General features: G+C 40.2%; 1 protein-coding gene and 1 pseudogene across 1 annotated transcript; both read left to right on the top strand.

Moving 5' to 3' along the window:
• The first annotated feature begins 14525 nt into the window (after nt 1-14525).
• On the top strand, nt 14526-15071 carry LOC100756043 (mortality factor 4-like protein 2). The gene has a single exon (XM_027433942.1). The coding sequence runs from the start codon at nt 14526-14528 to the stop codon at nt 15069-15071; it is 546 nt and encodes a 181-aa protein (XP_027289743.1).
• A 34499-nt stretch (nt 15072-49570) lies between these two features.
• LOC100755747 lies at nt 49571-69678 on the top strand (annotated as a pseudogene).
• Nucleotides 69679-72089: the final 2411 nt, after the last annotated feature.

Here is a 72089-nt window from a genome sequence, read left to right as displayed (position 1 = left end):
CCCTTTGTGGTGTTTTCCTGGCCTGTGTTTAGATGGTTCAGAATAGATGTCCTATTTAGAACTAACCATTCTGTAACAGGCTTTTTTTGGAGGGACCACCAGCTAGCCCCCAAATCATGGCACGGAGAATAATTATTAGTATGAATGCCTGGCCTTAGCTTAGTTCTTATTTCAATCTGTTTTTCTTTATCAACATATTGTCCCAGGGCTTTTATTCTTTCTTCATAGTTTCCAGCTGTCTCCATGTCTGGCTGGTGGCTGCCTGGCTTCTGGCCCTGAGTGTGTGCCTTTCTTTCTCCCCATTCTCTTGTTTCTTCTTCTTCCTCTTGTTCTTGATTTATCCTACTTATTCTCTCTGCCTATGAGCCCCAAGTATTGCCTAGGTATTGGCCTTTCAGCTTTTTATTGGACCAATCAGGTCCCTTAAGCATGCAAGATAAAACAAATGCAACAATGTTAAACAAATGCAGCATCAATAAATGTAACACATTGTAGGGGACACTACAACCAGGACTGCAGGTGCTGGCATGATCAGGGTGATGTAGGGAAGGTTTAAGAGTGAGGGGCACTCAGGTGTGGCTGCTCTTGGCTACCAAGTCTGAGTATTGGGTGAAACCCTGGAGATTTGGATGAATAACAAGACTCCTGGTCCTTTTCTGAGAGAATGTCCCACCTTCGTTGTGGATCAGCCTTATATACAAAATTACAAAAACCCAGGTCAAAGGGTTCACAACAGGATATTGATCCCAGTGGGGTGAGGTCAGGAAAACAGGAGGTACCTGTGGTTATGCTGGACAACAACTCTTAGAGACCCCATGGGGGCTGGATTCCAACATCTCCCCCTTCTTTATATATTACAAAACTGTTATCAAGTAAGAACTGTAAGATTTTAACCATTCTATCTTAGTGTGTTACTATAACTATCTTCAACTCCATCAAAGACCATTGAAGGACAATATATGGACTCTAGAACTGATAGAGACATCTTGCTTCCTAGACAGTCACCCAAAGTTTCTTGTTAACCTTGGGGCATCCATCTTTAGCCTACAGGCCACAATGTGTCTGGCAGACTTCTCAGCAAAGCAGGAAATTGTAAACTGTCCACCTGCATTGGCAGTTTGTCTGTCACCTTTTTTCTGTGTCCTGTAGAATGCCTGACAGACTCTTTCATGAAGCAGAGAATTCTAAACTGTCCTCCTGCATTGGCAGTTTGTACTCCTTCATGAAGCAGGAACCCTTTAAGCATTTTCCTGTGGGTCCTGCATGTCCAGTTTATAAAGCAACAGTTAAACAGTGTAGGCAAGAGTAGCTTCTTGCTCAAATGGCTGGTCTTGCCATGTCAAAGTCAAACTCTATAACGAGTTTCTTGTATGCCCATCTTCCTCTCAGATATAATTGGTGTGTCAGGAGCAGTTGTGTCTCACTGTCAAGAAAAACCCTAAACCATTTAAATGTCATATTTTCTTTAGGTCTTTGAAGGGTTTGGAAATATCTATATATCTAGAAAACCTAACTAATATCAACAAATGAAGATCCATTCCAATACAAAGTATAAACAAATGAGTATTCATTCCAATACAAAGTATCATTTCTATATCATATTCCTCCTTTTTCCTTTTAAAAGTGATTGACTGTGACCACTACCTTTTCTAACTGACCAAATTTGAATGAAAACAAATATTCATATCACCTGGGCCACTGCTTCAAGGGGTCCTGCCCCTGAAACCATACCAGTCTGGAAGAAATCCACAGCTCTTTATCCTCCATGGAAAAAAAGCAGAAATTTCCCTCCCAAGTATCCTGTACTTTAACAACTGTTGCTCCTTCCCCAGCAATTAAATGATTCAAAGACAACACAATAGCATTCTTTTGTTAACAATCACACATTTACGATCACACTTCATACACACATGTGTGGCCACACCATACATACAGAACATACATACATCTTCTGAACAAATGTCACAAAGGAGAGGAGGTGTCAGGGATGGCCATCCTTACCATAGCTTGGCATCTTTGGAGGGTCTTGAGGACTGCCGAATCTTTGTCCATTCCTGTATGATCTTTTGTAAGGCCTGGGTCTTTTCTTTATCCACTTGGACATATTCTCCTTTCTCATCCAATGCGACAGATGATATGGATGGCTTGCGATGAGTGCAGGGGCTGACTGAAGCTGCTGAATTCAGCTGGAGATCAGAGATTATGACTGAATGAAGAAAGGTTTCTCAGGGTGTCAGTGCTCTCTTTAGTTTGACTGAAGCCACAGATCTGGCAGATGCTCTGGACCCACCTATTCATGTCAGCCTCTGTCTCAGCCACCAGGTAGAAGTTGTGCTCATTGGTAATGATATCAAACATAAACCTCTTTGGGAGCTCTTGTTTGTTGAAGGTGAAGGCTACATCCAATTGCATACAGAAGTTTAAGTTGATGATCCACAGGGGTTTCTTGGAGTGTTCATTCTTATAATATTCTAGAACATCTGGGTCACCACACATCTTACCGCTCCACAGGACGAACCAGCATTTCTTCCAAGCATAGCGCCCCAACTTTTTCTCAGGAGGCAATTTCTCCAGCCAGCCTATGCACACCACATCATTTCTGGCTGACTGGAGGCCGCAGCAGGCTCGAGTGGACAAAAGCACAGGCTGCTGGGTCAGCTGGATGCTGGTGGGTAGCTACCAGTACCTCGTACTGCGATCTCTATTCCAATACAACTATCTTAGGGGTTGAGGCACCCCTTTTCCAGTGCCTTTGCAGCCCAACTCTCTTAGGAGTTGAGGCAGCCCTTCCAGTAACTTTCCAATCCAACTCTCTCAGGAGTTGAGGCACCCCTTTTCCATCTTATTTTCCAGTGCCTTTACAACCCAACTCTCTTAGGACTTGAGGTACCTATTTTCTAGTGCCTTTACAATTCAACTCTCTCAAGAGCTGAGGTATCTATTTTCTAGTACCTTTTGCAATCCACCCTCATAATTCCTTACTTGCTTTCTAGCCTTCAGAGGATGATCTCTCAGGGTCCCCTTTCTTTCCTGATATCGGTGGAACCTCCACTTGTTGTTGCTCTTGGCCACTAAGTCTGAGTATTGGGCGAAACCCTGGAGATTTGGATGAACAACAAGACTCCTGGTCCTTTTCTGAGAGAATGTCTCCCACCTTTATTGTGGATCAGCCTTATGTACAAACTTACAAAAACCCAGGTCAAAGGGTTCACAACAGGATATTGATACCATTGGGGTGAGGTCAGGCAAACAGGAGGTTCTGTGGTTATGCAGGAAAACAACTTTTAGAGACGACATGGGGGCTGGGTTCCAACTCTCGCGTGGACTGCCTTGCTTCCTTTTCATCTTTGGCTTGCAGTATTACTGGTGTCCTGTCAGCTGGCTAGGTCACTCTGTAAGTAAGGCTCTTCTTAATAAATACCTTTATATTTTTACATGACTACCTATTGGTAATTCCCTCATTATATATCTTTACATAGTTAAAGTAATATTCCACATCAATATCATGGTATTTAGCTGATTTTTCTCTCCATCTGCTACTCACACTCATTCAAAACCAAAATTATGGTTATTGTAGATCATTCCCAACAACAACAACAAAAATTGACTATCTTGTATTTTCTGTAAGATTTACCTAGCCACTCAGAGGTCCTTGTAGTTTAACAATATAGTGGTGGTTTGAATTAAAATGCCTAGCGCAACCCACCCCCTACCATAGGGTTGTAGGTCTGAATGCTTAGTCATTAGGGAGTAGAAACACTTTGAAAGGATTAGAAGGATTAGATGGTGTGGTCAACTAGGTCCAAAAGACTGTGGAACTATTCTTGAACTGTTTTATAACTATGGCATGTCACCTGTTTTCTTGTTTAGAGAGGCCATGGAGACCCCCCTAAATAGATTCTATCCAGTGTCCAGGTTACAAGCAGGAGGGTTAAAAAACAGGAAATATTTCCTCAAAACTTTCAAGCAACACCACAGTCAATCAAGGCCTTTGACTTATCCTCACTCAGATGGAACAACTGGTAAAATGGAGGCTAGAGGAGCCAGAGGTGACTCTCAAGCCCAAGTAACCACTGAGGATTAGAGACTCAACTTTCTATGACAGCACAACAGCACACACACACACACACCCACACACACACCCACACACACACACACACACACACATTATTTGGACAATTTCTCACTGATGATTTTGTATGTGACAAGAAAAATGTTGCCCAGAAAAGAGTCATCATATCTCAGATCAAGTTAACTCTCTAGTCTTTATCTGGAGCCATGAGAGATGGATCCTCTGTTGTATTAGTCTAACACTTGAATGATAGGTAAATGCCTTCTCATGCTCGGTCTCTGTTCCAATGACTTTCATAGTGACTGTAAACAGATCCTGGATCCGTAATTGTCCAGTCCAGCCTTAGAGACCAAAGGAAAAACAAGGAGTAGCTGAGTGGAAGGAGCTTTTGTGAGTTCAAGAGATTCTAATAAACTTGGATTTGGACATCTACTCTTTTCTGGCTTCTTTTGATTCTCTAACTAGACTAATAACTCATGCCTTTAGTTTACCTCTCACCTCATTCAAGGCACCACTTTCATCTCTACATCCAACAGATTATTTCAAAAAGACCATCTCTTGGGATGTCCCAAAACCCCACAACCAATACCCCACATTCAGTCTTAAGAAACCAGACCAGCTGTCACTCCAAATCCATAATGGCAGTGAGAGGGTGGGGGATGTTAAGACCCAGAAATAGAAAACAGCTAAGGCAAAAAAGCAACCATGGAAAATTAACCATTCTTTTTCTTGGCAAAAAGTCAATTTTTTTGGCACTTAAGAGTCTCATCTTTGCCACAAACTAAATATTCCAAAAGTATTTGTGGGACCCTGAGCTCCAGTCAAGTTCCGCAATATTGTAAAGTTACCCTTTCATAGGGGAGAATAGTAAAAGAGCAGTGAAGGCCTGTTATCACAAGACAGCTCTGATGAGGAAAGTGCTCCAGTGTATGTGTTTGTCTTAATGGATGATAAATAATGTACTGTTTGCCCAATGAGGCAGCAATTTAGGTGGGACTCGGAGTCAAGGAGGATTCTGGGAAATGTAGTAGAGATCCAGGCAGGAAGTGACATAGCAGTCAGACTCCTATATAAGCAAGGAAAAGAAGGAAGTCATTCCCTTTTCTCTGGCTCTTCCTCCTGATCTCTGCTCTGGAGTTGCCATGTGATCCACCGGCAAGAAAGGGTGTCAGCAGAAGGCTTCCTTGATGAGATAAGTCTTATAAAACTTATAGATTTATGATAATTAAGACTGAACTAGCAGATGGGAAATCCTAGTCATTGGCCAAGAAGTATTATACCTAATATAAGTCCATGTGTGTTACTTCAGACCTTAATGTGGTGGTGGGAGGTACTTGGGTGGCTTTGAAGAAAGCACCCACGTGGCAGCATGACTCTAGTGGCTTGGTGGAAAGACTTATTGTTACACACCTTCTGGTTAAGGAAATAGAATTTCTGGCCAGGGAAAAACCTCACACTACAGTTCGGTCAGATCAATCCCTTGGTCAAGAGATCATCCCAAGCAAGTCAGGCTGAACTTAAACCACACTTAAGCTACCAATTATAACAATAATTTTCCATTATTAGAGATTTCACACTGCCTGTATATGCTGGCTAAATTTGAAAAAAGTATAAAAGAAGGGGGGATTGTGAGAAACTTAGAAAACTTCAAAGATATTTACCCAGCAAGGACTTATATATCCCGAACATCCCCCTTTGCACTGATTTGCCAATCCCAACAGATTGTGAAGCTGAGCTCCCATAGATAGAATGAAACCCAGTCACCTCTATTTTATGGATAACAGAAGGTAACCATGGTGGGCTCAGTGTATTTATTAGTCCAATTTGTTTCTTGAGCACACGTGTTTTAAAAAAGAAATTGCCTTGGTTCTGCCACTTACACTTTGTATGTTCCTTTGCATGCCACTGAGATCATTCATCATCTGTTTCTAAGAGTAGCTTCAGCAAATTAGTGTACTGATTATTAAAACATAGAAGAGCATCGATCTGTCTGAAAAGGAGCTGATACATAATTCCCTTGAATGAGGTTCATTGGATTGAACCTCATTCTATTTAAAAATAGATTGGTTGTTTAGAGTCATAATTTGTAAAATAAGACAACCAAATTAAATGAGCTTTTATGGTTTCTTAGGAAGCATACACAGACACCACTGTTTGAGCCCTTACACTCCTTATAGGTCTCAAGGTGAGAGTGCAGGCTTTGGCACTGGAACTCTCTATCTATCTGGGTGGAGACTAAATTATATTCCCAAAGCACCACAGGTGAGTCCAGGTTGGAGAGAACCTCCTTCATTTATGTCATCTTCTCCTAGAGAAGCTAAAATATTGGGATATCACTTAATAGAACCATTTGCTGACTCTACAGATATAAAAACCAACTGTCAATGATAGCTCTTGTGTATTCTGGATAACTTTCCATATCTGTGAGTTTGATGACAGAATATCTATCTGACATCTACCTGTAATGATGGAGAATGGGTATTTAGAGTACAGACCCTGAATTAGCTTTTCCTAAGAGAAAGGTTCCAACGCGAAGGTTAAGAGCACGGCCAAGTGAAGTAGCATGTGGGTCCCATACCAGTCAGGAGGTAGGCTTAGGTACAAGGTAGCCCTGTTCACAGAATAAGACCTATACAGCCAGATGCAGAAGCAGCAGACTTCTGGCAGTTATTACTTTTGATTCATCTTTATCTTTTACTGTGCTAGCATGCAACTTACTGTGAAGGATGGTGCTCTATCCAAGGAAATTTGTGCTCCATCCAAGGGAACTGCTTGAGCTGGGACGTTCCTGAAATTCAACTGTGCTGAAAGTTAACACATTTTTTGACAATTCAGTCTTTTATAAACAATATATATATATATATATATATATATATGAATATTATTATACATTAAACAAATTGGTTTTGTGTTACTCCTTTACGCTTAATATTGACAACATATACATTATATATTGTGTGATGGGATATAAAAATCTGTCTCTCCCTACAATCTTGGCACCATTTGTAATGAGCAAGTCTGATCAATAATTTGTTATGTTAATTATCTTTAACAGATTATAAATAATTAGTACCTCTAAAATAAGATTACGGTTTCATAATTTTCCGTGTTAAGTCTGAGCTTAAAAAAATAATTCTAAACTTAAGATCCTTTAGCATCAAAGAAAATTAAACCATATATATAGTTTGTAGAGAGACAGGGAACTTCATTTTACTGATCCATTTATAACATAGTTTTACAAAATGCCAGGTTTTTATATGACTCAGTTTCAAAACAAACTATCGTGTAAGCCTGGTCTAGTAAAAGGGAGATACAATGGTAAGCAGAGAGGGCTCAGTGCCTATTGCCTAAATTGATTTATGTCATGTGGTTGCCCACCATACCCACAATAATGATGAAGTCATGTAGCATGGCCTTTCTTTAACCTTAGTAAAGATGATGTCTGAATCTCATGGCTGTCATATTGCAGCAAGCCACATGGTTGTTATATAATCTAAGATGAGATTAGGTCATGAGCCAAGATGGCAGCAAGCAACATGGTACTCCAAGGTTAGCCCATCAGGAACCATACTCTTTCCTGAACAATAGTTGAGTCAAAGTTACATGCTGGTATGATGCTATAGCAAATTTAAAGTTCCTATAAATAGATTTTTAAAACCATGCTCATTGAATTTACAAAAAGTTAAATTTCCAACAAATCTTTAAAGAGAGTTAACATGGCTGGGTTGTGGTGGTGGTAGTGGACACAGCACATGGTTTGAATCCCAGCAAGCAGTGGCAGGTGGATCTCTGTGAGTTGGAGCCCAGCATGGTCCAGAGAGTGAGTTCCAAGACAGTCTGCAAGCTACACAGAGAACCCCTGTCTCCAAACACCAAAAAGTGATATTAAACAAAAGCAAGGAAAGGGAGGGATGGGGGTTACTTGAGTTAAGCAAATCATGGAGTATGTGATAAGCAACTGCAATACCTATTGGGAATAGTTTACTTTTTAGATGTTTTTAAGGACAGTGTCTTTTCCTGTGCTGCTTTGTTTTGCTCTCCTTTTCTCTGTCACAGAGTCAGGTGGAGATCCTGAACCAGGACAGAGGCTTTTGAGGAAACTCTTGAACAAACATGCCTGGCTGTGAAACACACGGGCCAAAATCCAACTCCAGAGCTGCCTTCTCAGTAAAGTAGAACAGCATGAAAACATTTTTCTATATTATCCATACCTAAAAGACATTTTAATCTCTGTAAGACTGAACCCACTCATCTACATACCCAGTTGGTTGGAGTGTGTCTTCAGATAGGAATAGAAAACTTGAAATTCTTTTACCCCTTAGCTTTTAAAGATGAAGCAGTAATTCCCAGGTTTGGAGAGGTAGAAACAGAGGAATGCCTAATACTTGTCAAAGGACTCCTATAAATACTTAAGTTCAGAGGCCCAGCAGAAGAGGTGGACAATCTGCCTCTATATGTGGTGTTAAACCAGAACCTTGAAAAAGAGTTAAAGGAGCTAGGAGTTTTATGGAGAGGGGGTCTCATGCCACTTTATGGATTATTTCTAATTCAGGTAACTGGAACATTCTCTTCTTTTCTCAGTAAATTTTCTTGCTTACTCTACCAAAAGCTTATTTGTTTTGTGGTGATTTGAATGGGAATGGTCCATATAGGCTCATCTGTTCAAATGTTTGTTCCCTAGTGAGTGGAGCTATCTGAAAAGGATTAGAAGGTTGTGGCCTTGTTCAAAAGCCAATGGCAGACAAACAGGATCACAATGTAAGGTTTCAGGCCTATGCCTATCTACCTAGCACCATGGTTCCCATCATTATGGAAATGGAATAATTGATTTCATGTACTTTTTTCTATTCTATATTTTATTAATTTCCACTCACCTGTCCATTATTTTATGCCCTGTTCTTGTTAGATTTACTTGTTTTTACCCCAGTGTCTTAAGAAAAAAGGTCAGATTATTGAGCTGATATCTTTTTAAAAATACATTAAATGTGTGTGTGTTTGTGTGTGCACGTAAATGTACAGGCATGCCTGTGTGGTTGCATGACTCTCTCTCTCTCTCTCTCTCTCTCTCTCTCTCTCTCTCTCTCTCTCTCTCTCTGTGTGTGTGTGTGTGTGTGTGTGTGTGTGTATAACCATGTATACCCGGGTGCTTGAAGAGTTCAGAAGAAGGCATCATATCCTGTGTTGTTTTATTGTTTATGATTTATTAATGCTTGCCTGAGTATTCAGAAAGAAAATACAGCCTTAAGCTATAGAAGTCAGGTAGTGGTGATATACAATTGTAATCCCAGCAGCCAGAATCTAGGAGTACACACCTTTAATACTAGGAGTAAAGACTAAGAGGTAGACAGATCTCTGTGAGTCCAAGACCACCCAGATATATATAACATCTATCCAGTCCTAAAGAGAAACAGCACACACAAGATGATCTCAGCACCTGGCTAGAGGGGCCTTTAATGCCAACACTAGAGGGGTATAACAATAGGAGCAGGGTCTTCAGTTGTCGGTATCAGGCATTCAGTCTCCAGCCACATTGAGGACAGGAAGACACTGAAGTCTCAGTATTCTCTATGCTGAGGTGAGGTTACAGCCTGAGGTTTGGTGTAGCCAGGATCGCCTATCAGTCTGAGGTAGAGTGAGAGCTAGTGACCAGTTGCTTTGCTTTTCTGAACTTCAGCTTGAAGCTTGAACTCCAATATCAGTCTCTGGGTCTTTCATTTGTCATGTTACAATATTCTTGTAGCTAGAGTTGCAGATGCTTGTGACTAGTGGATATGGCTTGGGGAAACCAACTAGGATTCTTTGCAAGAACAAAAGGGACTTATAACTGTTATGCCAACTCTCCAGCTCACTTTTCCTGTGTTTTTTTTTAAACAGGCACTCAAAGTTTTATAATTTCTATAAGGACTAATTTAGTAATATCTTATAGATATTTATATATTTTGTTTTCATTTGTGTTTTATGATTTCCAATATTTTTACTCTGTAGATGAACTTTCGATTCTCTTCTTTTGGCTGTCCAAGTGGCTGGGAGTATAGGCCTTCTCCACCAGGTATGGTGTTTTCAGTGGATTTTCTAACTTACAGGTTGCATTTCTTCTCTCACACATTGCTATACTAGTGAATTTGCACAGATTTTTATTTTCATAAATTTCCTAGTTATTGACTTCTAACTTCATTCCTTTGTGGTTAAAGAGCATACTTTACACTTATTTTTCTTCTGGCCAGTGTATGATATAACAGAAAATATACAATATGCTCTTGAAAAGAAAGTCTATTCTACGGTCTTGGGTGGATTGTTGTGTACGTGTATTCCTAGGACTACTTGCTTCTTACTGTTGTTCAAGTATTTTATCAGATTGTTAAGATGTCACTAGTGTTCTAACCATTACCAAAAGTACTTATTGAAACCTACAATTAGTATATTTGAATTGTCTATTGTATTTCTATGACTTTTTGCTTCCTGTATTTTGTTTTCTATTCTTAGATGATTACTTGTTCATGATTGTGGTAGCTTCTTGCTGGTTCAACCCCTTCATCATTAGAAAACATTGTTTATCCTGTAAAGATTTTCTTTTACATTATATTTTGTCTGATACTTACTTTGGCACTATACTTTCTTAGGATTGGACTTTATACATTTTCCCATTTTTTAAAACATTAAGTCTTTGGGCATATTTTTAAGACACACAGTTTAGTAGATTAATGTATCTCTTACATCCTCAGGGTGAATGGAAATAAACTCATTGCCACACTCAGAAGTCTCCCAGTCCTGAAGGCAATGGAAAAAGGGAGGATGGAAGGAGATCTTTCTTCTTTTTAAGTTTATATTTATTTTACATACCAGCCACTGTATCCCCTTCCTCCTCTCCTCCCATTCTCTCCCCACCTCCTTTCTACTGCTCCCATCAGCTCCTCAGAAAGTGTAAGGCTTCCCATGAAGAGTTAACAAAGCCTGGCATATCAAGTTGAAGTAGGACCAAGCTCTTCCCTCCTACATCAATGCTGAGCATCTATCCCACCATAGAGAATGGGTTTCAAAATCAGCTCATGCACCAGGGACAGATTCTTGTTCCACTGATAGGGGTCTCACAAACAGACAGAGTTATACAACTGTCACCCACATGCAGAGAGGGCCTAGTTTGCTCCCATTCAGGCTTCTCGGCAGTGAGTCTAGAATCCATGAGTTGACTAGACTGGGTTGGCTGTCTCTGTGGGTTTCCCTATAGTGGGAAATTACCAATACAGAGTCAGGTAGAAATATAAGGGTATTTAATAGGGAAAAGCCTTACTTATAGAGCAACCTAGCTAGCCTGCATGGCAGCAGTCTGTACGCAAGCCCAAAAGAGAAACCGAAAGCTTGTGAGGGCGTGGTCAGACACACCTGTAGCCAGCCCCTAAGTAGGGGTGGCTACAGCTTCCCCTACATTTCCCTGTCATGATCTTGTATCCCTTTGGTCATATGATCCCTTCTCCATCTCAACTGGATCCCTGGAGCCCAGTGTTTGGCTGTGGATCTTTGCATGTGCTTCCATCAGGTAATGCATGAAGGCTCTATGATGACACCTAGGGTGGTCATCCATCTGATTGCAGGGGCAGGCCAGTCCAGGCACCCTCTGTACTATTCCTAGGAGTCTTAGGGTCATCTTTATAGATTCCTGGGAGGTTCCCTGAAACCAGCTTTCTCCCTAACACCATAATGGTCCCCTCTATCAAGATATCTCTTTCATTGCTCATAGTCCTATTCTTCCTCAGTGATAAGATGCTGGAGATGACATGCTTTTCTTTTTCTGCCTCTAGGCTACAGGAAGCTCAAGCCCATAGCTTCTCCACACCCTTGCCCCCAGGATGAAGAGTAAGAACAAGAGATTTAGGCAAAGAAAGGGTCACAGGAAGGAAGTTGAATTAATCAAGAAAGGTAATCGGGACATGCATGCCTTTAATGCCAGCACTGAGGAGTCAAAAGCTTGGGATGGATCTTTGGGACTTTGAGTACAATCTGGTCTTTAAAAGAAAAAAAAAATAAGTAAAGAAAAAGAAGCCCTCTCGCCCTGCCCAGGCGCCATTACTATGATATCAGAGTGGTTGTACAATCATTTGGCTATGGAACATAGTTCAATTTACATAAGACTGCTGATTGGTTGTAGGGCCAAAGCCATCCCCTCCCTTCCACCCAAGATGGCGTTTGTGTACAGAGAGTTGCCAAAGTTGCACTGACTGTTGGACCTGCGGCAGTTGAGCTCCCCACTCCCACTCCTCTGCCATCCTTAAAAAGAGCTAAATTTGATAGACAACCAGGAGATTGGATCCTGGTTTTAGAACTAATTCAGACTACAGACTTTTGGGATTGTACTCAGTCCAGTTTTCCAGAAAATCTGGGAATTCACTTGTTCTTTGAAGATAAAGCCAGAAGATTGCTTCAATGACTTCCAGAAAGAAAAGGCCTCATGTTGGTGAGCAGCATGTTCCTGAAGGTGATGACTTTTTGAAGCACACACCAAGTAAGAGGCATGTCACAAAGAGGACAAATACCTGCTCAGGACAGAAGTCAGCCGAGACTCCAAGAAGACCACGGAGCTGTCCAGCCACAAAACGTCCCTCGGTGGAGAGAGGTTGCTCGGATGAGACAACCTGCACAGTAGAGAAAAAGTCCTCCACTAAAAATGTTGGTGTGGCTGAGAAAAGACACATTGCTACACATGTTTTGGTTAAGACACCCTTGGATGAGATGCTTCAGCTACACGATAGCAATTGCAAAGAAGAAGAAACTTCTGCTAAAAGGAAAAGAGCCTCTGCGAAAAAACACCAGTCCAAGAAGCAACTAACTCTCTGGGAAGATTCATCGCATTTCTGAGAAAAGATGCTCATTCGAGAAGCATCTGTCAGCTGAGAAAGATATTCCTACACAGAGAGGTGGCCTTATCAAGAAAAAACGGCTTACAGAAAGCGGTCGTTCTACAGAGGAAGGTGGTTTGGCTGAGAGAGATTCCTATGGCGAGAGAGGCCGCCCTGTTGAGAGAAGTCAACCTACAAAGAAAGGTCTTTCTACAAAGAAGAGTCGATCTCCTCAGAAAAGTTACTTGGATGGGAGAGGACCCTCTACAGAAAACCAGCACCCCCAAGAGAAAGACAGCCCAGCCAAGAAACTTAGCTGTACAGAGAGAGATCGCCAGATAGAGGGAAACTGTTCTGTTAAGAGAGGACTCTCCACAGAGAAAGATTATCCTGTAGGGAGAGGTCGGCTTGACAAAAAATGTCACCTAGTAGAGAAAGAATACTCAGTAAGCAAGAGTCAATCTGCAGGGAGAGATTGCCACATCAAAAGCTGCGGTGCACAGAAGGTTCACTCAGTTGACTTGGTTAACTGAGCATCAAATAGACATTTGGCAAGTGAAGATAGCCCTACAAGCAGAGGTGGCAGCATTCAAAGCTGCCTTATAGTGGAGGGTCGCTCTGTGGACAGGCGTAAGACTGCTAATAAAAGACCTTCCATAGCGAAAGATCTCCCCACAGGGAGAGGTCCGCCTGAGAAGAAAAGCTGCCCTGGAGAGGAGGTTTGCTCAGTCAAAAGAGTCAACTTCGCAAGTAGCATACCCTTTGCAGGTGAAGATATGCCTGCAGGGAGAGATCACCACCTCAGAAGCCGCCCTGTAGAGGAAGGTCTCTTGTTGGAAAGGGGTTACACCATGAAAAAAAGAACTTCCACAGGGAAAGAACACCCGACATGGAGAAGTCACCCTCAGAAGAAAAGCAGTCCTGCAGAGGAGGGTCAGTCAGCAGATAGCAGACCCTCTGCAGGGCAAAATCGCCTCACAGGAAGAGGCAGACTTCCAAAGAAAAGCCGCAGTGCAGAGAAACATCTACCTGAGGAGAGAAGTTGCTCTCTCAAAAAGAGTCGCAATGAAGAGAAAGGCCCATCTTCCAAGAGAATCCACACTGCAGAGAAAGATCGCTCTGGGGAGAGAGGCCACCCTGCTAAGAAAAAGAGACAGCACTCTGTCACGAAAGTGAGCATAGAGAAGAAATTTTTTAGTTCTGTGGAGAGTGGTGAGTTTCACAACAGCTACGCTGATGAGGAAAGTAACACAGGACAAAATGCAGACTCTGTGAAGAAAGGTCATCACTCCAAAGAGAAAGGCTTTCTTGTAGAGAAACCTTCTTCAGGATTCATGCCTACAGTGCCAGTGCCAGAGTATATGAAGAATACTCAGGAAGAGGAAAGTAACTCAAGAGAGAATAGGTGCTCTGTGGAGGAAAGTTATCCCTCCATGGAGCAAGGCTTTCATGCAGAGCAACCTTCTTCAGGATCCATGCTTACAATGCCAGTGCCAGAACACATGAAGAATGCTGCAGAAAGCAGAATTAGCAGTGATACCAGCCAAGTAGCCCAGGTACCTCATCAGAATGTGGCTGAGGCTGTCACCACTGATCAGCATATGCAGGCAGTGAATCTAAGAATGGGAGTTGAATTGAAGTTGCCTCAAGAACTAAAAGCATGTCTTGTTGAGTACTGGGACTTGGTAAACAAGCAGAAGCAGTTATTCCAACTCCCTGCTGAGAAGAATGTAGAGCACATTCTTGAAAACTATGTGACTTTCTTGAAGTCACAGAGAAATTCTGATAATTCTGTTGATGAACTTGTGTATGGAATTAGAAAGTATTTCAACAAGATGCTGGGCACTCAGCTGCTCTGTCAGTTTGAAAACCCCCAGTATGCCGAAATCCTCCTTGCTTACCCAGATATTCCGATGTCTCAGATTTACGGGGCTCCACACCTCCTGCGAATATTTGTGAACATTGGGACTGCTTTGGCCCATTGGTCACTTAATAGTCACAGTCTTATATCATTGTCCAGCTATATGCACGTTTTCCTTAATTACCTATCAGAGAATACCACTTCTCTGTTTGGTGCGAGCAATTACAAATTGTCTTCTATCGCATATTCTATCTTCTATCGCTTCAAAGCCTTGTGTGGGTCTGCAGACCACTCTGTTATGACCTAGAACAGTAAACATTTCTATCTTTGCTGATTTCATTGTGTATTTGATGTTCTTGAAAGCTATCCAGGTACAAGAGGGCTTAATATTTCAGGTTCCTTATTCTTCTGATCAGATAGAAAATTATTAAATGTCCAAACAAATAAATGTTCATTAAAAATTTGTGTTTGCTTATTTGACAATATTACTCAAGTGATGCTGCTTCTATCACTTCCACATCATGAGTTTTTACTAGATGTTCATATTGCATGATTAAATGGCCTGGGTTCTAGGGCTAAAGGATCAGCATAAAGGCTATACCCCAAACACATGCATGCACATAATTAAAAATATAAAATGTTTTTTCAAAATGTAAAAATGATTGAAGATATAGCTAAGCAGTCCCTGGTTGACTCCTTGATTTCAACAGAGAAAGGAGCAGAAAAAGAGGAGGGATTGAGGAGAAGGAAAAGGAAGGAAGGGTATAATGAGAAAGGGAAGAGGGCTTGCTAGAGAGGGGAAGAGAAGAGTGAGGATGGAGAGGCAGAGATGGGAGGAGAGAAATAATTGGAGAAGAACAGGAGGGGAGGAAGAAAATGGGGAGGATATGAAGGAGGGGTAAGAGAAGAGCAGGGAGGAGGAAGGCAAGACAGGGGAGCAGAAAGAGGAGGAAAATTACAGGAGGGAGAGAAGAAAACGGAGGTAGAATAAAAGGCAGAAGGTAGAAGGACGAGGACAGAATGAAGAGAAAGAAAGAGGGAAGTAAATAGAGGAAGCAGGGAAGGGAGAGGGTGGGAGGAGTTGGAGGGGAAGGAGTAAAGGGACAAGGAGGAAAGGATAGGATGAGGAGGATGAGAGGAAAAGGGGAAACGTAATGAAGTATTGGTGGAAAAGGAGAAAGATAGGAAAAGGAGGAGTGGAGAAGGAAAGGGGGAAATAGGAACAATAGAGAGAGGAGGGGAGGATAAGAAGAGAAGGTGAGGGAGGGGAAGGAGGAAGAAAGAAGAGTGAAGAGAAGGGAAGAGGAAGAGGAGAGGTTGAGGAATGAGAACGAGAAGCAGAGGAGGGGAGGGCAGAGGAAAAGAGAAGAAGTTGAGGGAGGGGAGTTGTGAAGAAAGGAGAGAAAGGAAATGGACAAGAAAGGAGTGGAGGAGAAGGAAATGGGGAGGAGGAGGAAGAAAAGTGGAGGAAGGATAAAGGAAAAAGGGAGGAGGAAAGAGGGAGGAGTGGTAGACGAGGAAAAGAATAGAAGGTGGAAGACAAGAATGGGCAAGAGAGGAGGAGACGGAGGAGGAATAGAAAGTTTGGTAAAAGGAAGGGGAGGAGAATGTGGAGAAGACAGAGGGAAGAGGGAAGAAGAAAGAGGGAGAGGAGGAAGATAGGAAGAAGAGGGGAAGAGGAGGGGAGAGGATCAAAAGGAGGGGAAGGAGGAGGGAAAAGAGGAGAATAGAGAAAGGAAGGGGTGGAGAAGGAAAATAGAGAAGTGTAAAAGGAGAAGAAGAGGGAAGGAATAGGGAGAAAGGGAGGAGAGGAAACAATAGGAGGAAGAGGGTGAGGAGAACTGGACAAGGCAGAGAAAAGGGAGGCAGGAGAAGGAAGATAAGGAAGGAGAGTATTAGAATGTTTGGAAGAAGGAGGGGGAGAAGAAGGGGAGAAAAGAAAGGAGAGGGGTGAGGAAGAGGAGGGAGAGTGCAAGTTTCCATTCCTGGCTTTTTCCAGGCTTGGTTAACAGGGGAAATAGGCTGATCATGGGCAGGGCCAAAGGCAGATCCTGAGTGCTCATGAGAACAACAGGGGATAAAGACAGCCTGGAGGCTGTGTTAGTGGACAACTCATTCATTAAAAGGGGCCAAGGGACATTTCTACCATGAGAAGAATGGCCTGTGGGTCCTTGGGTTGTTATGTTGTTGGTTGGGGTAAGAACATCCAGGGTACTTCATTTGTACACTCAGAAGCAACAGGGGTCAGAGGAAGGAAATGTATAAAGTCAAAGGATGTTGAGTTCAGGCTGTTTCAGATATCAGATGAGCAGCAACCAGTCCTGTAGCCTTGGAGACCCATGAGCTTATCAGATGGTATGTGCATTGGGCATATGCACAGGAAACTTAACTGCTTGGGGTCTGCTGGCATCTGGGCAAGGAGTAGGGCAATGAAACTCCTGCTGCTGTCATCATGGGAACATCTAGGGATTTAGGCATGCCTCCACCTCTTAGCTTCAGGCTAGCTCTGAAGGAGAGGATGAGAAAAGAAGGGGAAGATGAAGGAAGGCAATAGGGAGGGACGGTAGGAGGAAGAAAGGACAAGAAGGAAAGGGAGAAGGAAAGAGAAGAGAAGGGAAAGGAGAGGAGGAGGAAAAGGGAATGAGGAAAAAGAAGGAAATGAGTCTGGAGAGGAGGAAGAGAGGACAGGAGGAGTGGGAGGAGGGAAGAGAAAGGGGAAGGAACGGAAGAGCCTGGGGAAGAGAAGAGGAAGGGGGAAGGAGAAGTAGAGGGAAGAAAAGAGGAGGGGAATGAGGAGAGGTTGAGGAAGAGGGGAGGGGAAGGAAGGGGAGGAAGTTGAGATAGAAAGGAACAAACTGGATGATGGGGAGGAGATGAGAAAGTGAGTTTGTGTTTGTTTGTGTGTGTGTATGTGTGTGTGTGTGTGTGTGTGTGTGTGTGAGAGAGAGAGAGAGAGAGAGAGAGAGAGAGAGAGAGAGAGAGAGAGAGAGAGATGGAGGGAGGGAGGGAGGGAGGGAGACAGAGAGAAAAATCCACAAGAGAATGCTGTGAGCCTGCAATACCTGAACCATAGGCAGGGTAGGGACCTCAATGGGGGCTCCACAAAGTCCAGCAAATCATCCTGGGCGAGGCCTAGGCCATACTCATGTGTCCAGACTGCATCCCTTCACATGGGATTGGATCTCAAAGTTCCTTCTTAGGTCAGAGAAAAATACTAATCCACTACAAGCCCCCCCCCCCCTCCAGAGTGCAGAGTCCTCCTCATTGACATCCATGTTCAGGGATCTGGATCAGTCTTGTACTGGCCTCCCAGACAGCATTTGGGTTCGACGTGCTCCCCCTTGTTCAGGCCAGCTGTTTCTGTAGGTTTCTCCCTCCTGTTACCGACCCCTTCAATCTTCATTCCTCCTCTCTTCAACTAAGTTCTGGATTTCAGTTCAGTGTTATCTGTGGATGTCTGTCTCTGCTTCCATCAGCCACTGGATGAGGAATCTAGGAATGGCATAAAGAGTAGTCATCAATCTCATTTTAGGGGAAGGCCATTTTGGTTATCCTCTCCACCATAGCCTAGATTGTCAGATCGTATCATCCTTGTAGGTCTCTGGAAATCTCCCTAATGCCAGATCTCTCCTAGGACCTATAATGGCTCCCTCTAATATGGTATCTCTCATCCCCTCTCTCTCCTCTATTCTTCACCCAACTCAATATTTCTGCTTCTCCATTTCCTCTCCTCTCCTCTTCTTTTCCTGCTCTCATCCTGGCAGCTCCCTCTCCCCTACCCTCATGCTCCCAATTAGCTAAAGAGTTCCTGCCCCTTCCCATTGCTGGGGTCCATTTATCCCTTAGTGTCCTTCACGTTTCCTAGTTTCTTTGGTGAAGAGGATTATAGGCTAGTAATCCTTAGCTCTATGTCTAAAATTCATGTAAGAGTGAGTACATACCATGTTTGTCTTTTCTGACTGGGTTACTTCAATCACGATGGTTTTTCTAGTTCCATCAATTTGTCTGTGAATTTCAAGATTCCAAGTGCTGAGCAGTACTCCATTGTATCAATGTACCACATTTTCTCTATGAACTCTTCAGTTGAGGGGCATCTAGGTTGCTTCCAGGTTCTGGCTATTACAAACAATGCTGCTATGAACATGGTTGAACATATGTCCCTGTTGTATGAACATGCACTTTTTGGGTTTATACCCAAGAGAGGAATGGCTGGATCTTGAGGTAGACTGATTCCCATTTTTCTGAGCAACCACCAAACTTATTTCCAGGGTGGTCTTACAAGTTCACACTGCCACCAGCAATGGAGGAGTGTTCCTTTTTCTCCACCTCCTCTCCAGCATAGATTGTGATTGGTATTTTTGATTTTAGCCATTCGGACAGATGTGAGGTGGTATTTCAGAGTTGTTTTGTGTTGGCTTCTGGCTGCTGGTTCATTTCCAGTAGATCATACAGCTCACCTGACCCCAGCTTCTCTTTACAGATCTTCTGTATGTTTGTCTGTCATGTTTTCATTCCCGTTTCCCCAATCAAGGCCATCTGAGAGTGGGTGGAAAATCCAAGCTCAATTTCCCAGGATGTAGTGAAGTTCTTTGTCTCTGGGTCCATCCATGTTTTCTCTTTGACAGTTTGTTAGCCAAAGCTTTCTCCTTCCTTGTTTGAATGTCAGCTTCAAGCCAGGCCTCCTATGGTGCCATTGAGTGTACCAGCTTTCTATGTAAAAGTGATACATTTTGGGAGGAGGAAGGTGTGGAAGGGAGTGAAGCTGAGATAACAAGATTGTTTACCTTGCATATCAAACCAAATTTGAGGGAAAGGTAAGCTTTTTGTCACTGGCAAGGCATGGGTTACTTCACATACATTTATATTTTCATCAAGTTTGTAAAACACCTTCAGTTCAAGTAGGGTCCAATTTTGTCTTTGTTATTCCTAGTAAAAAGGGTAGAGTGCCTTTAGTCTTTGGTAATATGTATAGTGCATTTAGTCAAAGAGGAAGGCAAAAAGAGCTCTCCTGCATCTGTTTCTGCTTAACTGCCTTCATCTTGTTAGTGGTAAAGGGATAGAAATACAGCTCTACACTGCAACCCTCACTAGCTTGAGGAGATCCCCTAGTCTTTTATGACCTTGATTCAGGCCAAACTGAGTGAGACTTGTGGCTTTTCAGTTGTGGTAGAATTCTTACTCCTCTCCTAGCAAAGGCTTCAACCAATTCTAGCCTCAGAGGTTTTTGTTTTGTTTTGTTTTGCTTTCTCTTTCCCATGGCTCCAAGATTTTTGTCTGCTTTTTTATGCTGACTCATTATCTCCCTCTGAAAGATATATTGCCTTTGTATCACCCCTCATGCTCAACCACCCTTTGCTCACCTGTAGAAGAAAATTAACATTTTTCAAACTACAAATGTTCTTGGTTCCAATGGACCCATGTAACAAAAGCAGATTAGCAAGAGAAAACTAAAAAAAGTTATTAAGGCATGTATTGTGCAATATATCAAAGAGTTGAGTGCAGTGCCACATATTTATAATCCCAACACTCAAGTGCTAAGGCAGAAGGATCACCATTTCAAGGACAGTCTTGCTATGAGACTAATGAGGAAGAGGGAGAGAATGCAGAATACTGCCTTTGAACTCTACTTACATATGAGCTTCAGAATATTACAATTTTGGAGAGGAATGACAGAGGAGAGTCAAGTTTGGTGGCACACAATTGTAATCTGAAGTTGGATGCAGGAGGGCCAAGGGCATTCTGAGCTACATGGTAAGTTCAAAGCCTGCCCAGGCTAGATGAGATCCTGCTTCAAAAATCCAAAACACATGTTGCCTCACAACTTCAATTCAGTACTACACAGTATATGCAGTAGGATCTGCTTGTCACAAAGCATGATGTGCTGAGTTCACTCCCTCTGGAACCTACAAAATGGAAGAAGACAACTGACTCCCCCAGTTTTCACTCTGACCTCCCCATGGGTACTATGGCATTTACGAATTGACCAATATACATACCCACACATAAATTAATGTATTTTTACGAGTGAAAATAATAACAATCAAAGGTGACATACTGTGAATCTTTGGGAATAATAAATATGAAATTCTAGAAAAAAGACTTAGCTGCATGTTTCTGTTTAAAATATAATTTTTTTAAAACTGGAGATACAGGAAGAAATGTTGAGTTTTCATATGTGATATAATTTGTATAGCTACACCAATGCTTTATATTTTTAATATGTAAGAATCTCATATACTTGAATAATTTCACTAAACAAATGTTTAATGGTACAGAACCAACAAAGAATAAGTACAATCCCCAATGATGAAAATGTAATTAAGCAAAACAATATTTTCCCCATTGAGTTAGCACACACTAAAAAGTTCTAAAATGCCTAAACTTAGTGGAAGGTTGCAGGAACAAGCATTTGTTGCAAGTGTGGTAATAGTTGGCAGTCCCTTTGGGAAGCATGTTAACATTCTACATTAATAGTAAATGAATAATATTTCTTTTTGTTTGTTGTTTGTTTTTCAAACAAACAGGGTTTCTGTGAGTAGCTCTGGATATACTGGAACTCACTTTGTAGAGCAGGCTGGCCTCAAACTCAGAGATCTGCCTGCCTCTGCCTACTGAGTGCAGGGATTAAGTTGAATGCCACCATGCCCATCTTTAAGAATAATTTCTATATTAAAGAAACTTAATTTTAGAAGCAATTCCAAATAAATTAATAACTTTGTTCTATATATTTTAATCACAATATTAGTTCAAGTTGCAAAAATATGAGAATATACCAGTGCTTTCTTTGATAAAGTCAGTGTATTCATTTGATAAAGTGTTATACAATCATTAAAAATGATTGTGGTTCATAAAAATTTGGAAAATGCTCATAATTTGGTGTTAAGGTGAAAGAAATATACATTCTCTATTTACTCTCTGTCCCTGAAGAAAAAATTTCTCCACCAGCTTGTAAACAAATATGTCCCATATTTGCATTTAAACTATTTTTTCTTTCATTAAGATAATGAAAAGGTATTGTCTAGGCAGGAAAAATGGCTCAAGTGGTTAAATATACTTGCCTGCTCCCAAGCCTAATGAGCTGAGTTCTAACCCAAGAACACACATGGTGAGTAGAGAGAACTCCAAAAATGTATCCTCTGACTTCCACATAAGTGACATGCTATATACACACAAATGAAATAATTTTGAAAAGATAATGTCTGTACTAGTTTCATTTAGTTTTAAGATGCTCTATATACTAGATGTGACACACCCATATCAGTTTACCTAGTATTGGATCGTTCAATGACAATTTGTGTAGAAAGCAACACATAGTAGGTAAATGTCTTGTTCTAATGTGCTGCAGTTTCCAATAATGTTAGGGATTTTATACATATCATTGCTCTTTTTTCTGTAGAAAATGCAATAAGACTATTTGCTGAACTGCAAAAGGGATTTTACCTCAATAACACTTGACCTTTTAAGTCATCATAATGAAACCCAAGGATGTTCTCTATTAATATCCATCAGAGTTAGCGATGCACTTCAAGCTGTGTGGCATTAATTGGTTGGTCTCCATGTTGTTTAATAAGCATGCAAACAGAAGTGAAGGCAATTGCTTTACAGAGTATGCAACTGCTCTAAAGTAAAATCCATTGTGCAGTCCTCAAAAGACAGACATGTTCTCCTGCATTTCTAGAGGAGCTATTTCTTTCTAGTGCTAAGATTGGACCTCAGGGCCTGGTGCTTGCTAGTAAATCCTAAGCTATAGTTACCACAGTGTTTTCATTGTAGATTCTACAAGGTATTATTATTTAGTCCCAGATGGCCTAGTACTCACTTGTATCCCATGTTAAACTCAGTTTTATGGCTATTGTCATGCCTCACATTCCCAAGTGCTAGTTGTACATGTGTGTACAACTATGTCCAACTTGTACAAGCTTTTCCAGTTATCTTTTTATGCTGTTGATGATCAAAACCAAATTCTTGATAGAAAAAGTGCTCACTGGATAGTTACAATTGTCTATCCAAAAACAAGAGGCAACTAGTAATCTGACCTGCTAAGGGGGTCAAAGCTTATTGGTCTCCTTAGTTCTCTCTCTTTTATAACTCTGAATAAAGTGATTTGATCACACACACACACACACACACATACACACACAGAGAGAGAGAGAGAGAGAGAGAGAGAGAGAGAGAGAGAGAGAGAGAGGAAACTGTAAGGTAACAATTCTATATAATACTTCCCTAGTCTCATTGCCGCCAATAATTTGCCTTTGATACACAAAAAAAAAATCTATTCCTATTTAGTGTTGTGGCTCAATTCCCAGCACTAAGGGCTAAAGAAAAATAATATCTTTAATTCTGAGTTCCGTCTGGGCTCTGTAAATAGTATCAAGCTGTCAGTGGCTACATAGAAATTTCTTGGCTCAAAGTATATTCCCTTATAGAGCAGTATATGAAAAAGCATTCATGTATTATCAAGAAATTTGTTAATTCTCAAACACTTTAAATATTGCTCCCTCACTGTATTTCAAACTCAAATAGTATGGTGATAAATACATCAGTTGTGTCTTTGCCATCTGGCTGCAACAAAAATACTTTTCTTAAAGTGTAAAATAAACATCAAGTTTCCATTATTGAAACCATTAAAATGTGTTTAAAAATAGCCATAGAAGTACAAAACTGAGAGCATCATTGCTATTTAGTTTTATTGCCTTTGTTCTTCCCAGCGGTGTATGCTTTTAAAACAAGAAGGTGATATGAGGCTGTGTTTAAAAGCAAGCAACATTTATTAGAATAGTACAACTATTTGCCCTAAGAACAAACTGTTCTCCCAAAGAAGCCATCAAATGTCACTAGCTCCTCAGTTACAGGTGGGTCTTCTCCAGCCCTTCCCCAGTAATGCTGGAAATTTGAAGGGCTTGCTTTAATGCAAGTCTTGTGCAGATAACCATAGCAGCTGTGAGTGCCTGTTTGCAATGGCCATGCCAGGTCAAGAAGCCCTCCTCCTCTAGCTCTTACGTTCTTTCCACCCACCCACTTTTGTGATGATTCCTGAGCCTATGTTGAGATGGTTCAGAATAGATGTCCTATTTAGAACTAACCACTCTGTAGCAGGCTATTTTTTGGGGGGACCACCAGCTAGCTCCCAAATCATGGCACAGAGAATTATTATAAGTATGAATGCCGGGCCTTAGCTTAGTTCTTATTTCAATCTGTTTTTTCTTTATCTACATATTGTCCCAGGGCTTTTATTCTTTCTTCATAGTTTCCAGCTGTCTCCATGTCTGGCTGGTGGCTGCCTGGCTTCTGGCCCTGAGCGAGTGCCTTTCTTTCTCCCCATTCTCTTGTTTCTTCTTCTTTCTCTTGTTATTGATTTATCCTACTTATTCTCTCTGCCTATGAGCCCCAACTATCCCTCTACTGCCTAGGTATTGGCCATTCAGCTTTTTATTAGACCAATCAGGAGCCTTAGGCAGGCAAGATAAAACAAATGCAACAATGTTAAACAAATGCAGCATCAATAAATGTAACACATTGTAGGGGACACAGTAGCCATGACTGCAGGTGCTGGCATGGTTAGGGCGATGTAGGGAAGTTTTAAGAGTGAGGGCCACTCACGTGGGCTGCCTTGCTTCCTTTTCATCTTTGGCTTGCTGTACTTACTGCTGTCCTGTCAGCTGGCTAGGTCATTCTGTAAGTAAGGCTCTTCCCTATATATTATATTTTTACCTGACTCGTATTGGTAATTCTCTCATTACATATCTTTACATAGTTAAAGTAATATTACACATCAATATCATGCTATTTATTTGATGTTTCTCTCCATCTGCTACTTATACTCATTCAAAACCAAAAGTATGGTTATGGTAGATCATTCCTAAGCACAAAAATGTTTTGTCTATCTTGTGTTTTCTGTAAGATTCACCTAGGAACTCACAGGTCCTTCTAGTTTAACAATATAGTGGTGGTTTGAATTAGAATGTCTAGGCCTCCCCACCAGCCACCATCCATGTTGTATATCTGAATGCTTAGTCATTAGGGAGTAGAAACACTTTGAAGGGATTAGAATTATTAGGAAGTGTGGTCAACTAGGTCCAACTGACTGTGGAACTATTCTTGAACTGTTTTGTAACTATGGCAAGTCACCTGCTTTCTTGTTTAGAGAGGCCATGGAGACCCCCCTAAATAGATTCTATCCAGTGTCCAGGTTACAAGCAGGAGGGTTAATATACAGGAAATATTTCTTCAAAAATTTCAAGCAACACCACAGTCAATCAAGGCCTTTAACTTATCATCACTCAGATAGAACAACTGGTAAAATGGAGGCTAGAGGAGCCAGAGGTGACTCTCAAGCCCAAGTAACCATTGAGGATTAGAGACTCAACTTTCTATGACAGCACAACAGCACACACACACACACACACACACACACACATATTTTGGCAACCTGAATGGCCTTAAACATCCATTAAGAAAGTATAATGGAAAACTAAAATGATTGGTATGTTGATTTTAACAATTAAAGTGATACTTCTCAGAAATTAGATTTAAATCTAGCTATACAACATATTATTATTTGGACTATTTCTCACTGTTGATTTTGTATGTGATAAGAAAAATGCTGCCTGGATAAGAGCCATCGTATCTCAGCTCAAGTTTACTCTCTAGTCCTTATCTGTAGCCATGAGACATGGACCTTCTGTTGTATTATTCTAAAACTCTAATGATAGGTAAATGCCTTCTCATGCTCAGTCTCTGTTCCAATGACTTTCATAGTGACTGCAAACAGATCCTGGGTCCGTAACTGTCCAGGCCAGCCTTGCAGACCAAAAGAAAAACAAGGAGAAGCTGTATGGAAGCAGCTTTTGTGAGTTCAAGAGATTCTAATAAACTTGGATTTGGACATTTACTCTTTTCTGGCTTCTTCTGATTCTCTAACTAGACTAATACCTCATGCCTTTAGTTTACCTCTCACCTCTTTCCAGACTCCACTCAAGAACTTTCATTCTACATCCAACGGAGTATTTCAAAAAGGCCATCTGTTGGGATGTCCCAAAATTCCCACAACCAATACCCCACATTCAGTCTTAAGAAACAAGACCATCTGGACTGCAAACCCATAATTTCAGTTAGTGTTACTTCAGAGGCTGGGGGATGTTAAGACCCAGAAGCAGAAAACAGCTAAGGCAAAAGAAGCAACCAATGCAAATTATCCAGGTTTTTTCTTGGCAAAAATCTAAACTTTTTTTTTTGGCTCTTGGGAGTCTCATTTTTGCCACAAACGAGATATGCCAAAAGTGTTTAGGGGACCCTTAGCTCTAGTCCAGTTCCTCAACATTGTTAAGTTACCCTGTCAGAGGGGAGAAAAGTAAAATAGCACTGAAGGCCTGTTATCAAAAGGCACCTCTGATGGGGGAAGTGCTTCTGTGTATGTGTTTGTTACTGGATGATAAATAAAGTACTGTTTCGTGAATTAGGCAGCAAGTAAGATGCAACTTGGAGTCAAGGAGGATTCTGGGAAATGTAGTAGATATCCAGGCAGGAATTGACATAGCAGGTAGACTCCTATATAAGTAAGGACAAGAAGGAAGTTGTTCCCTTTTATCTTGCTCTTCCTCCTGATCTCTGCTCTGGAGTTACCATGTGATCCCCTGGCAAGAGAGGGCGCCAGTGGAAGGTGTCATAGATAAGATAATTCTCATAAAATATATAGATTTATGATAATTAAGACTGAGGTAGCAGATGAGAAATCCTAGTCATTGGCCAAGCAGCATTGTACCTAATATAATTTTCTGTGTGTTACTTGAGACCTTAACGTGGTGGTGGGAGGCACATGAGTGGCCTGTCAGAAACCGTCCATGTGGCAGCATGGCTCCAGTGGCTTGATGGAAAGCATTATTGTTACAAACCTTATGGTTAAGAGAATAGAATTTCTGGACAGGGCAAAATCCTCACATTACAGTTGGGTCAGATCAATCACTTGGTTATGGGGTCATCCCAAGCAAGTCAGGGTGAACTTAATCCATGCTTAAGCTAAAACTTATAACAATAATTTACCATTGTTAGAGACTTCACACTGTCAGTATATGCTGGGTTAATTCGAAAAAAAGTTTAAAAGGAGGTGGGATTGTGAGAAACTTAGAAAACTTCAAAGGTATTTACCCAGCAAGAACTTGTATTTTGTAGGGAGCCGTCCCTGCATTCTCCATTACAATGATGGTGCCTGCAGGCACTGAATGTAAATTATTGCGCAGGCGCTGGGTAATTTTCCATTTCCTTGATCTCTGCCTATTCCGTGGCGTCATATGGCCTGAGGAGCTGAAGCCAATCATAGGGTGACACGTCCCAGGCGGCGGCTGCCAGCCTTTATTAGGGGATGGGATTCTTGGCTCGGGGTCTCCGCTCTGGTAAGCTTATGCTCTCCTCTCAAGACGCATTAAAGCTTTCCTGCAGAAGGATCCGAATGTCCTGTGTGGTTCTTGCTGGCGAGACTATTGCGCGGGACAGTATTTCTTGAACATCACCCTTTGCACTGCTTAGCCAATCCCATCAGATTGTGAAGCTGAGCTCCCATAGATAAAATGAAACTCAGTCACCTGTATTTTAGGGCTATCATAATGGAACCTTGGTGGCCTAACTGTATTTATTAGTCCAATTCGGGTCTTGAGGACAATTGTTTTACAAAAGAAATTGCCTTTGTTGTGCTGCTTTCCCTTTATCTGTATGTTCCTGTGTATGACATTGAGATCATTCATCATGTGTTTCTAAGAGCAGCTTCAGCAAAGTAGTGCACTGATTATTAAAAAGTAGAAGAGGATCTATCTGTCTGAAAAGGAGCTGATACATAATTCTCTTGAATTAGGTTCATTGGATTGAGAGTCCCAGGCCATAATTGTGTCTTGAACTGGGAGAGAGAGTATTAGAAACAGTGTATGAAGAATCTAAGTGTGATTGGTCCTTAAAGGAAAGGTGAGGCTTCCCGTAAAGTCTGAGGAGAGTTTCATTAAGAGTGGACTAGAGAGGAGCTTCATTAATAGTTGAAAGGAGAGAGAGGGAGAAGGAGGGGGAAATGGGGATGGATGAATGGAGAGAGAGAGGGGGGAGAGAGAGGGTCTATGACAAGGATGGTGAAAGAAGATCAATGAGCCTCTTCAGAGAACAGCAGTCCTCCTTTATACTATATCCAAGAAGCTTCCCCAAGGAATCCAACCAATTCCTGGAACAAAGGAATGGTTTGACTATTTATAAACTTTTAGGGGTAGTAGGAAGTCTCACATCATGATATTAGTTAAACCTAACAAAGCATGCAGGCACCAGATATCATAAATTTGATAGTTGCCAGTTCATGCCACAGACTGACTTTTAATTCTCTATCTCAGGGAGAGCTACAGATAGGTGTAGGCTGATTCAGTCTATGAGTCAAGCTTTGGTCGGATCTAAATGTACAAGTTTAAAGGTACAGGAATGTGTTCCAAAACTGATAGTTTTAGGACACTTTGAAATGGATGGAGACTACAAGCTCATACATTCATGTTAAACAGCACCAAAGGTCACAAAGTGTAAAGCTTGGGTGGTAAAGGGCATTATAAAAGGCATTCAAGGGCCAAGAAATAAGTAGCCAATAAGACAGAAATTCAGCAAACTGAAAATGTTAACAAGTATACAGCAATGGCATGTCAGAAGCCAGGGTAGCAGGCAAGAGACAGAGAACAATGTCCACAATTGGGACAATGAAGACTACACAAATAATTGCAATTTTTAAGGGGTGGAAAATATAATGAAATATATTATAGTGATTTGAATAAAAATGTCCTTCATAGGCTCAGATATTTGAATAATTGGTCTCCATTTGGTGGTGCTATTTGGGGAAGTACAAACTTTCTGGAGGAAATATGTCACTAGGTGTGGGCTATGAGTTGAAAAGCTTCATGCACTTTCAGTTTGTTCTCTCTGTTTTGTGGACAGAAGCAGCATTTTTGTGAAGATGGCAGAAATCTGATTGCAGTGGTCAGATCTAATCCTTCTTAATCTTGGAGGACTGTAACAGTCACAGAGTCAAACTGGTCCTGAAGAATGTTAAGCTGATCTGAGCTGGTGAGACAGAGAGGTTAATTGATGCAAAGAACACTTCAGTCCATTGGTTTCAGGTTTGCATCCCCAAAACAATGTCGAGGATAGCAAGAAGAGCAATGGTTTGGATATACCATGGCCCATTAGTCCCCCTTTAGGTTCACCTGAACTGATTTTAGAAGTTTAGGGTCATTGATCTCTTGATGTATGCTTCAAGGCTGACAGAAAGGCAATGAGGGCAGCAGCAGCTGAAGTGCCTCTGAAGTAGATCCATCCAAGGGGCCACAATAGAACTTGACAGTTGGCAAAGATCCATAACATAAGTCAGGATGTAGTAACTGTACACCAAACATTGTGGGGAGCATTGCATGAGAAAAACTCTCACATCAAGACTAACATGAATTAAATGCAGTTGTACAAATGGCTGGACCATGTGCCAGAGCTCTGTAGAAGGATAAGATGACTGTAATTGGCTGTTTGTTTACGTCAGACTCCTGGAAGCTTTGAAAACCAAGTCACGTATAGTCAGACATTGAGGAATGAATCTGAACAGAAAGTGTCTAAGTGGTATGTCTTGTTTTCACATGTGATGAGCATTGTATATTTGATTCAAATAGTGACAATACCATCTACTATTTAATGAGCCAAACCAGAGTATTTTAACTAACACAAAATTTTTAGTAAAAGGAATTAGATATAGTTAAATTTTAAAAATTGGCCTTAATACCTTAAATATCCATGTGTTATATTTGAAAACATGACAATACATATTTTTGTTAACATCAAATTGTTGTTCCTACATTCCAAGATTATATAGTAGATATATTTTATATTGTCAGGCAGTGTAAAGAGACAATTTAATTCTAAGTTGTTGCCTCTCAAGAGAAATAATTTTCAATTAAAAAATTGCCCCATAGATTGCAAAGTGTTTGTCTAGAGTAAATAATTCACTATAAAAATTTCTAATATTAACCCTAATAACAGTACCTTTAAGACAATTCTCTAAAACATTTTCATTCCATACACTTAACCAACAGATGGAAGACTAAACCATTCAGTCGTGTCAAATCTGTTATAAATAATGTAACATGGACTGACTTGACAAAGACGGCAAAAGTCAACTCTTTAGTCCTTCTGCTGATGGTCAACTCACTAAGTCACCATATTCTGACAGCAGTAAGACTATTTCTTAATATCACTCCATTTAAAAATAGATTGGCCTTTTAGAGGCATAATTTGTAAAGCAAGACAACCAAATTAAATGAGATTTTGTGGTTTCTTAGGAAATATACACAGGCATCACTGTCTAAACCCTTACACTCCTTGTAGGCCTCAAGGTGAGAGCGCAGACTTTGGCCCTGGAGCTCTCTGTCTATCTGGGTGGAAACTAAATTATATTCCCAAAGCACCACAGGTGAGTCCAGGTTGGAGAGAACCTCCATCATTTACGTCATCTTCTCCTAAAGAACCTAAAGGATTGGGATATCAATTAATAGAACCATTTATTGACTGTACAGATATAAAGACCAACTGTCAATGACAGCTCTTGTGTATTCTGGATAACTTTCCAAATCTGGGAGTTTGATGACAGAATATCTATCTGGCATCCTCCTGTAATGAGGGACCATAAGTAGCTAGAGTACAGACCCTGAATTAGCTTTTCCTAAGAGAAAGTTTCCAATGTGAAGGTTAATGGCACGGCCAATTGAAGTAGCATGTGGATCCCATACCAGTCAATTGGTAGCCTTATGTACAAGGTTCCCCTGTTCACAGAATCTTCTTATGTCAATTCAAGAGACATTGAGGATTCGTTGAGACATCTGCTATCTGCCTCTCTGTTATTTGAGACATTTAGGATGTGGTTGCAGACTCAGACTGTCCATTGGATAAGAAAATCTATCCTTTCTTTATGTGAGGCATGAGGAGTAATTTACCTGTAAGATAAAGTGGAGTGCTTTTTTTGGTTTATCCTACATGGTCAGAGCTGGTCAGACCTATGCAGCCAGAGGCAGAAGCAGCAAACCTTCTGGCAGGTCTTACTTTTGATGCATCTTTATCTTTTACTTAGCTAGCATGCAACTTGCTCTAGAGGATGGTGCTCCATTGCAGGGAACTTGTGCTCCATACAACGCAACTACTTGAGCTGGGACGTTCCTGAAATTCAACTGTACTGAAAGTTGACACATTTTATTTGACAATTCAGTTTTTTTTTATTAGTTCAAGTTAGGGAACAAGCTTGTTTCACATGTAAGTCCTTTCTCCCTCTCCCTCTCCCTCCCTTCACCCCCATCCCTCCTCCTCCACACTCAACCTACCCCCCACCCCATCCATCCACCACTCACCAGGCAGGGTAGGTCCCTCAACAGGCCCTCTGCAAAGTCTACCAAATCTTCCTGTGCTGGGCCTGGGCTCTTCCCCATGTGTCCAGGGCCAGAGTGTATCCCTTCACATGGGATGGGCTCTCAAAGTCCCTTCTTACACCAGGGAAAAATACTAATTCACTACCAGAGGCTTCCTGGAGTACAGAGGCCTCCTTATTGACATCCATGTTCAGCGGTCTGGATCAGTCATGTACTGGACTCCCAGACAGCATCTGGGGTCGATGTGCTCTCCCTTGTTCATTCCAACTGTTTCTGTGGGTTTCTCCAAACTGGTACAGACTCCTTCAATCTTCATTCCTCCCTCTCTCCAACTAAATTCCAGATTGCAGCTCAGTGTATATCTTTAGATGTCTGTCTCAGCTTCCATCAGCCACTGGATAAGTAGAGGAAATGGAGGAGCAGAAATGTTGAGTTTGGGGAAAAATAGAGGAGAAAGAGCAGGATGAGAGATACCATATTAGAGGGAGCCATTATAGGTCTGAGAAGAGATCTGGAACTAGGGAGATCTCCAGAGACCTACAATGTTGACACGATCTGACAATCCAGGCAATGGTGGAGAGGATAACCTAAAAGCCCTTCCTCTAAAATGAGATTGATGACTACTCTTTATGACAATTCAGTCTTTTGTAAACAATTTATACATGATTTTTGAATATTATTTTACATTAAACAAATTGTTTTTTACTTACTTTAGGCTTAATATTGACAATATATACAATATATAGTGTGATGGGATATAAAAATAGATCCCTCTGTCCAATCTTGGCCCCATTTGTACTGAGGAAGACTGACCAATAATTTGTTATTGTAATTAACTTTAACAGTTTAACATAAATTAGTACTCCTAATGTAAGATTAGGATTTTATAATTTTCCATGTTAAGTCTGAGCTTAAAAATATAATTCTTAACTTAAGATCCTTTAGTATCAAAAGAAACTTAAACCATAAATATAGTTTGTAGAGAGACTGGAAACCTCATTTCACTGATCCTTTTATAATGTACTTTTAAAAAATGCTAGGTTTTTATAAGACTCAGTTTCAAATCAAACCATCATGAAAGCCTGGTTTTGACTCCTTAGTCTAGTAAAAGGGAGAATATAATGATAACCAGAGGGCTCAGTGAGTACTGCCTAAATTAATTTATGTCATGTCGTTGGTCACCTTAACCAAAATGGTGCTGAAGTCACATAGTATGCCTTTTCTTTAACCTTAGTAAAGATGATGTCTGAGTTTCATGGTTGCCAAATGGCAGCAAATGGTTGTTATATGATCCAAGATGAGTATAGGTCATCAGCCAAGGTGGTGGCAAGACACATGGTATTCCAAGGTGAGTCCATCATGCACATACTCTTTTCCTGAACAATAGTTGAGTCCAAGTTATATGCGGGCATGTTGCTAATGCAAATTTATAGTACTCATACATAGATTTTTAAAACCATACTCAAAGAATTTACAGAAAATTAAAGTTTCCAAAAAATGTTTAAAGATAGTTAAGGCTGGGTTGTGGTACTGGAGGCAGTACATGTCTTTAATTCCAACAGGCATATGTAAGTGGATTTCTGTTAGTGCAAGCCCAGCATGGTCCACAGAGTGAGTTCCAAGACAGGCTGCAAGCTACACAGAGAAACCCTGTCTCCAAACACAAAAAGCAAGAGATATTAAACAAAAGCAAGGAAAGGGAGGCGGGTTATTTTAGTAAAGGAATCATGGAGTATGTGATAAGCAACAGCGGTCCCTTTTGGGAATAGTTTACTTTTTAGATGTTTTTAAGCACACCATGTCTTTACATGTGCTGCTCTGTTTTACTCTCCCTTTCCCTGTCACAGAGTCAGGTGGACAGCCTGACCCAGGACAGAGACTTTTGAGGAAACTCTTGAAAACACATGCCTGGTTCTGGAACACATGGGCCAAAATCCAACTCCAGAGGTGCCTTCTCAGTAGAGTAGAACAACATGAAAAAATTTTTCAATATTATCCATACCTAAAAGACAAACATAGCTACTGTAGGGTGAGAGCTATCGAGCTATTGACAGAACTTAAGTGGAATATTTCATTTAGATTAGGATAAAGTTCAATAAGTAAAATATTTTTAAAAACATGGAAACAATATAGGTACAAAGATAATAAAGATTAAAGAGTGATCTAGGGGAAGGAACCAGAGTAGGCAAGAACTAGAAGGAATTTATGTCTGGTCCCTGTTTTAGGTTCCATCTCAAAACAGTTGTTGTGGACAGAAGCAGCATCTTTTGTGAAGATGGCACCAATCTGATTGCAGTGGTCAGATCTGGTCCTTCTTCATCTTGGAGGACTGAAACCATAACAGAGTCAAACTGGTCCTGGAGAATGTTAAGTTTATCTGTGCTGGTGAATCAAATAGGTTAATTGATGCAAAGAAGACTCCAGTTCATCTATTTCAATTTTGAGTCCCCAAAACAATGTCCAGGGTGGCAAGAAGAGGGAGGGTTTGGATAGCCTATGGGCAATAAGTCCCCCTTTAGGTTCACCTGAACTGATTTTAGAGGTTTAGGGTCATTGCTCTCTTGGTAACCGCTTCAAGCCTGAAAGAAGGGCAGTGAGGGGAGCAGCAGCTGGGTCCATCCCAGGGGCCAAGATAGAACCTTACAGTTGGCAAAGATCCAGAACATAAGTCCAGAGGTAGTAACTGTAAACATTGTGGGGAAGATTAAATGTGAAAAACTGTCATGTCAATATTAACATGAGTTAAATGCAGTTGTACAAATGGCTGGACCCTGTACCAGAGCTCTGTAGTAGGATAAGATCAGTGTAATTAGCTGTTTGTCTACATTAGAATCTTGAAGCTTTGAAACACAAGTCAGGTAAAGTCAGCATCTGAGGAATGAATCTGAAAGAAGGTGTGTAAGTGGTGTGCCTTGTTTTCACATGTTATGAACTTTGTGTATTTTTGACTAAAATCGTAACAATACTATGTACTATTTAATGAGCCAAACCAGAGTATTTAAACTAAAACAAAATTTTTATTGGAACTAATTTGATAAGGTGATATTTTAAAAATTGGGCCTATTACCTTAAATATTCATGTGTTATATTTGGAAACATGACAGTACATATTTTTGTTAACATCAAATTGTTATACATACATTCAGAGATTATATAGTAAATGTATTTTATATTGTCAGGCTGTATAAAGAGACCGATTAATTCTAAGTTATTGCACCTCAAGAGAAATACTTTCCAATTAAATAATTATAGCCCCAGAGACAGCGAAGAGCTTGTCTAGAGTAAATGATTCACTGTACAAAATTTTCTAATATTAACCATATTAACAGAGCCTTGAAGACAATTCTCTAAAATATTTTCATTCCATACACTTAATCAACAGATGGAACATGAAATCGGACAGTCATGTCAAATCTGTTATAAATAATGTAACATGGGATGACTTGACAAAGAAGACTAAAGTCAACTCTTTATTCCTTCTGCTAATGGACAAATCACTAAGTCACCATATTCTGACAGCAGTAAGTATATTTGTTAACATAATTCTATTTAAAAATATATTGGAGGTTTAGAAGCATAATTTGTAAAACAAGACAACCAAATTATATGAGTTTTTGTACTTTCTTAGGAAACATACACAGGCATGAATGTCATTGCCTTGTAGGCTACAAGGTGAGAGCACAGGCTTGGGCCCTGGACATATGTATCTATCTGGGTGGAGACTACATTGTATACCCAAAGCACCACAGGTGATTCCAAGTTGGAGAGAGCCTCCTTTATTTATATCATCTTCAATTAAAGAACCTAAAGTCTTGGGGTATCCCTTAATAGAACCATTTGTTGACTTTTCATATATAAAATCAGCTGTCCATGACAGCTCTTGCATATTCTGTATAACTTTCCAAAGCTATGAGTTTGATGGCAGAGTATTTATCTAGCATCCTCCTGTACTGAGGGAACATGGGTAATTCGAGTATAGACTCTGAATTAGCTTTTCCTAAGAGAAAGGTTCCAACGCGAAGGTTAAGGGCATGACCAAGTGGAGTAGCATGTGGGTCCCATACCAGTCAGAAGGTAGACTTACATACAAGGTAGCCCTGTTCACAGAATCCTCTTATGTCAGTTCATGAGATATTCAGGATTCATTGAGAGACATCTTCCATCTGTCTGTCTGTTTTTTGAGACATTTAGGATGTGGTTGCAGAATCTGAGACCCTCCACTGGATCATAGAATCTATCTGCCCATTATGTGAGACATTAGGAGGAATTTACATGTAAGAAGAAGAGGAGTGCTTTTTTTTTTTTTTTGATTTGGCCTACATGGATTGAGCTGTACAGCCAGAGGGAGAAGCAGCAGTCTTCTGGCAGGTCTTATTTTCGATGCATGCAACTTACTCTGGAGGGAAGGTGCTCCATCAAAGGGAACTTGTGCCACATCCAAGGTAACTGCTTGAGCTGGTATGCTCTTATAATTCAAGTGTACAAGAATTTAATACATTTTATTGGACAAATGAGTCTTTTATAAACAATTTATGCATATATATGTATATATAATACTACATTACATCAAACAAATTGTTTTTTACTTACTTTAGGCTTAACATTGTCAACATATACAGTATATAGTGTGATGGGATATAAAAATTGGTCTCTCCCTCCAAGCTTGGCCACATTTGTACTGAGAAATTTTGACCAATAATTTGTTATCTTAATTATCTTTAAATGTTTATAATAAAATAACTCTAACATAAGATTAGAATTTTTATAATTTTCCATGTTAAGTCTGAGCTTATAAAATATATTTTTTAACTTATGATCCTTTAGTATCAAAAGAAACTTAAACCATAAATATAATGTTTTTAAGCGCACCGTGTATTTTCCTGTGCTGCTCTGTTTTGCTGTCCTTTTCCCAGTCACAGATTCAGGTGGATAGCCTGACCCAGGACAGAGACTTTTTAGGAAACTCTTAAACAAACATACCTGGATGTGGAACACATCTGCCAAAATCCAACTCCAAAGGCTCCTTCTCATTAGAGTAGAAGAGCATGAAAAAATTTTCAATATTACCCATACCTAAAAGACATTTATTCTCTGTAAGACTGAACCCACTAATCTACATACCCAGTTGGTTGGTGTGTGTCTGCAGATTGACATAGAAAACCATAATTTCTTTTACTAATTAGCTGTTAAAGATAAGACAGTAATTTCCAGGTTTGGAGTGGTAGAAACACAGGAAGGCATAATATATGTCAAAGGACTCCTATAAATACTTAGGTTTAGAGGCCCAGCAGAAGAGGTTGACAATCTGTCTCTAAATGTGGTGGTAAACCAGAGCCTTGAGAAAGAGGTAAAGCATATAGGAGTTTTATGTGATAGGGGTCTCATGCTGTCATTCTACTTTATGGATTATTTCTAATTCTGGTAACTGGAACATTCTCTTCTTTTCTCGGGAAATTTTCTTGCTTTCTCTAACAAAAAGCTTATTTCTTTTGTGGTGATTTGAATGGGAATGGTCCATATAGCCTCATCTGTTCCAATTTTTGCACCCTAGTGAGTGGAGCTATCTAAAAAGTATTAGAAGGTTGTGGCCTTGTTCAAAAGCCAATGAGAGGCCAACAGGATCACAGTGTAAGGTTTCAGGCCTATGCCTCTCTACCTAGCACCATGGTTCCCATTATTATGGAAATGGAATAATTGATTCTATTGATTCTATGTACTGTTTTTCTATTCTGTATTTTATTAATTTCCACTCACCTGTCCATTATTTTATGCCTTTTTCTTGTTTTAGGTTTACTTCTTTTTACCTCAGTGTCTTAAAAAAAAGGTCGGATTATTGAGCTGATATCTTTTTTAAAAGACATTAAATGTTTATGTTTTTGTGTGCAAGTGAATGTGCCTGCAAGCCTGTTTGCATGGGTGCCTCTGTGTGCACATGCCTGCCTCTGTGTGTGTGTGTGTGTGTGTGTGTGTGTGTGTGTGTGTGTGTACAACCAAGTATACATGGGTGCTTGACGAGTCCAGAAGAAGGCATCATATCCTGTGGTGATTTATTGTTTATGATTTATGAAAGCTTGCCTGAGTATTCAGAAAGAAAACTCAGCGTTAAGCCGTACAAGTCAGGCAGTGGTGATATACAACTGTAATCCCAGCAGCCAGAATGTAGGAAGTGATTGTACACACCTTTAATCCTAGGACTAAAAACTAAGAGGTAGATGGATCTCTGTGAGTCCAAGACCACCCAGATCTACACAACAGCTATCCAGTACTAAAGAGTAACAGCTCACACAAGATGATCTCAGCACCTGGGTACATGGGCATTTAATGCCAATACTAGAAGGGTATAAAGATAGGATCAGGGTCTTCAATAGTACGTATTAGGTGTTCAGTCTCCATCTACATTGAGGATAGGAAGACAATGAAGTCTCAGGATTATCCAGCCACGCTGAGGTGAGGTTAAAGCTTGAGGTTTGGTGGAGCCAGGATCACCTATCAGTCTGAGGTAGAGTGAGAGCTTGTGACCAGCTAATTTGCTTTTCTGAACTTCAGCTTGAAGCTTGAACCCTAACATCCTTCTCTGGGTCTTTTGTTTGTCATGTTACAATATCCCTTGAAGCTAGAGTTGCAGATTCTTGTGACTAGTTTGTGTGTGTTAGAGAAATCAAACTGGGATTCTTTGCAAGAACAAGGACATCTAACGGTTGTGCCAACTCTCCACATGCCTTTTCCTGTGTTTTTTTAAGCAGGCACTCAAAGTTTAATTATTTCTATAAGGACTAAATTAGTAATGTCTTATAGATATGCATATATTTTGCTTTCATTTGTGTTTTATGATTTCCAATGTTTTTTCTCTGTAGCTGAACTTTCAATTCTCTTCTTTTGGCTGTCCAAGTGGCTGGGAGTGTAGGCCTTCTACACCAGATGTGGTGTTTTCAATGGTTTTCCTAACTTAGCTTTTGAATTTCTTCTCTCACATAGAGAAGAAATTTCCACAGATTTTTATTTTCATAAATTTCCATGTCATTGACTTCTAACTTCATTCCTTTGTGGTTAAAATGCATATATTACACTTTTTTTCTTCCGGCCAGTGTATGATATAACAGAGAATATGCAATATGCTCTTGCAAATTAATTCTATTCTGCTGTCTTGCGTAGATTGTTGTGTACGTGTATTCCTAGGACTACTTTGTTCTTACTGTTGTTCAAGTCTTTATCAGATTGTTAACATGTCACTAGTGTTCTAACCATTACCACAAGTACTTACTGAAATCTACAATTAGTATTTTTGAATTGTCTATTGCATTTCAGTAACTTTTTTCTTTATGTATTTTGCATTCTATTCTTAGATGATTTCATGAACGTGATTGTGGTAGGTTGTTGATGGTTCAACCCCTTCACCATTAGAAAACATTCTTTATCTTGTAAATTTTTTCTTTTGCAATGTATTTTGTCTGATACTTACATTGCCACTCTACTTTTTTAGGACTGCAATCTATATTTTTCGCATTTATTCAAACTTTATGTCTATTGGCATATTTTTAAGAAACACAGTTTAGTAGATCAATGTATCTCATACATCCTCAGGGTGAATGGATATAAACTCATTGCCACACTCAGAAATCTCAGAGTGCTGAAGGCAATAGAGAAAGGGAGGATGGAGAGAGACCTTTCTTCTTTTTAGGTTTTATTTATTTTACATACCAACCACTGTATCCCCTTCCACCTCTACTCACTTTCACTCACCCACCTCCTTTCTTCTACCCCCATCCACTCCTCAGATAGGGTAAGGCTTCCCATGGAGAGTTAACAACGACTAGCATATCAAGTTGAGGTAGGACCAAGCTCTTCCCTCCTACATCAATGCTGAGCAAAGTATCCCACCATAGAGAATGGTTTTCAAAAAGTCAGCCCATGCACCAGAGACAGATTCTGGTTCAACTGATAGAGATCCCACAAACAGACAGTGTCATACAACTATCACCCACATGCAGAGAGTGCTTAATTTGTTCTCATTCAGGCTTCTTGGCAGTGAGTTTTCAAGACTGGGTTGGGTGTCTCTGTGGGTGTCCCTATCATGATCTTGAATCCCTTCTACCTCTCTTCAACTGGAATCCGGATCCCAGTGTTTGGCTGTGGATCTTTGAATGTGCTTCCATCAGTTAATTGATGAAGACTCTGTGATGACAGTTAGGGTGTCCATCCATCTGATTGCAGGGGCAGGCCAGTCCAGGCACCCTCTGTACTATTGCTATGTTTCTAAGCTGGAGTCATCCTTATAGATTCTTGGGAGTTTCCCTGACACCAGGTTTCTCCCTAACCCCATAATGATATCCTCTATCAAGATGTCTCTTTCATTGCTAAGAGTCCTATTCTTCCTCAGTGATGAGATGCTGGAGATGACACACCTTTCTTTTTCTCTCTCTGGTCAGCAGGAAGCTTAAGCCCAGAGCTTCTCCACACCCTTGCACTCAGGATGAAGAGTAAGAACCAAGTGATTTAGGCAAAGAAAGGGTCACAATAAGGAAGTTGAATTAATGAAGAAAGATAAGCAGGACATGCATGTCTTTAATGCCCCCACTGAGGAGGCAGAAGCTTGGCATCGATCTTTGTGAGTTTGAGTACAATCTGGTCTTTAAGAGAAAAAAGAAAGTAAAGAAAGAAGCCCACTCGACCGGCCCAGACGTCATTACTATGAATTCAGAGTGGTTGTCCAATCATTGGAACACAGTTCAATTTACATAAGATTGCTGATTGGTTGAAGGGCCTAAGCCCCCCCCCAAGATGACTTTTTTTGTCCAGACAGTTGCCAAAGACTTTGTTCTGGCGTATGGTCTTGCATAAGTTGAGCTCCTCACTCCCACACTTCTGCAGTCCTTAAAAAGAGCTAAATTTGATAGACAACCAGGAGATTGGGTCCTGGCTGCAGAACTATTTCAGACTACAAAACTTCTGGGATTGTACCCAGTCCAGTTTTCCAGAAAAAAAAAACAGAAAATCTGGGAATCCACTTGTTCTTTGAAGATAAAGCCTGAAGATTGCTTCAATGAGTTCCAGAAGGAAAAGGCCTCATATTGGTGAGCAGCAATTTGCTGAAGGTGATGACTTCCTGAAGCTGACACCAAGAAAGAGGCCTGTCAGAAAAGGGACAAATAGCTGCTCAGGACAGAAATCACCCGAGATGACAAGTCTTCAGTCACCTCTTCCAAGAAGACCACCGAGCCATCCAGCCACAAACATCCCTCGGTGGAGCTAGGTCGCTCGGATGAGACAACCTGCACAGTAGAGGAAAAGCCCTCCATTGAGAAGGATGGCATGGTAGAGAAAAGACACATAGCTATGAAGTACTATGTTATGGTTAAGACACCCTTCGATGAGATGCTTCTGCTACACGACAGCAATTGCAAAGAAGAAGAAACTTCTACTCCAAGTAAAAGAGTCTCTGCGAAAAAACACCAGTCCACGATGCAACCCTCTGGGAAGACACATGGCGTTTCTGACAAAGGTCGCTCATTTGAGAAGCATCTGTCAGCTGAGAAAGATATTCCTACACAGAGAGGTTACCTTAACAAGAAAAGACAGCTGACAGAAAACTTTCGTTCTACAGAGGAAGGTGGTTTGGCTGAGAGAGATTCCTATGGTGAGAGAGGCCACGCTGTTGAGAGACGTCAACCTGCAAAGAAAGGTGTTTCTACTAAGAAGCGTCCATCTCCTCAGAAAAGTTACTTGGATGGGAGAGGACCCTCTATGGAAAACTAGCGCCGTCAAGAGAAATACAGCACAGCCAAGAAACTTAGCTGTACAGAGAGATATCGCCAGATAGAGGGAGACCATTCTGTGAAGAGAAGACTCTCCACAGAGAAAGTTCATCCTGTAGGGAGAGGTTGGCCTGCCAAAAAAGTCACCTAGCAGAGAAGGATTACTCAGCAAGCAAGACTCGATCTGCACGAAGAGGTCGCCACATCCAAAGCTGCCCTATAGTGGAGGGTCGCTCTGCAGACAGGGGTAAGATTGCAAATAAAAGACCTTCCACAGCGAAAGATCACCCCACAGGGAGAGGTCGGCCTGAGAAGAAAAGCCGCCCTGGAGAGGAGGTATAGTGGGAAATTACCAATACAGAGCCAAGTAGAAATATAAGGTTATTTAATAGGGAAAAGCCGTGCTTACAGAGCAACCTAGCCAGCCTGTGTGGCAGCCGTCTGTCCAGTAAGGACAAAAGTGAAACTGAAAGAGAAAACACACTCCCATGCAAGTATCGCTCTGTATCACCCTGACCACGCCCTCGCAAGCCTGGTCAGGCACACGTGTAGCTAGACCCTAAGTAGGCATGGCTACAGCTTCCCCTACATTTTCCCTTTTAGTCAAAAAGACGATTAAAACTTAACAGTGTAAAGTATCCAAAATTAACAATCATAAATGTAAAATATAAAAAGATTTGTCATATCCTAACTATCTATTTTAACTAAACTCTAAAGTCATCTGAAAGAGGTGTCCAAGCCTGAGCACCTCCTTCCAATCCCAACCATAAACAATAGGAAGCTATCCCTAACTAGGTATATACACTATCCTAAGTGACAACAATGGGGAAAGGGGGCATAGCATCCTCCAAGTTACTTCCTGCTGATATGGGACGATGATAGTCATGTGGGGTCCTGCAGGAAGAAAATGTTAGTATAGTGAAAGTCTTGAATGAATTGCATCCATTCCATGTTAGATGGCATTCACTTGATTGAAGATCTCCCTTGAAATCCTCAACTTGATTGAAGTCAGTACTCGAACCTCTGGCCGGTGTGTCAGTTGAAATGGAGCAAGTTGGATCCAGTGCAGTCGAGGAGGTGTGGCACATTTTCTTTCCAGGGTGTCCAGGGATTGCTGACAGGCAGGTCTTCATTGGCTGTGTTGGACTCAAACATAAACAGTTGGCAGAGAAATGTTTGCTTGTGTATGTACACATGCTGGGGAATGCAACCATGAGAGCATCACAATTATGAAAGGGTGTACACCTTGAGAGAAAGATCCAAGAAAAGACAAAGACAGTCCCCAAATTCTTCTTTTATTCTGTATTACATCAATTGGCTTCTTGATACAACACACAAACACTAAAATCTAGTTAAATAACATACTTGGATTTGAGAGGAGGAAAGCCAAATCCACCTCTAAAACCAGCATTGGTTTAATTGAATAGGGACTAGGAAATGAAGAAAATAGAGTTTTCTGAGAGACAGCTGTAAAGTTTACCATATGACACATTCCTTTCGTTTGATGGCTATAACTACCTTCTCTTCTTAAGAATCTACCCATGCAGTGTCCTTTGCTTCTGGAGATGAGTATTCCTGTGGAGTAAAAGCAAAACACTTCCCTTTCCTTTGGGGGGTTTCTATTTAGTTTATGAGATATACCTTAGTATATCTGTCAATTGTCCTCCTCGAGAGGTTTTTCCTTTTCCACTCGAATCTTGATCACCTTTGATGGTATCCAAAGTTTTTCTTCTCCTGTAGAAACCAATGCAAAACCCCTACCCTAATGTAACACATGTCCTGGTTTCCATACAGAGGTTAGTACATCTTTGAAATATACCAGCTGATTCAGTTCAGCAGTTTTCTATGTAGTCCAGTGTCTTTCTGCAGCTATTTGTCCTTTTACATTGCCATTAAGAAAGTTTAGTGTTAATAAAGCATTATTCAACCTAGGTTTGGGGTGTTTAGTCTTCCAAGCTTGTTTGTTGAGCATCTCCTTTAGTGTTCTATTAGATCCCACAACTACTGCTTGTCCTGTAGGATTGTGTGGTATACTAGTAACATGCTTTATGTTGTAATATTGAAAAATTGTTCCAATTTTGTAGAGACATATGCTGGAGCATTGTCAGGTTTTATTTGTGCAGGTATACCCATAACTGCTATCACCTCTACCAGGTGTGTAATAACAGAATCAGCTTTTTCAGAGTTAAGAACAGTAGCCCATTGGAACCCTGAAAATGTGTCTATAGTATGATGTACATATTTCAAATTTCTAAACTCTGCAAAGCGAAAGACATCCATCTGCCAAACCTCATTTCTCCTAATGACCTTAGGATTACAACCTGCTGACAATGGAGTTTGATTATAAAAGGAACAAGTAGGACAGTTTTTCACTATCTCCTTGGCTTGTTGCCAAGTGATGGAGAAGTCCTTTTTCAAACCTTTGCTATTTACATGATGTTTCTTATGAAATTCTGAGGCTTCTAGCACACTTCCAATTAATAAACAATCAATCTCATCATTGCCTTGTGCTAGTGGGCCTGGCAGATTCGAATGCATTCTGATATGTGTAATGTATATAGGATTACTTCTGTTTCTGACAGTTCCTGTAATTGTAAAAACAGAAAAGTTAATTCTTTATTATCAGGAACAAATTCTGCAGTCTCAATGCGTAACATGACTCTCTCTGCATAATGAGAATCGGTAAATATATTAAGAAGTTCTGTAAAATCCATAAGTACCATGAGAATTGCATATAATTCTGCCTTCTGTACAGATATATATGGACTTTGTACTACTTTACTTACCTCACCTGTTTATAACCTGCCTTACCTGATTTGTTATCATCAGTGTAGAAGGTAAGAACTCCAGAAATGGGAGTTTGTCTTACAATATGTGGAAGAATCCAGACTGTCTTTTTGATGAATTTAATTCTGGCAGTTTTGGGATAGTTGTTGCTAATCATTCCCAAAATCTCAATAAGAGCTATTTGCCAATATTCATTATCCTTCCATAAGGAGGAAATTTCTTCATTAGTTAAAGGTACTATAATTTCTGCTGGATTGTTTCCTGTCAGCTGACAAAGTCTTAATTTACCCTTTGAAATCAAATCAGAAATCTTTTCTATATATGTGTTTAACTTTTTATTCTGTTTATGTGGCAGAAATATCCATTCCAATATAGTGTCTTCCCTCTGCATGAGAATCCCAGAAGGGTATTCTCTGGATGTCAAGATAACCAAAATACAGTCTAAATCAAGGTTTATCCTATCTACATTCACATCCAATATACTATTTTCTACCCATTGTAACTCTTTTTCTGCCTCAGCAGATAATATTCTAGGACTGTTTACGTCCTTATCACCTTTAAGGGCCATTTTTAAATGCTTTAAGTCATGTCCTTCTACACCAATAATCGTCTGTAATTGAGAAATTTCCCCTAATAATTTCTGAAGAGAATTAAGAGTTTGATAACGATCTCTCCTAATTCGTACCTTTTGAGGTCTGATTCTTTGTAAGTCTATCTTGTAACCTAAATAGTTAATAGAACCTCCTCTTTGTATCTTTTCTGGGGCAATCTGTAACCCCCAACAAGGCAGAACTTCCTTCACCATTTCAAAAATACGTTCCAAATTTTCCTCATTAGAATCTGATAAAAGATTGTCATCCATGTAATGATAAACAAGAGATTGTGAAAATTACTTACAAATTATTTCCAAAGGTTGCTGTAGAAAGTGCTGAAACAAAGTAGGACTATTTAGCATTCCTTGTGGCAAAACTCTCCACTGATATCTCCTAACTGGCTGTGAATTATTAAGATTTGGTACAGTAAATGCAATTTGTTCTCTATCATTTTCCTGTAACCGTATTGTGAAAAAACAGTCTTTTAGATCAATGACTATGATAGGCCATCCTTTAGGTATTAAGGAAGGTAATGGCATTCCAGGTTGCAGAGATCCCATTGGTTGAATTGCCTTATTTGTGGCTCTCAGGTCTGTCAGCATTCTCCACTTACCTGACTTCTTTTTGATAAAAAATACAGGAGAATTCCAAGGACTGGTAGATTCCTCTATATGTCCAGCATCTAGCTGTGCCTGTACTAACTTTTCTAAAGCCTCTAGCTTCTCAGAGGCCATAGGCCATTGTCCTACCCAAACTGGTTCATCTGTAAACCACTTCAATGGCAGAGCCTTTGGCTCCTCTGAAGGTCCATCATTTATACCTAGTTTCTGTACAGCATGGATGGATGATTGGTAACCGTTTTCCATAGCGTCTTACCAGATCTTTCCTACTATCTAAAGATTGTACATGATTTGTATCTGACATTGGAGGTATATTAATCTGAGTATTCCATTGCTGTAAGAGATCACGACCCCAGAGATTTATAGCTATATCTGCCACGTATGGTTTCAGTATCCCTTTCTGTCCTTCCGGTCCAATGCAGACCACTGAGTTAACACTCTGTCGAACTCTAGATAGAGTTCCAATTCCAAAAATAGTACATTTGCCTCTCTAAGAGGCCATTTCTGAGGCCAAGACTTTTGAGTAATAATAGTCACATTTGTCCCAGTGTCTACTAAGCCAGAAATAACTTTATTATTAATCTTCACTTTCAACTGAGGCCTTTTATCATTAATAGAAGCTTGCCAAAATATGCGTTTCTCATTTTGTCCATTCACACTTGATTCTTCATCACTATTCAAACTACCAACTAGAGCAGTATCATTTTTCACAATAGGCAAAGAACTATCTATTGTTCCTGTGAGAGATTGTCTCCCACTGCTACTGGGAATGACCTGACCTTTCTCGATGTGGGGGACTTCTTGTGTCCCCCCTCGGGGTTTCCCGACCTTAACGAGTTTCCTTGTATGTCCCTGGTCAATCTACATTCATGCGTCCAGTGTCTGCCCTTACCACATCTTCTACACAATCCAGAAGGCAGTGGCCTTCCATATGAGGCATTGTTAGAATTCGTTTGTCTACAATTTCTCTTAGTATGCCCCATTTTACCACTGTTGAAACATCTAGGTTCCAGGTGCCTTCGTGGTCTCCAGGGAAAGGCTCTTCCTACCCAAGGTTCTGGTTCATAGTAGTAGTAACCTCTAGCCTCTTGGTACCTATGTTGACCTCTGTAAGTTGCTTCTCCTTGCCAAGCCCTTAGATCCTCACCTCTACAACTTTTAGTTTCCTGTTGCCTTTTTAAACATTTTAAAATGGCTTCTCCTACCCAAGCTCCAGTATCTTGCTCATTATAGTTAATGTGGGCTGCATATAAAACTCATTCTTCTAGCAGAGCTGATCTGATCTTTAAAGGCAAAAGTGTTCTTTTACATATTGGGTTTGCATTTTCATAAGCTATTGTATATATAATTGATTGTCTTATTTCTGGATCTGTTACCTGTAATTCCACTGCCCTATATAACCTTTGTAAGAAGTCCTGGAACTGTTCTGTAGGTCCGTGCGCTATTCTTGTATAAGCTTTTAGGCGTTCCTCTAGCTCACGAACCTTATCCCAGGCATTTAATGCTGCTTTCCTGCATAGAGACAGTATATCGTCATCATATTCAGCCTGAATCTGTGGGTCACCATAAATACCCTTACCAAGAAGCTTATCTAGTGGGGCTTCAAAACCTTCTTTTATGCCCTGACACTCAAGGAGCTTTGCCTCTTCCCTTACTAATGCCTTTCACTGGCTTTGGCATTCATTCTCAAGTACAGCTGCTACCAATCTGCTACCAATCATTCCCAATCTGTGGGTGTCACCCTGTTAAAGGCTGCCCATGAATGTAATAGATGTTTTATGTATGGGCTATGGAGGCCATATGAGACAACTGATTCTTTAATATTCTTAAGATCCTTCAGCTGTATAGGTTGCCATTCATAAGTCATCTGTCCATGAGGCTGTTTCTTAGAAGCTGGCTTTTCTACCATGGTAGCTAAGTACACTAATGGTGTAGGAGAACAACCTTAGAAGAGTAGTCATGATACCTGGGTGGAGTAGGTGCCTAGGATTGGAGTGATTCTTCTTCTGAGGCATGCCTATGACCTTTAAGCCTAGTAATGATACCCTTTTGAAAAGTTTCAATCTCCTTAATCATAAAAGATTCCAAGCATGTTACTGAATCTGTAAATTGCTCTAACTGCTCATTTACATGTTTTTCTAGGTCTTTAATACGATCATCCTTAGGCAGCATCTGGATGGCATGGAAACTGCCTTCTAGGTATTAGAGTCTAGATTCGAGGTCATGATTTGCTGAGTTTGAGTCCTCAGCAATCGACCGTATGGACCTATGTAATCTGTCAGCCCTGTAACGTAAATTATCTTCCAAACATTCAAATCTAGACTCAAATTTGTGATCTGCTACGTTGGATGCTTCAGTAATTGATTGAATGGCATTGTCCAATTCTTCAACCATATCCTGGGAATCTTGCACCTTTGCATCTAATTTCTGGGTAACATTGCCTATCTGAGTTTCTAGCTGGCTACAGATATTCTTTAGCTCATCACGGACTTCTGACAGCCTACCGTCTAAGGCCTCAGACATGGCATAAATATGCTGCATCTCATCTTGGTAACAGACTGCTGTCTTTAGCATATTGGACACAGAGCCAAGCTTATCATCCAATTTCTGTTCCATTTGCTACACAATTGTGGTCCTACTAATCTGTTCTCCAAAACCTCATTGCATATAGCTGTTATTTCCTGTAAGTAGGTGGTGAGTTTATCCTTATCCCTATTCCTGAGTCCTCTGGATAGTAATACTATTTGTACCAGCAGGCTAACAGCCATTATGGCATATAGGCCAGTAATTGGCAAATTAGCATCCTCCTCAAACAGTGAATTCACGTAATTAGCAAAAATATTACCAATTTTAGCAAATGATAAATATTCCACCATAATTTTACCTGATTTCTACTCCAGATGCAGTATCTATCTTTGATCAGTGGGTGGCACAGGTGTTCAGTTATTCCAAAGCAGTGTTTGACAGTGGTGGGTGGCAGCTGTGGAGAGAAGTCACAAAAGCGGCTGTGCTTATCTTAGAAAGTATATGGCCTTGCGGCTGCAACCAGTGAATGAGGCACAGCTTTAAGGCCACTGCACGGACCCTGCTGAAAGCCAAGTCCTACTCCAACTTGGTTCTAGGGCTGGAGGCCCCCTGGGCACAGGTAGGCAGCAGTTCAGACTGATGGTCCCAAGCACACGCTGGTAAAACTGTAGGAGATCTGTGTGAGTCTCCAAGCTGGGAGCAGCTCAGCAGCAATGGTCAGCTGGGAGCTTGGAACACCTTTGAAGAGAGGGACCTTTCCCTGCCAAGGCTGCAGGCTGGGTGGGCCCCACAGCCTGTTCCAAATGGGGTGTAGGTTTTCAATATCCCACTCCTGACAAGCAGATATAGTGGGAAATTACCAATATGGAGCCAAGTAGAAATATAAGGGTATTTAATAGGGAAAAGCCTTATTTACAAAGCAACCCAGCCAGGCAGCTTGGCAGCAGTCTGTCCAGCAGGTACTAAAGTGAAACCGAAAGAGAAAACACAGTCCCATGCAAGTATCACTCTACATCACCCTGACCACACACTCAAAAGCGTGGTCAGGCACACCTAAGTAGGTGTGGCTACAGCTTCCTCTACAAGGAGGTTTGCTCAGTCGAAAGAGTCGACTTGGCAAGGGCATACCCTTTGCAGGTGAAGATATCCCTGCTGGGAGAGATCACTACCTTAGAAGTCGCCCTGCAGAAAGGGGTTAAACCATGGAGGAAAGACCTTCCACAGGGAAATAACACGTGACATGGAGAAATCACCCCCTGAAGACAAGCAGCCCTACAGAGGAGGGTCACTCAGCAGATTGGGGACCATCTGCAGGGCAAAATCACCCCACGGGAAGAGGCAGGCATTCAAAGAAAAGCTGCAGTGCAGAGAAACATCTACTTGAGGAGAGAAAGGCCCTGCAGAGAAAGGCCCATCTTCCAAGATAATCCACTCTGCAGAGAAAGTTCTCGCTGTGGAGAGAGGCCACCCTGCTAAGAAAAAGAGACAGCTCTCTATCACAAAAGGGAGCACAGAGAAGAAATTTTGTTCTGGGGATAGTGGTGAGTTTCACAACAGCTACACTGATGAGGAAAGTTAAACAGGAAATGCGTGCTCTGTGGAGAAAGGTCATCACTCTGATGAGAAAGGCTGTCTTGTAGAGAAACCCTCTTCAGGTTCCATGCCTATGGTGCTAGTGCCAGAGCACATGAAGAATAACCCAGATGAGGAAAGTAACACAGGAGAGAAGGGGTGCTTGGTGGAGGAAGGTCTTCATTCCATGGAGCAAGGTTTTCATGTAGAGAAACCTTCTTCAGGATTCATACCTACAGTGCCAGTGCCAGAGCACATGAAGAATACTACAGAAGACGAAAGCAACACAGTAAAGAATGGGTGCTCTGTGGAGGAAGGTCATCACTCCATGGAGCAAGGCTTTCATGTAGAGAAAACTTCTTCAGGATCCATGCCTATGGTGGCCGTGCAAGAGCAGATGAAAAAACCCCAGAAGAGGAAAGTAACACAGGAGAGAATGGGTGTTCTGTGGAGGAAGCTCATCACTCCATGGAGCAAGGCTTTCATGTAGAGAAACCTTCTTCAGGATCCATGCCTACGATGCCAGTGTCAGAGCACATAAAGAATGCTGCAGAAAGCAGAATTGTCAACCAGTCAAGTAGCCCAGGTCCCTCATGAGAATGTGGCTGGGGTTGTAACCACTGGTCAGCGAATGCAGGCAGTGAATCCTAGAAAAGGAGTTGAATTGAAGTTGCCTCAAGAACTAAAAGCATGTCTTGTTGAGGACTGGGACTTGGTAAACAAGCAAAAGCAGATATTCCAACTCCCTGCTGAGAAGAATGTAGATCACATTCTCGAAAACTATGTGACTTTCTTGAAGTCACAGAAAAAGTCTGATAATATGCAATATTCCGTTGATGAACTTGTGTATTGAATTAGAGTGTATTTCAACAAGATCCTGGGCAGTCAGCTGCTCAGTCAGTTTGAAAACCCCAGTATGCCAACATCCTCCTTGCTTACCCAGATATTCCGATGTCTCAGATTTATGGGGCTCCATACCTCCTGCGATTATTTGTGATCATTGGGACTGCTTTGGATTATTCATCACTTAATACTCATAATCTTATGTCAGTGTCCCGCTATATGCATGGTTTCCTTAATTACCTAGCAGAGAATTCCATTTCTCTCTTTGGTGCGAGCAATTACAAAATGGGAGATGGTAATTGGGATTGTCATGTAAATCAATCTTGTTTCCAATTCAAATAACAAAATGATAAAAAATAAATAAATAGATAAAAAAATTAAAAAAATAGGAAACCCTGATATTAACCACATATTGCTTCAAAGCCCTGTGAGGGTCTGCAGACTACTCTGTTATGACCTAGAACAGTAAACATTTCAATCTTTGCTGATTTCGTTGTGTGTTTGGTGTTCTTGAAAACTATGCACATTCAAGAGGGCTTAATATTTCAGGTTGCTTATTGTTCTGTTCAGACATAAAAATATTAAAAGTTCAAAACAAATAAATGTTCACTAACAATTTGTGTTGCTTATTTGACAATATTGTTCAAATGTTGGTGCTTCTATCCCTTCCACATCATGAGTTTTTACTAGGTGTTCATATTGCATGATAAAATGCCTTTGGTCCTAGGGCTAAAGGATAACCATAATGGATATACCCCAGACACATGCATGCACATAATTAAAAATATAAAATCCTTTCAATATGTAAAAAATGATTGAAGATGTATCTAAGCAGTCCCTGATTGACTCCTTGGTTTCAACAGAGAAAGGAGCAAAAAAAGAGGAGGGATTGAGGAGAAGGAAATGGAAGGAAGGGTATAATGAGAAAAGGTAGAGGGCTTGATAGATAGGGTAGGAGAAGAGGTAGGAATGAGAGGCAAGGAAAAAGAGGCAGAAATGGGGAGGAGAAAAATAGGTGTAGAAGAACAGGAGAGGAGGAAGAAAATGAATAGGACATGTAGGAGGGGAAAGAGAAGAGCAGGGAGGAGGGAGACAAGTAAGGGGAGAAGTTACAAGAGGAATATTAGTGGAGGGAGAGAAGAAATGGGAGGAAGAATAAAAGGCAGAGTGGAGAAGGAAGAGGAAAGAATGAAGAGAAGAAAGAGTGAAGTAAAGAGGAAGGAGAGAAGGTAGAGAGCAGGTGGAGTTGGAGGGGAAGGAATAAAGGGAGAAGAAGAGGGGAAGAGATAAGAAAGAAATGGAGGGAAACGAGAAGGATAAGAAAAGGAGGGGTGGAGAAGAAAGGGGAAAAGAGTGACAGTGAAGCAGGAGGGGAGAATAAGAAAAGAATATGAGGGAGGAGAAGGAGGAATAGAGAGGAGAAGGCGAGAGATAGACGAGTTGAGTGAAGAGAATGAAGTAGAGGGAAGAGAAGAGTGAGGAGAAGGGGAGATCTAGATAGAGCTAAAAGACAACAAAGGAAGATCACAGGGATACAAATTGGAAAGGAAGAAGTCAAACTGATAGTCTACATGAGTAACCTGGAAAACTCTACCAGTAAAAACCAACAGCTGATAAATACTTTCAGCAAATTAACAGGATACAAATTTAACTCAAAAAATTATTAGCAGTACTATAAACAGATGATGAATGGAATGAGAAAGAAATCAGAGAAATATCAAACTTCAAAATATCCACAAGCATCATAACATATGTTTGGCTAACATTAACCAAAAAAAAATGAAAGACCTCTACAGTAAGAACTTTGAGTACTTTTAAAAGGAAATTAAAGAAGAAACCGAAGAATGGAAAGCTCTCCCATGCTCTTGGATAGGTAGATTCAACATAGTAAAAATGGCAATCTTCTCAAAAGTAATCTACAGATTCAATGAAATCCCCATCAAAATCCCAACACAGTTCTTCACAAACCTTGAAAGAACAATACTCAACTTTATATGGTAAAACAAAAATCCCAGGATAGCCAAAACACCTCTGTACAAAAAAAGGATCGCCTAGTGGCATCACCATCCCTGACTTCAAGCTCTATTATAGAGCCATAGTTCTAAAAACAGCTTGCTATTGGCACAAAATTAGACAGGTAGACCAATGGAATCAAATTTAAAACCCTGATATTAGGGGAGGAAGGGAGGGAGATGGTAATTGGGATTGTCATGTAAATCAATCTTGTTTCCAATTCAAATAACAAAATGATAAAAAATAAATAAATAGATAAAAAATTAAAAAAATAGGAAACCCTGATATTAACCCGCATGCCTATGAACACCTTATTTTTCACAAAGATGCTAAATCTATACAATGGAAGAAATAAAGCATTTTCAACAAATTGTGCTGGCACAACTGGATTTGGACATGCAGAAGATTGCAGATAGATCCATATCTGTCACCATGCACAAAACTTAAGTGCAAAAGGATTAAAGACCTCAACATAAATCCAGCCACACTGAATCTTCTAGAAGTGAAAGTGGGAAATAACCTTGAACAATAGGTAGAGAGGACCCCTTGCTGAACATTACACCAGTAGCACGGACATTGCGATCTACAATTAATAAATGGGACCTCCTGAAACTGAGAAGCTTCTGTAAGGCAAAGGACACAGTAAGACAAAATGACAGCCCACAGAATGATAAAAGATCTTCACTAACCCCACATCTGACAGAGGACTGATTTGCAAAATATAAAATGAACTCAAGAAGCTAGCCACCAAAACACCAATCAATGAAATTAAAAAGTGGGCTGCAGAACTATATAGAGAATTGTCAACACAGGAATATGAAACGGCTGAAAGACACTTAAGAAAGTGCTCAAAATCCTTGGGCATCAGAGAAATGTAACTCAAAATAACTCTGACATACCACCTCACATCTGTCAGAATGGCTAAAATAAAAAACACCAAAGACAATCTATGCTGGAATGGATGTGGAGAAAAAGGAACACTCCTCTATTGCTGGTGGGACTGTATACTTGTAAGATCACTTTGAAAATCAGTATGTCAGTGCCTCAGAAAAATGGGAATCAGTCTACCTCAAGATTCAGCAATTCCTCTCTTGGGCATATACCCATTTAATGTATGTCCATAAAACAAGGACATATGCTCAATCAACTTCATAGTAGCATTGTTTGGAACAGCCAGCAACCTAGATGCCCCTCATCTGAAGAATGGATAGAGAAAATGTGGTACATTTATACAATGGAGTACTACTCAGCAGAAAAAAGCAATGAATCTTGGAATTCACAGGCAAAAGGATAGAAATAGAAGAAACCATCCTGAGTGAGGTAACCCAGTCACAAAGACAAACATGGAATTGACTCACTCATATATAAATTTTAGAGATAGAGCAAAGGATTACCAGCCTACAATCCTCTTCACCAAAGACACTAGGAGACAAGAAGGACTCTAGGGGAGAAATGCATGGACCCCAGGAATGGGAAGGGTCAGGAACTCCTGAGCTAATTCGGAGCATGGGGTTTGGGGACATGGAGCTGCTATAATGAGAGGAGGAGGAGAGGAGAGGAGTAAATGGAGGAATAGAAATATTGAGTTGGGGGAAGAATCGTGGAGAAGAGGATGAAATATACCATATTAGAGGGAGTCATTATAGGTCCAATGAGAGATCTGGCACTAGGGAGATTTACAAAGACCTACAAGGATGACACGAACTGACAATCCTTGCAATGGTTTAGAGGATAACCTAAATGCCCTTCCCCTATAATGAGACTGATGACTACTTTTTGTGCCATCCTAGGGCCTTCATCTACTGGGTGATGGAAGCAGAGGCAGACACCCACAGATATACTCTGAACTGAACTCTGGATCTTGGGTGCAGAGAGGGAGAAATGAAGACCAAAGGGTCAGTACCAGGCTGGTGAAACCCACAGAAACAGCTGGCCTGTACAAGGGGGAAAACATGGACCCCAGACTGCTGTCTGGGAGGCCAGTACCAGACTGACCCAGACTCCTGAACATGGATGTCAATTAGGAGCCCTCCATACTCTAGGGTCCCCTGTAAGTGGATTAGTATTTTGCACTGGTGTAAGAACGGACTTTGAGAGCCCATCCCACGTGAAGGATGCACTCTCAGCCTGGACACATGGGGTATGGCCAGTGCCAGCCCAGGATGATGTGGTGGACTTTGTGGAGTTCCCGTTGAGGGCCCTACCTTGCTTGGATAGTGGAGGTAGTATGGGGTGTGGGGTAGGTCCGTGGTTGGGAGAGATGAGTGGGGGCTGCAGTCTGGCAATCCTTTACTCTATGACTGAAATCCATATATGAGTGAGTAAATGCAATGCCTCTCTTTTTGTGACTGGGTTACCTCACTCAGAATGGTTTCTTCTGGTTCCATTCAGTTGCCTGCAAATTTCAATATTCCATTCCTTTATTTTTTCCCACTGAGTAGTACTACATAGTGTAAATGTACCACATTTTCTCTATCAATTTTTCAGTAGAGGGGAATCTATGTTTTTTCCAGGTTCTAGCTATTACAAATAATGCTGCTAAAACATAGTGAACAGATGACCTTGTTGTAGAAGTGTGCTTCTTTTGGGTATATGCCTAAGAGTGGAATTGCTGGATCTTGTGGTAGACTAATTCCCATTTTCCCAAGGAATCTCCATACGCATTTCCAAAGTGGTTGTAAGAGTTGACACTACCACCAGCAGTGGAGGAGTGTTCCTCTTTCTCCGCATCCTCTCCAGGATAAGCTGTCATTGGTATTTTTGATTTTAGTCATTCTGACAGAAGTAAGATGATATCTCAGAGTTGTTTTGATTTGCATTTTTCTGGTGGCTAAGGATATTGAGCACTGCTTTATGTGTCTTTCAGCCACTTTAGATTGCTCTATTGAGAATTGTCTATTTACTTCTGTACACCACATTTTAATTGGATTATTTGGTGTTTTGGAAACTAGCTTCTTGAGTTCTTTATAAATTTTGGAGATCATTCATCTGTCTGATGTGGGGTTGGTTAATATCTTTTCCCAATCTCTGGGCTGTTGTTTTGTCTTGTTGACTGTGTCCTTTGCCTTATAGAAGCTTCTCAGTTTCAGGAGGTTCAATTTATTAATTGTGAATCTCAGTTTCTGTGCTACTGGTGTTATGTTCAGGAAGTGGTCTCCTGTACCAATTTGTTTAAGGGTATTTCCTATTATCTCTTCTAATAAGTTCATTGTTTCTGGGTTTATGCTGAGGTCATTGATCCATTTGGACTTAAGTTTTGTAGATGATGATAGACATGAATATATCTAGAGTCTTCTACATGCTAGCATCCAGTTATGCCAGCACCATTTGTTGAAGATTCTTTCTTTATTCCACTGTATAATTTTGGCTTCTTTGTCAAAAATCAGTTGTTCATGGGAGTGTTGGTTAATAACAGGTTTTCAACTCTATTGGATGGGTGTACCTGTCTATTTTTGTGCAAATACCAAGCTGGTTTCAGGATTATAACTCTGTAAAAATCTTGAAATCAGGGATGGTGATGCCTCCGGAAGTTCTTTTATTGTACAGGTTTGTTTTGGCTATACTGGATCTTTTGTTTTTCCATATTATGTTGAGAATTGTTTTTTTATGATCTGTGAAGAATTGTGCTGGGATTTTCACGGGGATTGCATCAAATATGTAGATTGCTTTTGGCAAGATTGCCATTTTTACTATAGTGATCCTACCTACCCAAGAACATGGGAGATCCTTCCATTTTCTTGTATCTTTTTAATTTCTTTCTTTAAAGACTCAAAATTCTTATGATACACGTCTTTCATTTTTTTGGTTAGGGTTGCTCAAGGTATTTTATTTTGCTTGTTGCAATTGGAAAGGGTAAAGTTTCTCTGATTTCTTTCCCCTCAAATTTATCATCCATATAAAGTAGGGCTACTGTTTTTTTTTTTTTGATTTAATTTTGCCACTTTCCTGAACTTGCTTATCAGCTGTAGGAGTTGCCTGGTAAAGTTTTTCAGGTCACTTATGTAGACATCTGCAAACTGTGAAAGTTTTACTTCTTCCTTTCCAAACTGTATCCGCTTGATCTCCTTTTTTTTTTTTTTTTTGTCTTATTGTTCTAGCTAGAACTTCAAGGACAATACTAAAGAGATATGGAACAAGCCTTGTCTTGTTCCTGATTTTAGAGGAATAGCTTTGAGGTTCCCTTCATTTGTTTGATTTTGGCTGTGGGCTTGGTTTATATTGTTTTTATTATGTTCAGGTATGTTCATGCTATTCCTGATCTCTCCAGGACTTTTATCATGAAGGGATGTTGGCTTTTGTCAAAGGCTTTTTCCGCATCTAGTGAGATGATCAAATGGTTTTTCTTTTTCAATTCTTTCATATGGTGGATTACATTGATAGATTTTCGAATGTTGAACAAACCCTGCATCTGTGGGAATAAGCCTACTTGATCATGGTGGGTGATTTTTCTGATATGTTCTTGGATTCGGTTTGCCAATGTTTTATTAAGCACCTTTGCATCAATGTTTATGAGGGATATTGGACTATAGATCTCTTTCTTAGTTGTGTCTTCGTGTGTCTTGCTTACCAATGTAATTGTGGCCTCATAAAAAGAGTTTGGCAATGAAATTTCTGCTTCTATTTCGTGGAAAAATTTGAGGAGTATTGGTATTAGCTCTTCTTTTAATTTCTGATAGAATTCTGCAGTGACGCTATCTGGCCCGGGCTTTTTTTGGTTGGGAAACTTTTGATGACATCTTTTATTTCATTAGAGGTTTTAGGTTGGTTTAAGTTGCTTATCTGTTCTTGATTCAATTTTGGTAAGTGATATTTGTCCAGAAAATTGTCCTTTTCCTTTAAATTTTCAAATTTTGTGGAGTACAGGTTTTCAAAGTATGACCTGAAGATTCTCTGGATATCCTCAGTGTCTGTGGTTCTATTCCCCATTTTGTTTCTGATTTTGTTAATTACATTGCACTCTCTCTCTGCCTTTTGGTGAGTTTGGATAAAGGTTTGTCTATCTTGTTGATTTCCTCAATGAACAGACTCCTTGTTACATTGTTTCTTTGAATTGTTTTCTTTGTTTCGACTTTATTGATTTCTATGCTCTGATTATTTCCTGGCTTCTACTCCTCAGGGTTGAATTTGCTTCCATTAATTCTAGAGGTTTTAGCTGTAATGTCAACACTCTGGTGTGACTATTCTTTAGTTCCTTTATGTGAGCACTTAGAGCTATGAACTTTCCTCTTAGTACTTCTATCACAGTGTCCCATAAGTTTGGGAATGGTTTGTCTTTATTTTCATTGACTTCTAGGAAGTCTTCAATTTATTTCTTTATATATTCCTTGACCCAGGAATGGTGCAATTGCGTGTTGTTCAATTTCCATGACTTGGTAGGTTTTCTGCAATTTGTGTTGTTTTTGAATTCTAAATTTAAAGCATGGAGGTCTGATAAGACACAGGGATTATTCCTATTTTTTTTTGTACCTGTTGAGGTTTGCTATGTTGCCAAATATGTCATCACTTTTTGAAAAGATTCCATGTGATGCTGAAATGAAAGTATATCTTTGTGTTTTTCATGGAATGTTCTATAGATGTCTACTAATACCAGTTGGTTCATAACTTCTGTTAGTTCCTTTGTCTCTTTGTTATATTTCTCTCTGGTGGTCCTGTCCAGTTGTGAGAGTTGGGGAGTTGAAGTCTCCCATTATAAGTGTGGGAGGTCTTATTTGTGATTTGAGTTTTAATAATCTTTCTTTTAAGAATGTTGTAATCTTTGTATTTGGGGCATAGATGTTTAGCATTGAGACTTGTTCCAGATGGATTTTTCCTATGATGGATAAGAAATGACCTTGTTCATCTCTATTGATTGATTTTAATTTGAATTCTAAGTTGTTAGATACCAAGATAGTTACCCCAATTTGTTTCTTGGGTCCATTTGATTGGAATATTTTATCCCCACCCTCTACTCTGAGGTAATGTCTGTGTTTGAATTTGAGGTATGTTTCTTGTATGCAGCAGAAGATTAGATACTGTCCTCATATCTAATCTGTTAGCCTGTGTATTTTATTTTTTTTCAAATTTTTAAATTTGAATTAGAAACAGGATTGTGTTACATGACAATCCCAGTTCTCTTCTCCCACCCATCCTCCCCTACCCTCCCAACTAAATCCTTATCTGTCACATATCTTTTCTGCTCCCCCTGGATGGTGAGTCCTTCCATAGAGTGTCATCAGAATCTTTCATATCCTTTGGGATAGGTCCTAGGCCCACCCCCATGTTTCTTGGCTGAGGGAGTATTCCTCTATATGGAATGGGCTCCCAAAGTCCACACCTATACTAGGGATAAATACTGGGCTTCTACAGGTGGTCCCATAGAATTCTGAGGTTTCCTCACAGAAACCCATGTTCCTGGGGACTGGATCATTCCCATGCTGGTATTCCAGCTATCAGACTGGGAAGCAAGAGTTCCCAGATGTTCAGGTAGGATGTTTCTGTGTGTTTCACCAGCCTGGTCTGGAACTCTGTGCTCTTCACTCATCCTTCTCTGCATCTGGGTTCCAGTTCATATCGGTGATTAGTTATGGGTGTCTGCTTCTACTTCCACCAGATGCTGGATGAAGGCATATAAGTCAATCATCAATCTCATAGTCAGGGGAGGGTATTTAAGGTAGCTTCTCCTCCATTGCTGAGATAGTTAGCAGGTGCCATCTTTGTAGATCTCCAGACATTTCTGTAGTGCCTGATTTCTCTGTAACCCAAAAATGGCTCCCTCTATTATGAAATCTCCATTCTTGTTATCATGTATTCTACCCCTGACTCATACTTTCTGCTCCCTCATGTCCTCAGCATCCCTCTTCTTCTCCCCTTCTCATTCTCCTAGCTCCCTCCCCCCTCTTCCAATTTGCTACCAATTTGCTCAGTAGATCTTAACCTCTCCCCTTCTACAGGGGACCATGTATGTCTCTCTTAGGGACCTCCTTGTATATTAGCTTCTTTGGCAGTGTGGATTGTAGGCTGGTAATCCTTACCCTATGTCTAAAACCCACATATGAGTGAGTACATACCATGTTTGACTTTTTGCGATTGGGTTACCTCACTCAGAATGCTTTCTTCTATATCCATTCATTTTCCTGCAAATTTCAAGATTCCGTTGATTTTTTTCCACTGAGTAGCACTGCATTTTGTAAATGTACCACATTTTCTCTATCCATTCTTCGGTTGATGGGCGTTTAGGCTGCTTCCATTTTCTGGCTATTGCAAATAGTGCTGCTATGAACATTGTTGAACATATGTCCTTGTTGTATGAATGTGCTTCTTTTGGGTATATACGTAAGAGTGGAATTGCTGGATCTTGTGGTAGACTGATTCCCATTTTTTGAGGAGTTGCCATACTGATTTCCAAAGTGGCTGTACAAGTTGGCACTACCATCAGCAGTGGAAAAGTGTTTCCCTTTCTCCACATCCTCTACAACATGAACTGTCATTGGTGTTTTTGATTTTGGCCATTCTGTCAGGAGTAAGATTGTATTTCAGAGTTGTTTTGATTTGCATTTCCCTGATGGCTAAGGATGTTGAATACTTTCTTATGTGTCTTTCAGTCATTTTAGATTCCTCCATTGAGAATTATCTATTTAGTTCTGTACCCCATTTTAATTGGGTTGTTTTATGTTTGCGGGACCAGCTTCTTGAGTTTTTGTATATTTTGGGGATCAATCCTCTGTCAGATGTGGGATTGGTGAATATCTTTTCCCAATCTGTGGACTGCCATTTACTCTTGCTGTCTCATTTGCTTTACAGAAGCTTCTCAGTTTGAGGAGGTCCCATTTATAAATTGTTGACCTCAGTGTCTGTGCTACTGGTGTAATGTTCAGGAAGAAGTCTCCTGTACCAATTAATTCAAGGGTATTTCCCACTTTGTTTTCTAATAGGTTCAGTGTAGCTTGATTTTTGTTGAGTTCTTTGATCCATTTTAACTTAAGTTTTGTGCAAAGCGATAGGTTTGGGTCTAACTGCAGTCTTCTACATGTCTGCAACCAGTTATGCCAGCACCGTTTGTTGAAGATGTTCTCTTTGTTCCATCGTATAAATTTGGATTGTTTGCCAAAAATCAGGTGTTCATAGGTGTGTGGGTTAATATCAGGTTTTTCAACTCTATTCCATTTTGTGCCACTACCAAGCTGTTTTTAGGACTGTAATAAAGCTTGAAGTCAGGGATAGTGATTCCTCCAGATGTTCCTTTATTTTATAGGGATATTTTGGCTATCTTGGGTCTTTTGTTTCCCCATATAATGTTGAGATTTGTTTTTTCAAGGTCTGTGAAGAATTGTGTTGGGATTTTGATGGGGATTGCATTGAATCTGTAGATTGCTTTTGGCAAGATTGGCATTTTTACTATGTTGATCCTACCTATCCAAGAGCATGGGAGATCTTTCCATTTTCTGGTATCTTCCTTAATTTCTATCTTTAGAGACTCAAAATTATTATGGTACAGGTATTTCACATTTTTGGTTAGTGTTACCCCAAGGTATTTTATGTTGTTTGTGGCAATTGTAAAGGGTAATGTTTCTCTGATTTCTTTCTCCCTCAAAGTGTCATCGGTATATAGTTGGGCTATAGAATTCTTTGAGTTAATCTTGTATCATGCTACATTGCTAAAGGTGTTTATTAGCTGTAGAAGTTTCCTGGTAGAGTTTTTCGGGTCACTAATGTAGACTATCATATTGTCTGCAAATAGTGAGAGTTTGACTTCTTCCTTTCCAATTTGTATTCCCTTGAATAGGGACTACAAGGACTGCTAGGACTTCAAGGACAATATTGAAGTAGTATGGAGAGAGTGGACAGCCTTGTCTTGTCCCCGATTTTAGAGGAATTGAATCGAGTTTCTCTCCATGTAATTTGATGTTGGCGGTTGGCTTTCTGTATATTGCTTTTATTGTTTTGAGGTATGTTCCTGTTATTCCTGATTACTCCAAGACCTTTATAACGAAGGGGTGTTGGATTTTGTCAAAGTCTTTTTGGGCAGCTAGTGAGATGATCATGTGATTTTTTTCCTCAGTCTGTTTACATGGTGGATTATATTGATGGATTTTTGTATGTTCAGCCACCTTTACATCCCTGGGATGAAACCTATTGATCATGGTGGATGATTTCTCTGATATTATCTTGTATTCGATTTTCCAGGATTTTATTGAGTATTTTTGCATCAATGTTCATGAGGGATATTGGTTTGTAGTTCTCTTTCTTATTTGTGTCTTTGTTTGGCTTGGGTATCAAGTTTATTGTAGCCTCATACAAAGAGTTTGGCAATGTCCCTTCTGCCCCTATTTCTGGAACAATTTGAGGAGTATTGGTATTAGCACTTCTTTGAATTTCTGGTAGAATTCTGCGGTGAATCTAGCTGGCCCCGGCCTTTTTTTGGTTGGGAGATGTTTGATGACTGCTTCTATTTCCTTAGAGGTTATAGGTCTGTTTAAGTTGCTTATCTAGTCTTGATTCAATTTTGGTAAGTGGCAACTGTCCAGAACATTGTCCATTTCCTTTAAATTTTCCAATTTTGTGGAGTATAGGTTTTCAAAGTATGACCTGAAGATTCTCTGGATTTCCTCAGTGTCCATAGATATGTCCCCCTTTTCATTTCTGATTTTATTAATTTGCATGTTCTCTCTCTGTCTTTTGGTTAGTTTGGATAATGGTTTGTCTATCTTGTTGATTTTCTCGAAGAACCAACTCTTTGTTATACTGATTTTTGAATTGTTTTCTTTTTTTCGACTTTATTGATATCTGCCCTCAGTTTGATTATTTCCTGGCGTCTGCTCCTCCAGGGTGAATTTGCTTCCATTTTTCTAGAGCTTTCAGCTGATATGAAATCTCTAGTGTGGCTATTCTCTAGTTTCTTCATGTGAGCACTTAGAGCTATGGACTTTCCTCTTAGTACTGCTTTCAAAGTGTCCCATAAGTTTGGGGATTTTTCTGTCAACATTTTCATTGAATTGTAAGAAGTCTTTAATTTCTTTCTTTATTTCTTTCTTGACCCAGGAATGTTGCAATTGCATGTTGTTCAATTTCCATGAGTTGGTAGGTTTTTTGCACCTTGATTTGTTTTTGATTCCTAACTTTAATGCATAGTGGTCTGATAAGACACAGGGTATTATTCCAATTTATTTGTACCTGTTGAGGTTTGCTATATTGCCAAGAATGTGGTCGTTTTTTGAGAAGATTCCATGTGACGCTGAAAAGAAGATATATTCTTTTGTGTTTGGATAGAAAGTTCTAGAAATGTCTGTTAATCCCAATTGGGTCATAACTTCTGTTAGTTCCTTTGTCTCCTTTTTATGTTTCTGTCTGGTTGTCCTGTCCAGTGGTGAGAGTGGGGTGTTGAAGCCTCCCAATTTAACTGTGTGAGGCCTTATTTGTGATTTGAGTTTTAATAATGTTTCTTTTACGAATGTTGGTGCCTTTGTATTTGGGACATAGATGTTTAGAATTGAGAATTCTTCCTGATGGATTTTTCCTGTGATGAATATGAAATGAACTTCTTCATCTCTTTTGATTGATTTTAGTTTGAAATCTATCTTGTTAGATACTAGGAGAGCTCCCCAGCTCGTTTCTTGGGTCCATTTGATTGGAATATCTTATCCCAACCCTGTACTCTGAGGTAATGTCTGTCTTTGAATTCTATGTGTGTTTCTTGTATGCAGCAGAAGGATGGATTCTGTCTTCATACCAAATCTGTTAGCCTGTGTCTTTTTATAGGCAAGTTAAGACCATTAATATTGAGGGAAATTAAGGTCCATTGTGTGTTTAATCTTGTTTGTTTTTGGTTTGTTGTTGATACTGGTATTGTATGTGGATTTAACCTGCCTTTTATTTTGTGTTTTTTGTAGAGTTGGATTATCTATTGCCTATGTTTATGCGAGTGTAGTTAATTTCCTCAGGTTGGAATTTTGCTTTCAGTACTTTCTGTAGGGCTGGATTAGTGGCTACATATTGTTTAAATCTGGTTTTGTTGTGGAATATCTTGTTTTCTCCATTTATAGTGATTGAAAGCTTTGCTGGGTATAGTAGTCTGGGCTGGCATCCATGTTCTCTCAGAGTTGGTACAATATCTATCCAGGTCCTTCTAGCTTTCAGAGTTTCCATAGAGAAATCTGGTGTAATTCTGATAGGTTTGCCTGTATATTTAACTTGGCATTTTTCCCGTATTGCTCTTAATATATTTTCTTTATTCTGTACCCTTGGTGATTTAATTATTATGTGACGAGCGGACTTTCTTTTGTGGTCCACTCTATTTGGCCTTCTGGAGGGTTCCTGTGCTTTCATAGGCATGTCTTTCTTTAGGTTGGGAAAGTTTTCTTCTATGATTTTGTTGCACCTTTTTTTTGGTTTCTTCACCTTCTTCTATACCTATTATCCTTAGGTTTGGTCTTTTCACGATGTCCCATATTTCCAGGATATTTTGTCTTATGGATTTGTTAGACTTCTGATTTTCTTTGCTTAACGAGTTTATTTCCTTGAGTTTGTCTTCAGTGTCTGAGATTCTGTCTTCCATCTCTTGTATTCTTTTGGTTATGCTTGCATCTGTGGTTCCAGATTGTTTACTCAGCCTTTCCATTTCCAGCATTCCCTTAGTTTGTGCTTTCTTTATTGGATCTAATTCATTTTTCAAGTACTGAACTGTTTCCTTCAGCAGTTTAATTGTATTTTCTTGGCTTTTTTGGCTTTCCATGATTTCTTGCATCTTTTGGTTTGTCTTTTCTTCCATTTCTCTGAAGTATTTTCTGATTTCCTCTCTTAGGTTCTCTATCATCTGCATGAAGTTGTTTTTAAGGTTGTTGTGTAGGGGAAGCTGTAGCCACACCTACTTAGGGGCTGGCTACAAGTATGCCTGACCATGCTTTGGAGGGTGTGGTCAATGTGATGTAGAGCAAGACTGGAAGGGCACTGTGTCTCTCTTTCGGTTTCACTTTATGTCACCCTGACCACGCCCTTGCAAGTGTAGTCAGGCATACCTGTAGCCAGCCCCTAAGTAGGTGTGGCTACAGCTTCCCCTACATTGCTGTGTTCTGCTTCTTCTGTTTTGGGATGTTCATGTCTTGCTGGTGTAGAGCCCCTAGACTCTGGTGGTGTCATATTATTTTTCCTGTTGTTGGATATGTTCTTATATTGTCATCTTCCCATTTCTTTTTCCAGTGGGGACAGTTGTTGTCACTTCCTTTCTTGGTGTGTATGGGTCTGGTGTTCTCTTCAGGTGTGTGCAATTGACTTTGATACTTTGATGGGTTTTTAGTTGGGTGCAGGCAGGTCTGAGGCACTAGCTCTCCAAGGGGGTGAGAGCAGCACTGGCACAGAGATGTCAGCAGACTCTGGATTGCTTGGTCCTCAGGGGTCGAGTTTTCCTGTGGAAGATTCCTGGGCAGTGTTTGCCAGGGTGGGCAGATGGAAGTTTGGCCCAAGGCAGGGGCTGAAGCAGCTCCCCTCTGTACTCTCTGCACTCTGTGGGGGCCAGAATAGCCCAGCGATCTCAACAGAGTTAGGATCCCAGGGCCAACAGGGACCAATTCAGTCTGCCGGCAGATCCCGGAGCGGGATTTTCCAGGGTGAGCAGGCAGAAGTTGGGCCCAAGTTAGGGGCCAAATCAGCTCACCTCTGCACACTCTGCACTCTGTGGGGGCCGGAATAGCCCAGCAATCTCAGCAGAGTCAGAATCCCAGGGTCCTCAGGGACCAATTCAGTCTGCTTGCAGATCCCGGGCAGGATTTGCCAGGGTGGTCAGATAGAAGTTGGGCCTAAGCAGGGGATGAAGCAGCTCACCTCTGCACTCATTGCACTCTGTGGGGGCTTGAATAGCCTGTGCATTTTAGTAAGACAGTTAAGCTATTAAGTTATTAATATTAAGGGAAATCAAGGACCATTGAGTGTTTATTCTTGTTTGTTTTTGATTTGTTGTTGGTAGTTGTATTGTATGTGGATTTACTCTGCTTTCTGTTTTTGGTTTTCAGTAAAGTGGGATTATCTGTTGCCTATGTTTTTGTGAGTGTAGTTAATTTCCTCAGGTTGGAGTTTTCCTTCCAGTACTTTCTGTAGGGCTGGATTAGTGGTTACACATTGTTTAAATCTGGTTTTGTCATGGAATATCTTGTTTTCTCCATTTATAGTTAATGAAAGCTTTGTCGTGTATAGTATTCTGGGCTGGATTTCAGAGTTTCCATGGAGAAGTCCAGTGTAATTCTGATAGGGTTGCCTTTATATGTTACATGGCATTTTTCCTTTGCTCTTCTTAATATCCTTTCTTTATTCTGTATGTTCGGCATTTTAATTATTATGTGCTGAGGGGACTTTCTTTTGTTGTCCATTCTATTTGGTGTTCTGTAGGCTTCTTGTACTTTAATTGGCATGTCTTTCTTTATGTTGGGAAAGTTTTCTTCTATGATTTTGTTGAATATGTTTTCTGCACCTTTGAGTTGGGTTTTTTCAATGTCTTGTATACTTATTATCCTTAGGTTTGTTCATTTCATGGTGTCCCATAATTCCTGGATATTTTTTGTTAAGGGTTGGTTAGACTTAAGATTTTCTTTTTGGTGAATTTATGTCTTCTAGTTTATCTTCAGCATCTGAAATTCTGTCTTCCATCTCTTTTATTCTGTTGGTTATTATTGCATGTGTGGTTCCTGATTGTTTACACAGATTTTCTACTTGCAGCATTCCCTCAGTTTGTGTTTACTTTATTGTATCTATTTCAGTGTTCAGGCCCTGAACTGTTTCCTTCAGGTGTTTAATTGTATTTTCTTGGCTTTCCTTGATTTCTTGCATCTTTTGGTTACTCTTTTCTTCCATTTCTCTGAAGGATTTTCTGATTTCATTCTTAGGGTCTCTACCATATGCATGAATTTGTTTTTAAGATTGCTCTCTTCTGCTTTATCTGTGTTGGGATATTCAGTTCTTGCTGGTGTAGAGTCCCTAGACTCAGGTGGTGTCATATTGGTTTTCCTGTTGTTGGATATGTTCTTATATTGTCATCTTCCCATCTCTTCTTCCAGTGGGTGCAGGTGTTGTCTCTTCCTTTCCTGGTGTTTATGGTTTCGGGCTTCTCTTCAGGTGAATGAAATGTGCTCCGATACTCTGATGGGTTTAAAGGTTGGTGCAGGCGGTTCTAAGGTGCTTGCTCTCTAGGTGGGTGAGAGCAGGACTAGCACAGAAATGTCAGCAGACTCTGGGTTGCTTGGTCCTCAGGGCCCAATTCAATCTGCCTGCAGTCCCCCAGGTTAGGAGTTCCCAGAGTGGGCAGGCAGAAGTGGGGCCCAAGTCAGGGGCCAAAGCAACTCACCTCTGCACTGCCTGTGGGTGGAATATTCCACTAATCTCAGCAGAGTCAGGGTGGCTTGGTCGTCAGGGACTGACTCATTCTGCCTGTAGACCCTGAGGCAGGATTTCCCAGAGTGGGTATGTTGAAGTTGAGCCCAAGGCAGGGGCCAAAGCATCTCAACTCTGCACTCTGTAGGGTCCAGAATAGCCCTGCAATCTCAGCAGATGCACGATCACTTGTTGCTCTGGATCCGATTCAGTCTGTCTGCAGACTATTAGGCAGGATTTTCCAGAGTGTGCAGACTGAAGTTGTGCCCAAGGCAGGGGCTGAAGCAGTACATAATCTGCAAACAGTGAAAGCTGTACTTCTTCCTTTCCAATTTATTTCACCTTTATCTCCTTTTGTTTTCTTATTGCTCTAGCTAGAACTTCAAGTCCATTATTGAAGAGATGGGGAGAGAGTGGACAGCCTTGTCTTGTTTCTGATTTTAGAAATATCCACTTTGAGTTTCTCTCCATTTGGTTTGATGTTGGTTTGTGGTTTGCTATATATTGCTTTATCATGTTTAGGTATGTTCCTGTTATTCCTGTTCTCTCCAAGATCTTTATCATGAAGGGATGTTGGATTTTGTCAAAGGCTTTGTCAGCATCTAGTGAGATGATCATATAGTTTTTCTTTTTCAGTTTATTTATTTGGTGGATTATATTTATAGGTTTTCATATGTTGAACCATCCTTGTATCCCTGGGAGAAAGCCTACTTGATCATGGTGGTTGATTTTTCTGATGTGTTCTTGGATTTGATTCCCAGTATTTCGTTGAGTATTTTTGCATCAATGTTCTTGAGGGATATTGGCCTGTAATTCACTTTTTAGTTTTGTCTTTCTGTCGCTTGTGTATCAAAGTAATTGTGGCCTGGTAGAAAGTGTTTGGCAATGTAAATTATTCTTTTATTTTGTGTAACAATTTTAGGAGTGCTGTGATTAGCTCTTGTTTGAATTTCTGCTAGAATTCAGCAGTGAAGCCATCTGGCCCTGTTTTTTTTTTTTTTTTTTTTTTTTGGTAGACTTTTGATGACTGCTTCTATATCATTACAGGTTATAGGCAGATGCAAATTATTGATCTGTTTTTGAATTAATTTTGGTAAGTGATATCTATCCAGAAAATTGTCTATTTCTTTTGGGGTTTTGAATTTTATGTAGTACAGCTTATCAAGGTATGACCTTATGATTTTCTGGATTTCCCCAATGTCTGTTATTATTTCCCCCTTTTCATTTCTGATTTTGTTAATTAGCATGCTCTCTCTCTCTGAGTTAGTTTGGATAGAGGTTTGTATAGCTTGTTAATTTTCCGGAAGAACCAACTCTTTGTTGCATTGATTCTTTGTAATGTTTTCCTATTTTCTACTTTATTGATTTCAGCCCTCAGTTTGATTATTTCCTGGTGTGTACTCCTCCTTGGTGAGTTTGCTTCTTTTTGTTCTAGAGCTTTCAGTCATTCTGTCAGTTCTCTAGTGTGGCTATTCCCCAGTTTCTTCATGTGGGCATTTTGTGCTATTAATTTTCCTCTTACCCCTGCTTTCAGTGTCCCATAATTTTGGGTATGTTGTGTCTACATTTTCACTAAATTCTAGGAAGTCTTTAATAAAGTTTTTGTTTTTCTTCGACCCTGGAATGGTGCAATTGTGTATTATTAAATTTCCATGACTTTGTAGGTTTTCTGCAATTTGTGTTGTTGCTGAATTCTAGCTTTAAAGCTTGGTGGTCTGATAAGATACAGGGGGTCATTTCAATTTTTATTATTTGTGGAGGTTTGCTATGTTGCCAAGTATGTTGTCAATTTTATAGTAGGTCCCATGTGGTGAAGAGAAGAAGCAATATTCCTTTTTCTTGGATGGAATGTTCTAAAGATGTCTGTTAGGCCCAATTGAGTCATAACTTCATTTGTTTCTTTGTTAAGTTTCCGTCTGGTTTTCCTGTCTATTGGTGAGGGCAGGGTGATAAAGTCTCCTAATTTATGTGTGTGACGTTTTATCTGTGCTGTGAGCTTTAGTAATATTTCTTTTACTAATGTGGGTGCCTTCATATTTGGGGCATAGATGTTCAGGATTGAGGCTTTATGTCAATGGACTTTCCCTGTAACAAGTATGAAATGACCTTCTATACCTCATTTGATTGATTTTAGTTTGAAGTCCAATTAGTTAGGAAGAAGGACTGCTAAACTAGCCTGTTTTGTGGGTCCATTTGATGGGAAAAATTTTCCCCACACTTTACTGTGAGGTAGTGTCTGTCTTTGAAGTTGAGGTGTGTTTCTTGTATACAACAGAAGGATAGATTCTATTTTCATATCCAATCTGTTAGCCTGTATCTTTTTATAGGCAAGTTAAAACCATTGATTTGAAGCATTGGTTCTTGTTTGTTTTGGATTTATTGTTGGCAGTGCTATTGTGTAGATTTCCCCATCTTCTTTTGGTGTTTGGTAAATGGGATTATCTATTGCCTATGTTTTTATGAGTGTAATTATCGTTGTTGGGTTGTAGTTTTCTACCAGTATTTTCAGTGGGGGTGGATTTCTATTGTTTAAATGTGTTTTGTCATGGAATATCCTATTTTCTCCATCTACAGTGATTGTAAGCTTTGCTGGATACAATAGTCTAGGTTGACATCCATGTTCCATTGGTGTTTGTACATCTATCTGGGACCTTCTGGCTTTAAAGTTTCCATTGAGAATTTGGGAACAATTCTTATAGGTCTGCTTTATATGTTACTTAGCTTTTTTCCTTTGTGTCTCTTAATATTTTTTCCTTATTCTGTAAATTGGGTGTTTTGATTATTATATGGCAAGGGGAATTCTTTTTGTGCTCCAGGCTATTTGGTATTCTGTAAGCTTCTTGTAGTTTCATAGGCAAATTCTTCTTTATGTTGGGGAAGTTTTCTTATCTAATGTTGTTGAATATTTTTTCTGTACGTTTGAGCTGTATTTCTTCACCTTCTTTTATACCTATTATTTGAAGGTTTGGCCATTTCACAGTGCCCCATATTTCCTGGATATTTTGTATCAGGGATTTGTTGGACTTGTGATTTTATGTAGTCAATGACCGTATAACCTCTAATGAGTCTTCAATACTGAGAAACTCTCTTCTATCTCTTGTATTTTATTGGTTATACTCACATCTTTAGCTCCTGATCATTTATCCAGACTTTCTATATAGACCATTCCCTCATTTTGTGTTTTCTTTATTGTTTCTATTTCAGCTTTCATGCTTTGAACTGTTTTGATTGCTTCCTTCACTTGTTTTTTTTTTTTTTTCTTGGCTGTCTTTAGATTCTTTAAGAGAATTATTTATTTCTTGAATTTTTTGTTTTTTTTTATTCTTCTATTTCTTTAATAGATTTTTTCTCATTTCCTCTTTAAGGATCTCAAACATCTTTATAAAGTAGATTTTTAGGTGCGCATTTTCTTCTTCCTCTGTGTTGTGCTTTTCAGGCCTTGTTGGTGGAATCCCTCGATTCTAGTGGTGTCATATTGGTTTTCTGTTGTTGGGTGTGTTCTTACTCTATTGTATTCCCATCTTTTCTTCCAGTGGGTGCAGGTGTGCACTGTCTATCCCTTCTTTTCAACCAGTGGCGTATGTGGGCAAAGACATCAGTGTCTAGATCTCTAGATGGTCTGGCCTCTCCTTGTATTCTCAGATTAGGTCAGTGTGGTTGGGGAACCAAGGTGTTTTCAGACTCAGGGAGGTCCTTTCTGTCTCAACAGAGGTAAGGGTAGTGGAGAAACTGAGAACCAATAATTTTTCTAGGAGGATTTTTGTAACCTCTCCTTTGATAAACGCTATAGAATCATATGTATACATTTCTTTTCCACTTAAGTCAATGCCATAGGCTTTTGCTATTTTTTCACTGACTAGATCTGAGGGCTCAAATTGCCAAACTTTTCTAGTTAAGAACTTGGCCGATTAATTGGATGCTCTTTTTCACTATCTTTAATGATATTTTGGTAGTCTTTTTACTCTATCCAAAGCAATTGGTAGTCTTTTTACTCTATCCAAAGCAATTTAAGTATCCCATGGCCAAGGCAATTTAAGCAGTTCTTTTGTCAACGTCCAGGCAATCACAATCACATTCTATATATAAAGGTGTAGCCACACCATACACACGGAACATGCACACTTCTCTTATCTCTCCTTTTGCCTAAGTTATGATTAGTTTGTTAAATTGAGCAAGAGTTCCCAGATGATCAGGTCTTCTTTAATTGAAATGTCTTCTAACATACCAGGTGTAGCCAACCCTTAAATTATGAGCATCCAAAATTTGAAGAAATCTAAATTTTTGTGTGTTGCCTTTCTTTTCCCACAAGGTCTTAAGACAGTTTTTGATTAGCTGTGTTAATATTATTTTCTATTCATTTGGCTAGTTGTCAGCCACAATAACAGCTCTCAAGACTACAAGTTTCTTTGGTTTTGGCCTTGGCCTTCCTTGCCTTTTACCATCTGGCCTGCTGTAGATCATTTGTTGCTGCTTTCCTCTCCTGCATCTCTGGCACAAACCTGGTTCCCTATTTTCTCCTCTGTTCGGACATGGTCTGACCCGGTGCCCTCTCTGACCACATTCAAAGCAACCACTAGAAGGAAGGCTCTGTGCCTTTTTTCTCCCCCATGACTTGCTTTCTCTGTAAGAATAACATTTTTTCTAACTTTTTTATTTGAATTAGAAACAGGATTGTTTTACATGACAATCCCATTTCCCTTCTCCCACCCATCCTCCCCTACCTGCCCCCCCCAAATAAAACCTTATCTGTCTCATGTCTTTTCTGCTACCCCTGGATGGTGAGGCCTTACATAGGGTGTCATCAGAGTCTTTCCTTTCGTTTGTGGTAGGGCCTAGGCCTACCCCCTTGTGTCTTGTCTCAGGGAGTATTCCTCTATGTGGACTGGGCTCCTAAAGTCGACACCTATGCTAGGGATAAATACTGGGCTTCTACAGGAGGTACCATAGAATTCTGAGGTTTCCTTACAGAAACCCATGTTCCTGGGGACTGGATCAGTCCCATGCTGGTATTCCAGCTATCAGACTGGGGAGCAAGAGTTCCCGGATGATCAGGTCAGCTGTTTCTGTGTGTTTCACCAACGTGGTCTGGACCTCTGTGCTCTTCACTGGTCCTTCTCTGCATCTGGGTTCCAGTCCAGATTGGTGATTAGTTATGGGCTTCTGCTTCTACTTCTACTAGCTGCTGGATGAAGGCACATAAGTCTGTTATCAATCTCATAATCAGGGGAGGGCATTTAAGGTAGATTCTGCTCCATTGCTGAGATAGTTAGCTGGTGTCATCTTTGTAGATCTTCAGACATTTCCCTAGTGCCTGATTTCTCTGTAAACCAAAAAATGTCTCCTTCTATTATGATATCTCCATTCTTGTTATCATGTATTCTTCCCCTGACTCCTATTTTCTGCTTCCTCATGTCTTTAGCATCCCTCTTCCTCTCCCCTTCTCATTCTCCTAGCTCCCTCCCCCCTCTTCCCGTGCTCCGAATTTGCTCAGCAGATCTTGAACCTCTCCCCTTCTCCAGGGGACCATGTAGGTCTCTCTTAGGGACCTCCATGTTTATTAGCTTCTTTGGCAGTATGGATTGAAGATTCTCTGGATTTCTTCAGTGTCTGTTGTTATGTCCCTTTTCATTTCTGATTTTGTTAATTTGCATGATCCCTCTCTGCCTTTTGGTTAGTTTGGGTAACGGTTTGTCTATCCTGTTGATTTTCTCAAAGAACCACCTCTTTTTTATATTGATTCTTTGAATTGTTTTCTTTGTTTTGACTTTATTGATTTCTGCCATCAGTTTGATTATTTCCTGGAATCTGCTCTTCAAGGGTGAATTTTCTTCCATTTTTTCTAGAGCTTTCATCTGTGATATCAGATCTCTGCTGTG

This window comes from Cricetulus griseus, chromosome X (genome assembly GCF_003668045.3).
Source record: "Cricetulus griseus strain 17A/GY chromosome X, alternate assembly CriGri-PICRH-1.0, whole genome shotgun sequence".
Lineage (NCBI taxonomy): Eukaryota > Metazoa > Chordata > Mammalia > Rodentia > Cricetidae > Cricetulus > Cricetulus griseus.
This window is presented reverse-complemented; position numbering and strand designations above follow the sequence as displayed.

Bases quoted from the DNA above. Each gene is read 5' to 3' on its own strand.
- LOC100756043 (XM_027433942.1), top strand. From the start codon at position 14,526: ATGGGAGTTGAATTGAAGTTGCCTCAAGAACTAAAAGCATGTCTTGTT.